We start from the raw sequence: 70,922 nt of genomic DNA on the forward strand, positions 1-70,922 counted from the left end.
TGTTAATTATTTGTTTAAAGGTCTAGTATGTAGAATTGTATTACGAATGTTTACATTCAAATATCTAAATGAATTCAAAACTGACTTAGCCTATGTATAATTTTACATTACCTCAAAAAATTTTGACAGTTATCAAAGCTAGAGAAATCCTTCATTGTATAGTTGTAACGGGATGTGTCTCGTGGCAGCCGCCATGATGAGCCGCCATGTCAGACACTAAATGTTGCTGTATGTGCTGCTTTGATTAAAAACATCATGTAAATTATACTTGGATACATCGTCGATAAACATATTCACTTTCTCAGGTCGGTTTCACCCGTTCGTATTTACTACGGACAACACGACTCCCATGATTCCCCGTGAGCCTCAACGTCATCTTTTGTTATTGTTTTGATTGAGAGCCCCCTGGTGGCAGATTTTTCATACAGTGCCTTTAACTGACTAGGAATTCAGGTGCAGACTTGCAAGTTCGGTGATTTTTATCCATTTTTTCAACCAACTGTCCCTTAATTAGTAGCAAAAGCTTTTGAAAAACATGAAGTAGAAAAGTATCTAAGTATTTTTAATTTTTGACAACCTTACTAGGTATACTTTCTCCAAAGTATATTTTCTTATTGAAGTGATTTAAGGCCTTGAAGCAGACATTGTTTTTCTCGGCGCAGCTGCCTTCCTTCTTGGAGTTACTGCTTTATTTGTAATTGCATCTATACTGTCTAACTCAAGAAACAACTGTATCATTTAAGCAATCTTCACAGACCCTGTGAATGACAGAAATGTGACTCACTAGAACATGACACCAGTTTCACTGAAATAAAAAACCCAAGCAACTTCGTCTGAGACTGAAACACACACCTGAGCAGGTGAACGCAGCAGGACACACAGCTCAGATTTCCTCTCAGTGGAAAACACAGAGTGACAGATGGTGTCTGTCAGTCAGCCGTGAGCTCTGTCTCCTCTTCATTAACCCTCCCCACACACACACACTAAACACACGCTGTTCATCAAAATGGTCTTTTATTAGCTCACTGTTGAAATCTCGCACTCATTAAACCAGACGGAGTCCAGACCAGTCAGTGTGTTACCTTGGAAGACCTTCATCACCATGATGCACTGTCAGAATCAGATCCTGTTCACATCCTTTCATGTTAGTTCAGACCTCACTTCCTGTCAGTGTTTGCTGACGTCATAAAGAAAAGAAAATGAGTCAGATGGTTTCCTAGCAACAGCAGGACTCCAGGAGTCAGTGTGAGAGCTGGTTGCTATGAATGAAATCAGAGCCAAATTAAAATAAGCATTTCAAAATACAAACACATGTGCCACATACAGGCTTCCAAAATGTTCACTTCACCTTGATAGTTTTCTACATCCATGTTTTAAAACAGAACAATCTCCATTATTTAAATGATTGATGCTATTCAAGGGGGAAAGAGAAAGAAGTTTGTCTGTAACATCTGGTAAGTGAAAACAAAAACGACCCACTATCGGGTGCCTCTTCTATTTTTCTTGCTATGGTTATGAAAAAGGTATTGATGTCATTTGATTTTTACTAGTATCGTATATAAGTTTAAAAGTTTGGTTTCCTGACAACCTCACTCATCAGACTCAAACCGAGGATGTATCTCCTGACAATCTTCCTTCTCTGTGCAGTAGTGCACCAGCGTTAAAGATTCAGATTCTGGGAGCCGAAGTCTGACGTCACTTTCCTGCGCCGTCCACTTTGCCATTTCATTTTCGAGTTGATTTGAATTGTGAGAACTTTTTAGCACGGCAATTTCGAAAAAGAAAAGCCAAAGACCTTTTAGTTTTCATTTGAATTATATCATACAATATGCATACATAGAAAGCAAAAGTATAATGCAAACTGGATGACTGAATATTCATTTTAAATATAGGTCAAATAATGCACCTATATTTTGAAAATGAAAACGTGTTTCTGTTACTGTATTTTCATTTTAAAATTAGCTTTTTCATTTGAATTATGATACAAATTTAGCGGGGCATTTTTTGAAAATGATAAAGCAAATGTCATTTTCTTCATTTCAATTTAGTCAAAGAATGTGCATTTTTGAAGTTGAAAACTAAAATTCAAATTAGATAAATTAATCATCATTTTATTTTTGAGTCAAATAATACACCCATATTCTGAAAGCATTTCTGTTAATGCATTTTCATTTTCAAATTAGCTTTATCATTTTTAATTCCGATCACTAGTCGCTTCCATACAGTGGACTGAACACATCAAGGTGACACACTCCTGTACTTCACCACATTGCCTCAAATACTCACTACAGTTCAACAGGTGGATTCATCTCCCACTAAAAGAACAAAACCCTGGGACTCAAGGTAAGAACCACAGAAAGGAAGTCAGACAGAGCTCAGAGACATACTGGCTTGTTTGCTTTGGATCTAAATAATGGATTTATTACATCCCGAAAACCATTTCCTCATGCTGTCAACATGAGATACATAATGCTGAGTGCATACATAATTTACTGGTGTGGTGATTTATTTTCCTATACATGAATACAGCAGCTGATTAATGGGTTGGGTGTTTTAGCACTGCCTGCATCACTGCTGGCTTTAATTGAATACAGTTACATGAGACAGGTTTCCATCCAAGTGAAGCAACCATGTCAACCAATTTCACTTCCATCCTGAAGTGGATACATTTCAGGTTTTTCCCTTCAATAAAAGCCGACCTGTAGGGACTCAAATTTCTGATCCGAAGCCAGACGCCCTGTCCATTAGGCCATGTGGTCATAGTAACCAAATGGTTTTTCAGACGCACCTTGTTTTAACTCTGGATTGTTTTCCCAAAAGTACTGACAAAAATCATGTCTTTCCCCTATTGCAGAAGAAGTTTAAGGGTGGGCACTGATCAGACTGATCTGAAAACATTAACCCCAGTCGAGGAGGGCTGGATTGACCATGACTGACCTCGACTGAGGTCTGCAGTCCTGAGGCGCTGGAAGAAACAACCAATAGAACGTTTGCTGGTTTTTCTACCAACTACCTACACACTTTATTGTTCCCTTTAACTAAGTTGCAAACATCGACAGACTGGTAAGTAATGACAGACTGTAATCCTTCAAACAGGAGCTTTTTGATGTGTGGATCTTGTTTTCTTTCCATAGGTTAACATGAACCTCAGAGCAAATTTGTCAAGTTGGTTTCAGTGAGGTTCCTAGAAACGTATTTCCCTGTTGATGAAACACAAACTAAAATTCAGACTAGCTGATTTGTCTGAAGTTAAGAACACATGTCTGTTCAACAGGTCCATCAAACAGTGATGCATTATGGGATGTTTGTAGTCTTAATGCTGCTAGAATATTCAATCAATCAATCAATCTTTATTTGTATAGCTCCAATTCATAAGTGTTATCTGAAGACACTTTACAAAAAGCAGGTAAAAGACCTTACTCATTGTTATGTTACAAAAAGCAGGTAAAAAACCTTACTCATTGTTATGTTACAAAAAGCAGGTAAAAAACCTTACTCATTGTTATGTTACAAAAAGCAGGTAAAAGACCTTACTCATTGTTATGTTACAAAAAGCAGGTAAAAGACCTTACTCATTGTTATGTTACAAAAAGCAGGTAAAAGACCTTACTCATTGTTATGTTACAAAAAGCAGGTAAAAGACCTTACTTATTGTTATGTTACAAAAAGCAGGTAAAAGACCTTACTCATTGTTATGTTACAAAAAGCAGGTAAAAGACCTTACTTATTGTTATATTACAAAGACCAGGCCTGTCCATCATGAGCACTTTAGCAAAGCAGCAAAAGTTACAGTGGTAAGAAAAAACTGTCTTATTAAAAGGAAGAAATCTTCGGCCGGATCCCCGGCTCAATATTGAGTTTCTTCATTCCTGTTAAAGTTACATCTCTTCAAATATTCCCAAAATAAAAAAGATTACTGAAACATGAAACAAATGTTTAGTCTGAAGGGGAACCAGGACCTCCAGAGACTCCAAAGACAAGCTAGCAACTCTGTTAAGCAACATGCTAACACCAATAAGCCAACATCCTAACATAAGTATGCTAAAATGAGCACAGTGACATTGCAAACAGCTTTAATCTTGTTTTTTTTGTTACAAATGTTCACCATCCTAGCTAAAAATGTGGGTCTTGAACACCAACAATTCCCTACTGAACAACATGTTGCAATGTGGGCATGTGAATTAATCACATCCCAGAATGTGGGATAGTTATGCAAATTACCTGAAACATGTCATGTTGCCACTTTCTGTGCTGCTGATTAATTACTGATCTAGAAGTCTCCTTTTCCATTTGGTATCTTAAGTCCTTCACATTGCAAGACTAGTCCTTCAGCAGAACACACAGAGGACTGTGCACTCTGAGGCTTGTGTCACCTGACTGGTAACATGAATGTTACACAGCTAGAGTCTCAGATCTTGTCGGCTGGGTGCTCAAGGAAGGCATTCAGTTACACGAGGCAGCTATTAAGTGAGTGCATTCCAATTACCAGCGGTATCTCAGATGGCTCAGCCACACCAGCAGCTCACAACCATGGTTCAGTTTTGGTACTAGAATTTATTGCAAGTCCCTAAATTATAAAAAAAACTGGATCACTAATTGCATAATGTGCATAACATACAATATTTGTCTGGTTCAATTAATGTTAACTCCAAAATATAGTAATTTCCCCCCACCTCTCCCCCAATATAATGCAGCCTTACTATACTTGAGTTGAAACTTTACACACTTGACAGGCTCAGGATGCCTTGGACCAGCCCTTAGTTAAGCTGCTGTTGGATCAGACTCCAGGAGGATATGTGCCCTCTCATCTCACAGGTTGCTGTGGACCTGCTAGACTAACACACCTATTATTTGAAGTCATACTTACATGACTATGAATATAGTGGTTATCACTTAAATTGGTATTTTCATTTATATTCAAAGAGCATTAATGGCCCTTATTATCACCATAGTTGTTATTGTATGTACAGCATATTGTAGTTGCTGTTTTTGTATGCAACTGTCTCTCTGAATGTCATCTCTCTCTATGTCCCACTTTACAGCTGATCTAAAGATGACCATCAATTAGTTAGACTGTATAAAACATGGGCGTAGTGTCAGTGACATCAACCATTGGTTTCTGAAGCAGACCTTTGAAGCCCTAAAACCTCATTTACCTCAACTTACTTCAGTCAACCTAGAGATGAGCAAAGACGTGGTGGTAAGGCAGCCTGGAGCCTCCTGGTTAACAGCTACACCACGACCGATTGTCATATCAGCCATTCCCCTAATTATGCAAATTTAGTCATAATAAGCCTTAACAACTCCAAACAGATGAGTAACAAAGAAATCAGCCCCTGCACAATGTGTGCAAGGAAAAAAACAATTGATACCTTTTCATTTTGATTTCTGTTGAAAATAAACATAATCTTCTGAAGCTTTTGCAGCCAGCCTCAAGTGGACAAGTGAAGATCTGCCATTTTTTGCACTCAAGCATCGGCGTCATTTTCTTAACAACCGGGTTCTGTGCAAGGTTAACACGTTAATCGTGATGCCATTAAGATGGAAATAAACAACACCACAGCGCCGGTACCAAGGGGGTCCCTTACACAAATGAAAAGACAAAAAAAGACAGTCATGTTGTGGCAAAAGCAACAGGGACACGTTTCAGGAATTGAAAAAAAAAAAACATGAACCAGAATTGACATTTTACAATTCTACAATTCACTTAGCAGACGCTTTTATCCAAAGCGACATACATCAGAGAGTAAGTACAACACAAGCAAGGATCTAGAAAAAAGGGAACAATGTCAGTAAGAGCAAACCATCAGCTTTGAGTCTGATTGGACACACAGGTGCTGACAGGCATTGCTCAGAGGCAAAGCACAACATTGAGGGCAGTTCTTGAGAGCTCTAATCAGTATAGAAACCATCTTATAAGTCGTCGTTATCAAACAAAAACCATCGTCATTACCATCATCATCATCAATAATATGGAGACCATCATCATTAAGTTAGTAGGTACTTCCTTCTTTGGTGGAGAGAAACAGGGTCGCCATGCTGAACTTCCTGTCTCAGCCTAACTTTTAGACAATCCCATGACAGACTGAGAGCTGTCTGCTACACCACGCCCTCCTGTCAATCAGGTCATGCATCCCTAACTATGCAAAACTCGTATCATCGTATATAAAATCAAAATGGATACTTGTAAAGATGCACCCCCCCCCATACAGTGTGTGCCAATGAAGACAATAACTAATCAAAACAATATTTTTTTGCACCAGGCTGTAAATGTCTGCTGTAAAAACAGGTATTTTTTGAACGTGGTGTGAATGAGACTTTGGAGGAGCAGAAGATAACCTCAAGCGGACACTAGAAGAACTGCAGTTTTTTGTATTGGCTTCATTTCTACCTAACCCAACACCAGAGGTTGCTTGATCTTGACCTGCTGAAATATGATATGTTAACTTTTGTTGTGATTTGGTGCTGTATAAATAAAATTGATTGAGTGATGTTAGCACGCTGACATAAGCTGAGGCTGTTAGGGAGGAACACATCTTATTAAACATCGACATCTCTCCATCATTTACTGATTAGCTACAGTTTCTTTTTTGCTGTTTTACAGACAATTATACCTCATCCCTTCCATCCCTATCCAACACATTTTTCATGAGTCAGAAGGCCTCTGGTAGACAGGTAGAAGCTGCAGGAGTCGAGTGGAAAAGTCATGATGTCATTAAGTGATGAGCATTTCCCCCCTCAGTACTGACTGGGAGGAGAGAGTGGGAGTCTGTGCGTTTCTTCTGAAGCAAGGTTTCTACATTTGAAGTGAAAAGAAGAGCAGAGTCCTGATTTTATGACTGCAGTCACACAAAGTTTAACAGACACACAAAGTGACTGCTGTTTGATTGAGACTTTTTAAATACAGCAGATATATCACATAATCGTCACAGTGTACCCTCCTCAGTCATCAATACCTGACTTGTTAATAAATTCTACATGCTTCCATCTATCCAGTCTGTCCTAGATTACCTTTTAAACCCCCAGGATCAGGATCAGGTCTGGGGTGACAGGAATGTAGACATAGTGGTCACACCGAGTATTGCTAAACCCAGCATCATCACGTGACCCACTGCCACACAAAAATGATTTGTCCTGATAGACAATCCCTTTTACAGGAATGAACAGGCAGCCATCTGTGAACGCTGCGTCCAGTTCTCATGAACTCAGAGTTTAAATGACTCTGTCAAAGTGACAAACCTTTACTGTGAATTAACTGACTGACAATATCTGATTCTTTTGTCCATTCATTTATCATTAGAATAAAAATATCACTGGAGTACAATGTGATGTCTTCAGCTGCATTTCTCAAAAGTGCAGTGTTTGTCAATTAACATTTGAGTGGATTCATTAACCTACTTAGTCCGTTTCATTCACTGGAACCATTTTTACTTTAGAGACAGCACCAACAACAACAATCACAAATAATAACGTGATGATGTTACATGAACAGAGCACAAAAACATAACAACTTTTTTCACACTTTTACAGCAGTTCACTTTTTATGTTACCACTCAAACTAAATCATGTATTTGAAATTTGAAATGTATTAGGTTAAAAGGAGGTTGCACGGGTCCATAAACCACAAATCCAGTTAGGTGTTTTAATTCCACTAAAGCATTAACCCTTAATCAACCTCTGAAAGTACCTGAAATCTTAAGATAAAAAATGAAATAAGAAATAAGGTTGAAGCACATTGCAGCTTTGAGGTCTTCTTTATATCTTTTCAATCAGATTGTTGTTTTAGTTGTTCTTAAGGCAGACAGGTTCTATTTTACTTTGCAATATTTTCAGCTGCAAATGGATTCTTGTTAAGTATTCTGATGCTTAATGAGAGCCGAGACAAAGTGAGTGGACATTACATTAATGGATGTAATGTTCTCATATATGCACTAATCTTCTAATGGATGTGATAGTGAGTTCTCTCTGCAGAGTGTGCAGCATCACTGTAAACTCTTGTTGTACCTGTGTAAGGTGCAGTTCATGCACTTAAGCTCTGAGGGGGGCTCTGAGGGGGGCCCTGGGGGGGGCTCTGGTCCTTGACTGTTGACTGGTCTCAGTTGGTATTCCAGCCTTGTAATTGGTTGCCTGGAAGTGCAAGAGGATGCGATAGTGTTCAAAGACTCACACTGAATGATTCAGTGATGTTCAGGCTCCACCACCTGACCAGCAGAACACGAGCCCTCGGTTCTGTCTGACAGGCTGACGGGGACAGACACGACAAACCCAGCAGGGCTCTTTAACACCGGGCCGCACCGGCACTATGATGCAGCTGTCCGCTAAGGCGAGATAAATCCGCTGAGACTCGCTGCAGGACTCACCGTGGCCCAGTTCAGACCACAACAACCTGCACCCAACTGTCACACACACCGACCGATACCGAATAAAGCGACTCATACGAGCCCCTCACCTCCACACACTCATCTACGACTTCAGCTCATCCGGCTTGGAGCTTACCTGTGCGGCCGTTTAGCACGGATCGGCTCTGGGTATGTGCACAAACAAATCCCAGAAAACGAAGAGGAGAGGAAACTTTAGCCGAAGCTCCGATCTGCTCCTCAGGCGGGGCGAGGAGGGAGGGAGGGGGGCTTCAAACCCGACGTGAGGCCGGGGAGGAGCGCAGTGGTCCGCCTCCTGGAGGAGAAGCAGCAGAAGCAGCGGGCGGCAGGAGGAGAAGCAGCCGGCTCAGACGCTCCGTTTGACGGAAGGAAATCCACTCAGAACCGCTCGGATAAAGTTGATCTGCTGCCCTGCTCTGCTGTCGCCATCTTTACCCGCGGGGCATGACGGGTAATCCTCAGGAATCCCGTCCCCCCTCATCCCCTCCTCCTTTCCCAAACCCTCACCATAGACCATACTCGCCCGTCACACGTCCTGCGTGCTGACGTCACACACCTTAATCTGTGGGAAGAAGTGGGAGCACAGGTGTTCAGTAGCAGATTGTCATAAATGTATTATTTAGTTGTTAAACATTTGATAAATCTGTGTATTCAGTCACCAACAAGTAAAAAATACAACTCTGAAAAAGTTAAAAATAGTTATTAGGCTAGAGAAAAAACATTTACAGAGGTTTATAAAGATGTCACTCACTCTTTACCTTAGGTCGCTTACTGAGCAGTTGTACTGATTTATTTAAATTCCGCCTACGTTATACTTCCACTCTCATGTATTTATCAGTCATCTTAAGGATTCAGATTCAGTTTATAATCATGTACGATAACAGATTAAACCACCCAGCAGTGTACAAAGTCATTGAAATGAGGTCCAGAGTGAAAAATTGCGACATTCAATTGGATAATCACAGTAAGTGATACATGAGTAATCATGGTACAATAAAACATAAATAATATTCCACCAAAGTACTTTAACATTTGGTATAGGACTTTAATGCTGTGCCCCTCAGATGCAAATAAAGATAACTATTGTGTCCGCCAATGGTATGACTCACCTGAGAGAGGGGGGGGGGAGAGAGAGAGAGAGAGAGCGAAAGAGAGAGGGTAGAGAGAGAGAGAGAGGACAGAGAGGGGGAGAGAGAGAGAGAGAGAGAGGGGGGGGGAGAGAGAGAGAGAGAGAGAGAGAGAGGGGACAGAGAGGGAGAGACGGGGAGAGAGAGAGAGAGAGAGAGGGAGAGAGGGGGAGAGAGAGAGGGAGAGAGGGGGAGAGAGAGAGAGAGAGGACAGAGAGGGAGAGAGGGGGAGAGAGAGGACAGAGAGACTGAGGAATAAAAAGGTTCAGCGGTCAGTAGATGGCAGCAGGGTCAAAACTAAAGAGAGAGGGAGCGTGTGTGCACGTGTGTGTGTGTGTGTGTGTGTGTGTGTGTGTGTGTGTGTGCGTGCGTGCGTGCGTGCGTGCGTGCGTGTGTGTGCGTGTGTGTGTTGAGGGGTATGTTTGATATCAAACTTAAAAAATGTCTAAAGTTGGTGAAATTCTGTCCAGATGTCCACTAGCCATCAACCAAACTGTACACTTTAATAAGTAATTGGACAGATTTCCCAGAGTGCCTCACTGGTGTCTACATGTTGGTTGTTCTGTCAAAGCTCCTTCGTCTTGACTGCAGATCATTGAAGCTCCTCAGGTCTGTCTTGAGAGAGTTGGTTGTGTGGCAGCTACTGCGCTCTGTCTCTGTAAATCCCTCTTAGGGATTGTCATAACTGATGTTTGCCTTTTCACAAATCTTTTATTCTTTTAGGTGATTAAAATATAATCAAAAGGAGGGAAATGTAATGGAAAAATTCTGTTTACTGTTGAGGACACATTTTACTCACAGCTCCCTTGAGATGCTACAATAATTTAATACCCAAGGATGAAGGTTTCTTACAAATAGCTAAATATCAAAGATCCTCAGACTTGAAGTTTCCTTGACAGTACTGTTGTACGACGTGTTGAAATGTATGACAAAATGTATTTGTTATTTGACTGCGCCTGTATCTGCAATCCTTATATAGGCATGAAGGTTTCTCTGTGAAGCATGTGTATATAAACCCAAACATATTGTGATTTCTTTGAGCTTTCCTTCAGACTGTATTGACACTCTGAAGCTTTGTTCCTTCTTCTTGCAAGAAGAATTAAACTTAACAAAGGCATTGATTGACTCATGATCCTTTCTTTTGCATTGTTAACAGAAATTTCCAGCACACCTTGTACTTGCAGAAGTTGTGTTGTCTCAGTCCCTTTGTCTGCTGTTGAATTGTTGAGTCAGAGTACTACTGTGTGTGTGTGTGTGTGTGTGTGTGTGTGTGTGTGTGTGTGTGTGTGTGTGTGTGGATGTGTGTGTGTATGTATGTGTGTCTGTCTCTGTTTATTGTGTCCGCAGACAGTTTCAGCCCGATCTTGTCTCTGTTTACACCAAAACACTCAGATGATACAGTGAGGCTTAATATGTCAACATACTTTACCTTGAGAGAAAAAACTTAAAAATAGAACTAGAAATAAGAAACGTCACATGACATCCCTACGACACTTTACTTTTACTGTCAATTAAAATTATTTAAAAAGGTCACTTTTTCCAATTAGAACTGAGCTTCAGCTGTTGTGGAGGTTTAAGTGTCATCCCCTTTCTTAATCTCCTGATACTCCTTTTAAATGTGACTATCAGTCACAGTGAAGTGTTTGTCAAATGTTGCTTCATAATGGGGATCAGTGTGTTGGTGGACCACCTGAGACATAATGACCCCTCTGCCTATCTGACTTTACACAACCAATCAGATCATCTTCACACTGACTCTAAGATTGGCCTCACAAGGATAGAAACACACACAACAGCTGCTGGAGAGATTACCGTCTCCCTGCAGAGCGGAAAGATGAAGACAATGTCCAGCTGCTCCACAACAATGCAGATCTCCCCTCTGTCCTCTCATATGAGAGCTATGGGAGTAATGGGAGGTATGGAGAACATGCCACTGGTTGGTGTCCCAACAGCTGCTGGTGTCTTTCTGTCCTGTTTCAAAACCAGAATCAAAAACCTGTGAATTAGAGACATGAAGAGCAGAGTAAGGAACAGACAGATTTATTTACACAAAGTTCTTTACATGGACATAACATGCAGATATGTGAACATGAAAGTTAAGATGACCACATGAGCCACATTTCTTTGGGCTCAAGAGGTGTGTCTGTAAGACAGCAACAGATTCGATAAAACACAAGGACGTGAGCAGAGTGTTTCAGAGTTTAGGGAGCAAGTTGACCTGGGTGTATAAATTGAGCCTAAACATTCCAGTGAGTCATGTGATCAGAAGTTAAATCTGATCTAGGATTATCTGTTAAACTTTCCTAAAAAATCAGATCCAGAGCATCAAAAATCAACACACATGAACGGTTCACAACCAAAAAATTTCAGGTGTTGTATTGTCAGGGTGAAGTATTTGAATCTGTACAGACATGTTGACATGAAGGCTCACAAGTCATAAACATGTTTAACCTTCACCTCCGAACATTGAACACAAAACCACAGGATATAGAGTGTGTGTGTGTGTGTGTGTGTGTGTGTGTGTGTGTGTGTGTGTGTGTGTGTGTGTGTGTGTGTGTGTGTGTGTGTGTGTGTGTTGTTTGTAAGATAACCATGGTGTTAAATTAAATCCAAGCACTGACGGTCACAATGACACACAACAGCCCTGTGTGTATTCAGTCTGCAGCACATCTGCACAGTCAGGTGTCGATTAGTGTTTTCACACATGCCCCGAAAAATTTCACAAAATTTCCAGGTGAGCTCAAAGACGCAGGAAGTGAAGGTGCTGGGGTTGGTGCAGTACTCCCTTAAATGAGGGATGATTTTGAATTTAGATAGAAAACAGAACATCTTCTGACAGTGCTGAACCATCGCACCAATCCAGATTCCCCTAATGGACTGACTTCTGGCGTCCCTGAGCTTTGCTGAATGCAAATGACAAGATTCTTTTACCCTGACTTTACCTGGAATATTTCCTGCAAGGTCCCTCGTAAAAAATGTAAAATGTCACAGTGTTCACTGTAGTTCAACAGAATCACAATATCAACTAAATAGCAGTGAGTTTTTCAGGGATTTCCTGCAAGTGTAAAAGTCCTATATGTTAAATATCATGTAGCATTTTTATAAAAGCTAATAGTGCCAGAGTCAGAACAATTGTTGAGAATTTACAGGGTGCGTCTGTTAAAAAGCCTCATACTGTAAGTAATAAATGTTGAAGTAACAGAAGAGGCTGATAGACAGTGAACATGTACTGGCTCACACGAAGTTCCTCTGTTCCATCAAAATGAAATAAGGTTGTATACCTGTTTTGAAAGATTTGTTCAGAAACACATAAATCTGTTGTCTTTATTTACACTGCTATCTTTAGACTGACTGCATGTAGAGGTCAAAGGTCAAACACAGTGTTCATCAGACAGACAGTGGGCTCCTTGATTGGCACTATGAGCTATGGGAGAGAGAGAGAGAGAGAGAGAGAGAGTGTGTGTGTGTGTGTGTGTGTGTGAGTGTGAGTGTGAGAAGGGATAAAGGACACAGTAAAGGGCAATAAGGACAAAAGGAAGGACATAAAAGAACAAAGAAGGTAACCAAGGAAATATGTGACTCTTGAATCTTCCACTTAAACTTCATCTTAGAGTTAAAACCGGGATGGTGGGATGATGGCTGAGGTGGTCCTCAGCTGCTGTGGTGAGGGTTGGGTCAAGGCTACCCCCCCCCCACCCCCCATCTATTCTTCTCTGTGCAAAGGGAGGCATTGTTAGGCAGGTGGTTTAACACACACACACACACACACACACACACACACACACACACACACACACACACACACACACACACACACACACAGTTTAGAGCGGAGAGGAATCTCCCAGCTGCTTCTGCTGCAGTTCATTCAGCAGGTTAGACCCTCATCAACCCCTCAACACTCTGCTACCAACTCCAATAGCCCAATCTCGCCACCCGCCACTTGAACATCTGAGCAGAGGTCGACGTACGCCGTCAGACAAATTTAGCTTCCAAACACCGTCACAGACATATCCAGTTACAGATGAAGACCAACTTAAACAAAAGCTGTGCATGTCTTCAAATGTTTAGCTTTAAAACAAAAAAATCAGGTGAAATGATTCAAACTGATTGGCAGATTATTGGATACTGATGAGCACCATGGTATCCCTGATCATTCTGTTCAGACAGGATATGAGCTCTGGCGGTAACAGATGGTTGGAGGTATAGTGGTGGAGATAGAGATGGAAATAAAAAGTGACAGTATCTGAGTTATGACACATTTAATAAACACTTTAACTAGCTGCATTCAGAGAGAGCCAACAAGCCCAGACCTTTACTTCCTGTGACAATAAATTGATGTGTCAGAGAGATGGAATAAATCAGCAATGTCTCATAAGTGTATTCCCATAAACAAATCATCAATACATTCAAAGGGACAGATGACTATTAGCAACAAACATGGACAAGGTTTGGTGAGTAGTTTGCAGGGGTCATTTTAGAAGAACTTAGAATTTATTTATAGGATCTTAAATGGGTTGTGTATTACACAAATCAGTACAGCAGGACCATCAGTGATAGCTTTTGTGTCCAACTTCAAACCATAGATGGTGTAATAAGATGGACCTGAAACCTCAACCTCCTCCAGTTGAACAATTATGAAGCCAAAATACCCCCATAACAGGCAAAAGAGCCAGAGTCTGCACAGAATAGGGATTGTAAGAGGGGAGGTTTTGACATCACACAGCTTCTGAAAAAATGTGGCTGTTTGCGTTCACACATAAGCCTACAGCTCCTCCGGGAAATATCCTGTGTTTTTCAGGAGCTTTCTGAAAGTGTGAAAGCCCTATTAGAGTACATGTATGTGTTGCATGTGGAGTAAGTGTAAGTGTATTCATCATGATTTCATGTGGCTTATATTGCTACGTTGGAGTAATATATATTTCATACTAATTGAGACAGGTTTGTAAAGTTCCAAACTTCTAAAACTAACTTGAAGAATGACAAAGAAAGAGACAACTTTTTGGCGTAAGATGGATTCATTCATTCATTTATTTGTGTGCAAACCTGAGACATAACTTGGTTTGACTTTCCTTACCCAGTAAACCTGCTGAACATGAGACAATGATGACACTGTTGTGAATAATATCTGCATGGATGTAAACTACTTGCTAGGCAAAAGTACCAACAGCAAAAACAGCAAAATAGTCAGCTCAGCATCAAGGTTGGAGGCTACTGTTTTGCAAAGCTCTTCCCTGCATATAAAAGCCTGTCCAATATTTACTCTTCTTGCTCAGTAAGGCCCCATGCCCACCTTGTGTTTTTTCCAGGAAAAAGCTCTGGCTGTGCACTCGGGAGTGTTTGCATGAAGCGTTTTAACACAGAGAAGAAAAGCGCTGCATGTCCATCCAGTCTCTATGTCAACAATCTGTTGATAAGGGCTGCTGCATGACCAACACGGCTCTGTTACTTTTTACTACATGTTTTATATTTGAGATTTCTCCTCATCGGAAACAATTGAAAAAAATAAGCTCTTTTTCTCCTCCTAGCGCCTAGATCCGTCACTTCCTCTTCCATCTCTCAGCCATAGTATCAGTACAAAGACGGGCTAACTTGCTGCTTAGTAGATGAAGGCTGCAGTGTGAACTACTGATGTAATCCTCCATATGTACTTCTAGCAAGATGAACGTGGACTGCTGCCAAGGTTAGTTAAAGCAGTAAAGAGGCAATGGTGCCATGCATAAACAGTAAATAAATGACATTTTGACTATAGTTCATCTTGTCTCCCAGTGTGCTGCCTGTCAGGATCAACTGTCTCTGAACTTCCTCCTCCCTACTCATGAAAACATTTAAAAAGCTGCACCTTGTTTAATGTGGTGACAAGTCCCAGCCTGCCAGGAGGCATCCACTGATCTGAATGCAGATCTCATACACTTAAAGAAGCTTTCTAATAAACGTGCAGAAACATGAGCAGACGGGAAGGAGCCTGCGTCTGATATCATCACACTTGGCCTGCTGGGCGTTGATCTGCACAGGCTCTGTTCAGACATAACAGATCTTAGTGGATTATCAGAAAGGAAGAGAGTCTTAAACAAATGCAGAGTATTCTGGCAACCTGCATGGCTGTCAATAAAAAGGAGGCAAGAGAAGCAAGAAAGAGACTCCTCTGCAACGAATAATCATTCTGCATGCAGAAAGAATTCAGTGGGAAAAAAAAAAGTTTTATCCACAGAGGCACAAATAATGACTGAGTCTGTCTCGTCTCTGGGAGTTGATTTAGGCTGATGAGAGTTTGGCTCTTTTACGAGTTTTGGTATCTGACTCTTTTTCTGTTTTCAGGATTCAGATTATTTTGTGTCTTGTGGATGTTTTGACTATGACTCATACCTCCTGGGTCCTGTAACTCTGACTAGTCTTTCTCTGATTGGATTTTTGATTTTGACTTGTTTTTGCCTGATGGGTGGTCTTGTTCCTGCATCACCTGTGTACCACTTGACTGCCACTCTTCTAAATCTCTTTGCTGTTTTGACTTTGATTTGTCCACATTGTGTTTATGTTTTAACGCTGACTCCTCTTTGATAGATGTTTCTGGCTAATTAGATTTTAACTTGTTTTTGTGACTCATCTCCTCTTGGTACATATAACTTATAAATGTGAAGCTGGGGGCGCCATGCATCTTATGTGCTGAGGCTGTGGTCCTGCAAGTAGACAGCCCGGCCCATGTTCCAGTCCAATCTGTGGCACCTACGTCATTCCCCATTCTCTCTCTTTCTCTCTCTCGCTCTTTCTCTCTCTATCTCCCGATTTCTGACTGTCCACTGTCCTATCTCTAAATAAAGGCACAAAAAGTAAAGTCCCCATGAAACAGAACTTTGAGAGTATCTAACTGCTGTCAAACTGATTCAGGATAGAACCAATCACAAGATAGAAGGCGGGACATAAAGTTTGGATGAATTTGACTCGATCGTTAGCTTCAACAAAGCTTTTTAATTAGTAGGACAATATTAATAAACGCCCTTTAGTACATAATGAGTAATTAAACATATGAAACGTTTTAAAGGAAGAAAACTTTATTTTGACGCAAAAAATATTCTGATAATAATTTATTTATATATATTTGACAGATAAATTAACATTACCCCAGGAACTGGGGACATTTTATTTTAATTTTAAAGTGGACTCCAACAACATTTATAATTTTTTAGACATTTCTTGAACTCGTCGGCTGGCACTGATGAGGCAGCACACCTGACTGCTGCAGGGCTCGAGGCATGGAAGCTGCTGCATGCTGTGGCAACTTGTAAGAAAAGAACGAGGCCTCATATCTTCAAAACACATTTACATATCAGAGTTTGAAAGGGCAATCATTTATCTGTTTACATATATACAGGGTGTCAAAAGTATTCACATTCATTACTGAGGTAGAAGTATAGGTACTAGGGTTTAAAAAGACTTCTGTAGAAGTTGAAGTATCAACTCAAGCTTTTTACTCAAGTAATAGAGTAAAAGTAAAAACTACTTAAAGTATAAAAGTAAAAGTAATGTAAGGGGACAAAAGATTAGGCCGCGCCACAGCGTGTCTGAATGGTATATGTTTATACTTCTCATCCAACCACAATCAAATTCACTCTATCCGGATGGCGCGATATATCTGGATATGTTTTTTGTTATTTTTGTGTTTTTTGAACGATGACAAGCCTGAATGAAATCGGAGTAACGAGGCTATTTTTGAAATGTAAGGAGTAGAAAGTACAGATAACTGTGTGAAAATGTAAGAAGTAAAAGTAAAAAGTCAGCTGAAAAATAATTACTACAGTAAAGTATAGATACCCAAAATTTCTACTTAAGTAAGGTAACAAAGTATTTGTACTTCGTTACTTGACACCTCTGCATATAAAACAGTTTCTGCTGCATCTTGTAACTTTGAATGAAATATTGTTGAATCTACCTCTGTGATTTTCCTTACATTTGCCTTGTAGACTGTATAAAACATGGACGTAGTTTCAGAAACAAAACCTAGGTGCAGAGCTGAAAAAGTACTGAATTACATGTACTGTTACATTACTAAAGTTTTAAACAATTACAGGTAACAGTACTGACATAAGAACATAAACTTAATTAAAAGTACAAAGTATTCTTCTCAAAACTACTCAGTAGTAATACTGAGTATTAGTTCATTTTCAACCGTTATTTTTTCATGCATCAACAGCAGACGAGGTTTCTGCTTCTCCAAATCTTCAGTCTAAATTACTTCCAACTCCTGTGCTTTTCTGTTCAGTGCTCACAATCACTTCTACCAACCAGCCCATCTCATTCCCAATGCCCTGTTTGCATTTAGCCTTATTAGAAGTGTCTCATTTCACCACAATATTAACATATACTGTATGAAGGCAAACACACAAATCAAAATAGAAATTTGACTGACACGAGAACAGAAAAAAAACAGAAGACTGAAAGCTGATTTTTTTCAAATAAATTTATGATGCAGAGCAAGAGTAGTGTGCAGAATTTTGGATTTTCAGTACTTAATAGGAGTAAAAGTACAGACTTGAAAATATACCAAAGTGCAAGTACCACAAAAAGCTACTTAATTACAGAAACTTGAGTATTTTTGTTATTAGTTACACCCCGATTGGATTCTGACCTCACATTTGATCACTCTAGAGACAGGCAGAGTGGTAGAGCTTCTGTCATACAGCAGCCACCTCAGTCATTAAAATAACTTCCAAATCAATATCTTGTGTCAAATTATTGATTTTTTAATGAAGTATCTGTGTAATAAGCAGGCTTAATGTATAGTGAGCAGAATGCTACACGGATTAGAACCTCGACAGTGTGCACAAGACCAAAACGTGAAGCAGAGAGCTTCACGTTCTTGCTATTCATATCAGATTATTTTTTGAATCTGTAAACATGTTTATTTCTGCTGTAAAATGGGCATTTTAATTTGAACCTAATGTGCATTCATTCCTAAGGGTGCATGCCTGTGGCCCAGTGGTAGAGTGGGTCATCTCTATACAAAGTCAGGAGTTCAATCCCCTTCTCCTGTCGAGGTGTCCTTGGGCAGTGGCGAGTGAACATGTGTGAATAGAAAAGTACTGATGGGCAGTTGGTCACTTTATGTAGCAGCCTCTGCCATCAGTGTGTGAATGTGTTTTGATTGGATGAAACATGTGGTGGAAAAGTGCTTTGAGAGTTCAGAAGACAAAAAAAGCGCTGTCCAATCTTTTGCAGTCAGGCACTGCACATTTTTGCGTTTCCACATTGGCTTCAATATTCAACCCCTGAGGTTGTAGCTCGTTTTTCCTTATTTTATTTATTTTTTTATTTAACCTTTATTTAACCAGGTTGATCCCATTGAGATTAAAAACCTATTTTTCAAGGGAGATCAAGACAGGCAGCAGCAAAAACACAAAGTTACAGATGGACACACAAAGAGAAACACAGTACAATTTACAAAACAAAACATTTTGGTTTAAAATAGAACCATCTATGAGTCATATCTGGGAATCAGTTGTTCAAACAGCCAAGCTAAAATGTCAACATCCTATAGAATCTGCTTCAATGTCTTTCATTTTAGACTTAAAAACATTTAAGGACACCAGCTCCTTGAGCTTTAAGTTATTCTGCAACAGATTTCAGGCTGAGGGTGCAGAATACCTAGAAGCCCTTCTAGCAATTTCTGTCCGAGCGTTTGGGACAGAGAGCATAAAGAGGTCCTGAGAACACAAAGAATACTGTCCAGTACTTCTCTGCATGATAAAAACACAGAGAGAGGAAGCAGACCTTGTATATAAAGGTGTACCAGTGTATGAGCCTATGAGTCGCCAAAGCAGGCCATCCGACCCGAGAGTACAACTCACACTGAGTCAGAGCTTTACAGTTTATAATGAACCTGAAGGATGCATGGTAGGCAGTATCAAACCAGTTTTAGCCTCAGCTTTTTCACCAGACACAGTACATGTGGTTTAAAATGAAGGGAGTCATCAGTTAATATACCCAGGTATTTGTAACAGTGTACAACTTCAATCTCCTTTTCATCAACTGAAGAAAGCACAGGAACATTTTGTGACCTGGTCTTTGATCTGTTAAAAAACATAAGCTTGTTCTTATCAGCGTTTAAAACAAGTTTCAGTTCATGCAGCCTCGAGAGTCATCCTGGCCTTTGATGGTTTATCTCAGTAGCATGTGATGAGAACAAGGAAGTGGTGTTGCTCTTAAGTGGATGAAATCTGTGTCCATCATACTTTTTCTCATTAGCAGAGTGATCCAACCAGCATACATCAATCTCATCATGTTACACTTATTCTCTGACTTGTTTTCATCTAATGTGTTGACTCTGACATTCTCTTCTGGATATTTGTCTGTAACTTATTTTTCAAGGGAGGATATTTTGAGCCAAACTAGTCTTTGTTGTTAAGATATTTTGGGGCGGACTCTTCTAAGTCTGGAAAATATTTTGACCTTAACTCATCCGGGCCTCCTTAGTGTTTTTATTATGTTTTCTGTGATAGTTTAAAGATGAGCAAAGAGGATGGAGGAAAACTGAAATGATACCGTTTTTAGTTTGATTTTCATAGTTGTTTTCAAAGGCAGCATCAGATAGATTTCACTTCATCTATGCACAGTGTTAAAAGCGACTTTCAAAGTGTTTATGAGTTCAATCAACACTTATTAACACCTGACTGTGAAGATGAAGCCTCACTGAAAACACACACAGTGTTGTTGTGTATTAAGTTGACTGACTAAATTCTATTTAACACCACTTTTATCTGACAAACAACAGGAGACTGGCCGGCTCCTTCTAAACACACATACACATAACCCGCCACTCAAACTGCAAGTTTATATATATTTATGTGTGTGTGTGTGTGTTGGAGGGGGTGTTCTGAGTGTGTGTCTGTGGGGGGGAGGGGGCTCAGGCCCTGCAGAGAGGGAGTGTATTAAATGAGCAGGGAAGACTTGTGGAGGACAGATGGGGGGAAGGCTCTCCTTGTTGTTCGTATGCAGCTTCAAACACAAACACACACTCTGTACATAACGTGAAGAGGAGAAGAGTGTGTGGCAGTGTGTGAGTGTGTTTCTATGTTGATGAGCGTGTGTTGACCGAATCTTTTCTGAATATTGATGAGGATTGTCACATTTACGCAAGAAGCTGTGAGGTCAAGGTAAGAAGTCTTTAATTTATTTCAATTCAATGTGAGATTCACTAACTTTTACAAAATGTGTCAGTATTTTAAATAATCCATCATCAGAATGATCTCTCTTTATCCAAAATTGTTCAAAATAAGCTCCACCTCAACTACCTCAACAGTGAAATCCAGGTTTTACAGCTACACATGCTCATGTTATAACGAGTTAGTGATAGAATGTATTAAAGTAGATTTTTATTTTTGTACATTTAAAACTTAAAATACATCTTGCTGATTATGCTAAGCCTATGTGCTTTAGCTGAAGTTAGATTTAAAACCTGGACTTTTAGTTTTGGGGCGGCTGTGGTTCACTGGTAGAGTCAGCCGTCTCTCAACCAGAAGGTTAGGGGTTCGATCCCCAGCTCCTGCAGCCACATTGCCCATGTGTCCTTGGGTGAGACACTTAACCAATTTGCTCCCGCTGCCTCGACGGCAGTGTGTGACTGTAATTAGTTACTTCTGATGGTCACTTTAAATAGCAGCCTCATCAGTGTGTGAATGTGTAGGTCTGACCTGTGGTGTAAAAGAGCTTTGAGTTGTCAGAAGACCAGAAAAGAAATATACAAGCTCAAGTCCATTTAACATTTACTTGTAACAGAGTGTTTTTACAGCGTGGTATTTATTCTTTAACTAAAGTAAAAGGCAGCACTGCAGGGTGTGAAATTTTTAGCTGGCAGTACTTTAATGAGTTCTCTTTGAGTTGAGTTCATCTGTCAGATTGTTTTCTTACTGAGCATTAATCCACCTGCTGACAGTCTCTTCTGCCTCACATTACTGTGCTTTGGGATGATGAATGTTGCTCGTCTTGTTTGTGGGATTTCCATGGTATCTCGTTAGCACGGCTGTTAGGATCACACTGAGGTTATCTGGTCAAGAAAAAAAAAATCACACATCTATGATGAATACTTAGCAAGATAACATTTTAAAAATAAAACTGTCTGACTAGATTAAAAAGTAATAGCTCACATTCCAATATTAAGAAATGAATGAAAAGGCAAAAACGACCATATTCTCCTTTGAGAGAGTGGAGTAAAAGTATAAGACCATCATACTTACTGTAAAAACTAAATTATAGGCTTGAGTAAATGTAACGTACTTTTGACTTTGTTCACCACAAACCTATGGCTTCCAGTGAAATTTGTGCACCACTGTGTTTCATTTGTCATGGCTCTGATGTTCTGAAAGTAGAGAGCAGCATGGTTTCTTTATTTCTCTGTAATCCTTCAGAGCTGCTGCTCCTGACACAGAGTCATGCTGACTTGCTCTGTCGGGATCAAACACCCTCATTCAGCTTCAGCGGTCTGTAAAAGTCAGTCTATAAATACCAGGCCTTCATAATAAAAGCTCAGGAACATACTGACACACAGAGGTCTCTTCTCTTTGCTTTTATTCTGCCCTTTCCATCTTGTATCAAGTTAATGTTCACCCTTAATAATGATTGAACATAGATGTGTTGACTCCTAAATATAGCCTACATCAAACTTTAACATTGTTTTATGTTCTCCTGTGTTTGACATTGAGCATCTTCATAACCGCACAACAGTGTTCAGTATGAATGTAACGGTGTAATTTGGTGTGATGTCAGTTAATAGTGGGTGGTCTTTGAATTAAATATGAACTTAATCAGCTCAGTTAAATATACCTTTGATGAGGGTAAAGCAAGACCAGGGTGAGTCTCAATCAAGTCTCAATCAAAAGTCTCAATCAAAGTACAACCACAGACTGTGTGTCATCTCGGGGGTTACATCCTTTGAAGGACCAAGCCCACAAAGGACCCACTTTCCGTAGCCTGTGTAGACTGCTCAGGGCGTACTGAAATGAAACAGCCTGGTCCACAGAGGATTCCCTCTTACCCATTCTTTCTAAGCATTCTTCCGTCACCTAGCAACCTCCAAAGCTACACCTGAACTAGCTCACATAGCTAACGTCAAATAACTTAACCTATTCATTAAAATGTGTTTTCTTTTTTTCTACATTTGTATTTCTAGCTTTTCAACTGAGTTAAAAACCAAAATATTAATCTTTGGTTGCTTGAAACTAATCACCATCTAATCAGAATTGGTGCACAATAAATCTTGGGATCTGTGGGCCAATGGATGCATCCAGGCTGCTTCTGAAGGACTCTTTGAAATAAAGAGCCTTTGATGCACTGCTGTGTATGTTGTCTTCAAATGTGCCCTTTGAATGATGGGACCCTGAATTTAAGACAGGGTCTGACTGAACACTGAAACTTCTGATACATCACGTACAAATATCCATATGCCAATGTTAACGTCTGAAACACAGAATACACCAAGTCAAATAGTTAAAAGAACACAATGAACATATAAATGAAGATACCATTAATTCATCCACTTCACTTTGAGTTTCAGCTACTCCTTTCTGGTTCTCGGTTCAGATTTCCCTCTGTAAAAAAAATAGAGACAGGCACCCTTTTGTCCCCAGTGCCATTTCCTTCCATAAAGGTCACATATTATGACAATTATTATCAGAACCATGCTTTTCTAACACTAATATGTGTCCCTATACTGCATGTCTTTATGAGAAAAGTCCATCCTCTCCATCTTTTGCCTGCTCCACTTTTCAGAAAATGTGTGCTCAAACAGGCCGTTTGGGGATTTTCCCTTCATGACATCACAAAGGGCAGTAGCCCCTCCCCCAGGTGGGTGACACTCCCACAGCTAGGTGTTTGTTCTGCCCTCTGAGTCTCCCCTCTTACTGTAAACAATAGGACATGGAGCGAGAAAGCCCAAGTCACCCAAGCCCTTCCAGAGAGGGGGCGTGCGGTGGAACACAGCTCACTTAATAAAAATACAGGAGACCGTACTCTGGCAAAGAACAAGAACTTAAACACTGTACCAAAGTTAAAGTGAACAATAACAACTTTAACTCTTCAGCAGAGAATCATCAGTTCATGTAATCAGCACTGATGATTCTGGAGCCTTTAATGTGTTTTAATGCTGACTGTCATCCAGTAAAATCCAGTTAATCCAGTGAAAGAGTCCCCAGTCCCAGAGCTGAGCCCAGTTTAAACTTGAAACGGATCCCTGGAAACACACACACATACACACACACACACACACTCACACACACACACACACACACACACACACACACACACACACACACACACATCCACACACACACACACACACACACACACACACACACACACACACACACACACACACACACACAAACACACACACACACACACACACACACACACACACACACACACACACACACACATCCACACACACACACACACACACACACACACACACACACACATCCAGACACATTTGGAGGATCTCTGTGTTGAAAACAGGAAACACTGATGACAGTTTGAGCCTGAAGAACGTTTAAGTATCAGTCTGATGAAACTGTCGGAAACATTGCAGAAAATCAGATTCCTCATCCTGCATCTGTCCATAGCTACCAGCTTCCTCCTTCTCCTCCAGTTGCCATGGCAGCATCCCCCATCCACTCCCCACCTGCAGGGCAGAGTCAGTGTACCTGTTTGTGGATTAGAGTCCAACCTGTCAGTGACGAGAACTGCAGTAGTTGAGACACACAAACGACAGATATTTTCAAAGGTTTACCAGCAATAAATCTGCCCTCAAATGTAGACAGAAAAAAGCTCTCAAAGCTGTTATTCATGCTACATTTTCCAATAATGTCTAGTTAGTGTTTCATCTTCACATGTTTGATGCTGTTTACCTTCAATCCCTGCTTTTTATGTAGTGTTTCGACTTATCTCCTTCCTTCAGTAAGCTGCTGGTTTCACTTCATTTTGAAAATAGACTTTCAGAGACTGGAAACATGCTGCAGATAGAAAATATATCATAGTCAGAGGTTTTTTTTCCCATCATTGCAGACTCGTGTCTTTTGAAGTGCAGATTTAAAAAGCGTTGCATAAACATTTGGCAGTAAAACTTTTCTGCAGTAAAATCGTATTCATTTAAATGTTCTAGCATGCTGTACTTGATCAAACAAGACACATGTCTGTACCTGTCAGCTGGGTCTACTTTACAACTGTAGCTAGTTATCGTAAAGCTAAGAACGTTATGTTTGTAGCTTTCAGCAATCAGCTAGCTACAAACATAATTAATGCCGCTTGGGCATGACCAACAAGTTATTTAATCATAAAACATAAAATCTTTAATTGACCACAGATATCTCTAGAAGCAGTGATGTGTAAACAATAATGACGTTACACTATCAACTCTCAGTAAATAGATAGAACTATGTTTTCAAGTAAAGGTCTGTCATGTCCCTGCAGAGATGATAGTACAGTCTGTCTGTCTTCATGTATTGGGGGTTTGTGCAGCAATAAAGCACCTGCTCTGTGCAATCTGCTGCAACGAAGGGACTCTTTAGCAGAGACTCCCAGAGCATTAAAAACAACTTCTTTACATTCCTTTTTTGTAAGAAAAAAAATAGCAACTTTCTGCAGCAACCTCAGCCTGTCTTGCAGACTTTCATCAAAGAGGATTACCTCCCTTTATTTAAAAAAAGAAGAAATTCCCAGCAGCTTGTCAAAGGGAAAAATCAGTGCTGCAGAGGTGAACACAGACATCAAAATGTTTGGTTGTGTGGAGAACATAATAGACCTTCCTTTATGTGGAGCACATGCAGCGCTGTACTGATAGTAATACCAGTTTTATTTTCACCGTTTGTTTTTTATTTTCAGTCATTTTGTTGACAGAACACTTTCTTCTTCCTCTTTTAGAGATCTCAGAGGATAACAAGATAAACATGAGAAGACATTTCTTGTTTCCACATTTTATTAGAAATCAATCTGAGAAATAAATCTGCATGTTTTTCCACAATTGCAGTCCATTACTGGATGGCTCAAAATTTGCTCTACCTCATCTCCAACATTAGAAATCCTGCTTTTAAATAAAGATAATAATGTATGATTCATTATACTAAACAAAAGAAAAGCAGTTATAATAAATACACTGTCCCCCTTATTATCCGCCTCGTAGGCTCTGTAGTTGTATTGGTAAAATGTTTGACTTGCCCCTCAGTGGCTCATTGTATTTGAATACATCTCTATGTGAAGTTTGCCCGTTCTCCCCATGCATTTGTGGATTCTCTTCGGCTTCCTCAAACAGTCCGGTTGAATGACTTTAAATTTCCTGTAGGTGTGAATGTGAGTTTAGCTGGTTATCTGTGTCAGTCCAGTGATTTACTGGTAACCAGCGGGGTGTGTTCTGCCTCTCGCCCCAATGACAGCTGGGATCAGCTCCAGCCCCCCGAGACCCCGAAGTAAAAAGCAGTATAGATCTCTCCCCTCAACTCCATGTTCATCTCATACCAACTCTCAACAGAGGGCAGAATTCTTCTAAAAATGGAATAGATTTGTCACTGCATGTTATACAACGAAACTCTGTTGGAGCAATCCAATTGCAGCTTCACTAGCACACAAACACAGGCCAAGCACATCCTCACCCTTAAAAATGCTGATGTGTTATGGAAATGTGTTTAACTATTAGTTAGTTTAGAGAGATAGATAGATAGATAGATTCCTTATAGAATAGAATAGAATTACACTTTCAATATCCAAGTACCTCGGCAGTGCACAGGAAGTGAAATCGCATATCTCCAGCTACAACAACAACATCAATTTTCCACACCAAAATTTCCAAATTTCAAATTTAATCCACACCATGACTTGAACCGGTAACCTTCTGGTTCCCCAACCCAAGACCCTCTAGACTGAGATACTGCCACACCGAGGGAGAGAAAGATCAAATGTTAACTACTGTATTCATTTAATGCTTTATTTAGTCTACTTTTAGGGACACATTAACGCCACCATCCATATTCCACAGATTCCTAACTTCACATTAGCATCATTTATCAATGCTAACGAGAGGTGTTGGCAGGCACATTTTAAACTGCTAAATAATTCAAAGATATACTCTTCCTGCCAAATAGTGTGAGGCTTTTCTTTTTTTCCTTATGCCCATTTATATGAAATGAAAACGCACAACAGTTATGATCATACTTTCTCCACATACCTGATCTCTGTGTCTGTATATATATATATATGGCCAACTCATGGCATATGGCATAACTCATCATCACACTGACAAAGTGTAGATGTGCTTTAGCATGGAGAGGATTGAGGAGAGGGAGCTGCGCTAGCCTGGATCACGTCCCCTCACGTCTCACGTCTTCCTACAGACATCTTTGTTGTTTTCACGTGTTGTGGATTAAGTATTCAGATCTTGTACCTGAAACTACTGATTCTACACTGTAAAAAGTTAAAGACCTGAATTTGAAAGTTACTTAATTCAAAGTTTAGGCATTTTCATCAAAATGTGGTAGATAGACATGTGAGAACAGTCCTTGGCTTTTTTTTTTTTTTTACCAAGAATGTTGAACCATGTTGTTTATGTGTTTTTCATATAAACTTTTGCTCTCACTTTGTTTGAGGATTTATTCCTAAGAGTATCTGATGCATTTCTCAAAAATGCAAAAAGACATATATTTGTGTGTGTGTGGGTGTGTGGGTGTGTGTGCGTGCATGCATGTGTGTGCGTGTGTGTGTACATGTGTGTGTGTTTGTGAGATGTATGTTGAAGCATTAAATTGGCCACCTGTTGCTATCCATTCTCAAACGCACACACTCCCCTCATTCTTTTCTTTCTCAAGCAAACACACTGAAAGAAAAGAATTCAAACACACACACACACACACACACACACACACACACACACACATACAGATACACAATAAGTATTCCAGGCATGTTAGTTCCTGTCTTTGCAAAGGTTGTGTTCGTTGCAGTAAGCTTTGGAAAAATGATCCTGCTCGTTATTTCCCGCCGCCTGCCAGTCGAGCGCGTGGGCAGAGCAACCTGAAGGTCCGTCGCTACAGCAACAGGCTGAACAGACCAAAGCTTGGAGCAGAAAGAAGAACAAGAGACTTACTACAACGGGAAAACAACAAAACATGAAGAGCTGACAGGAGACACTAAGAAGAGATGTGAAGAGATCAAATCAGCAGAAGAAGAAGGAGGAAATAAAAACAGGAAGCAGCAGGTAGGAACAGGAAGCTGGAAGCTATCACATGATTTAAACACCTTGCCACAGCACGTCCAGGTGCTTACACTAATGAGGCTTCTGAGGATTCATGGAAACCTTTGGTTTTCAACTACCTGTTAGGCTTAGCCTACCTTAGCTTAGAACAAAAACTGAAAGCAATGGAAGCTTTGCTCCAACAAAAGTGAAAACTCTGAGTCTGTTGCTGCTTTTCTCTCATGGTCCAAACACATGAAGCTGAGCTCAGTGTGTCAGAGAGTCAACCAATGTCACTCATTTAAAGGAAGAGTAACTTTGTGTGAAGAGTTCGTTGGTGTTTCTGGTGGTAAATGGTCATCTGAATATGCAGCTATTTTCTACTTTCAGGAGCTTTACTGTGAGTTTCAGGTAGTTTTTAATTGTGCTGGTTCTTTCTAAGGCTCTCAAAATGTTTTCAATGCGCACTACCTGCTAAGCAGGGGGTAGACTGAGTTATGGTGCTTTTACACATGCGCAAAACTCCTGAAAGCTCCTCAGGTTTACAGACAAGCTGCATGTGAACGCAAAGAGAAACATTTGTCACTCTGACTTTACCCAGATTTTTTTGCTGCCCTAGAAAATTTCCCTAATGAAAATGAGTTGAATGTGAGCCGCTGTGAAAACACATTCAGTAAAATTGTGGCCATGTGGAATGAAGTGATGGGCTACTGGTGTGATCTCTATGCCAAAATGAAACCGCTTAATATGTTTACAGATGGGCAGTATGTTCTTCCCTGCTCCTTAGTTAATATATATGTTGATACACTTGGATATAGAGGCAAAAAATCTCATTATAGTGTTGGACTCTGTTGCTTCAGCTGGTACTTCTGAGTGGCTCTTTTAAAGTCACCTACTGCCTCCTGATCTCCTCCCTTTACTATCCATCAGGGATAGTCTCCAGTTGTGATGGTGTGTATTTGAACAAGCAACTCTGAAAAACAGCTTTAGTGACTGCCTAATGGGTATAGCGGATCATCTGGCAGATGTTTTCTTCTTTAGATTTTGGAGACGAAAAGTTTGGTTTGATTTGATTTGATATTACTTCATTGTCGGATATGGTCTGCAATGTTTGTTGCATCACAGCGGCTACTAAAGACAAGAATATAAAAGATACAAACGACCAACTTTACTACTGAACTACATCCGCCCCATGTGATGATAGAAGAGGAGGATAAGGACGAAGAAAAGGGAAACAAAGGTTTGGGACAACACGAGACTAAAGAGGAAGAGAGGGTAGAAAGAGAAGAAAAGAAAAAGAAAAGAAGCAGAAGAGGAAAAAGAAGAAGAGCAGCTGCTTGGCACTGGCTCTAATAAGTCCATTATGAGCAGCTGAGATCCCTGAGAGGAAGTGAACAGGATCTGGGAAATACAGTCTCTGGCTCTGCTCCAACACACACACACACACACACACACACACACACACACACACACACACACACACACACACACATACACACACACATACACTCTAGATTTTCAGGTCTACAAAGGTGGTTCACTTCTTATCGGGGAACCACAAAATGCTGAACACAGAACCTGCTTCCGAGCAGGATAAGAGATCAACCTGAATGAAACTCAGCTTACTGACCAATCAAATCTGTTGGCCTGAGAGCTCTGTGAGCTGATCAAGAGAAGAGAGGAGGGAGAGACACCGACAATATACTATGTATGTTTTTACACAGGATATCTCTGCTTATATCCTCCCTGAACAGAGACTGAAAAATACCAGAGCTTTGTACTTTGTGTTCAGATGTAAAATACACATAGCCTACTTATGGCTTTGTGTTTTATTTAAATATACATTTTTATTAGCTCCACAATGTTCTGTTGTTACCAGCTGTAATATATACATCTCAAACTGTCAAACATGCCACAAGAATTAAGCAACAAATTGTAAGATGCACTAACAATAGGGAAGAGATATTATGAGCCTTCATTCACGCTCGTCTATTTTTATTTTCCTGCCAGTTCTTCCTGCACTTTTTCAAACTCAGCTTTGCTGATTTTAGTCTGGATTAGTTGATAACCAGTGTCATGTGACCACTTACTGTGTTCCTCTTTGTCAGGGTTAGTGAAGCCAGATCAGGAAAAGAGATCCAGAGTATGCTGAACTTGCTTCAGGCCCCAGATCTGTCATTCAAAGACTTTCTTCTCCTTTACACAATGCTCTTTGTTTATGTTGCTATGGGATCCTGGAGGAATGGAAAAAAAACTCCATTAGAGCCTCAACTAAACTACAATAGTGAACTTCTCTGCTTACCTTTTTTTCAGAAGGAAGCAGCAATATAAGAGCCTGTAAAATGAAAGGCCTTCTTTTAGATGTTAAATACTGATCTTCCTGTTCCACAACTGAGAATCCTTCCTTTTTCAAGTTTTCCACAGATGAGTCTTAACCAGCTCAGTTTACCATGACACATTTTCAACTTTCTTTTCTTTTATTTTAGACTGTACAGCTGCAAAGCACAAAATAAATTATTTCCTGACTTTATTCAGAGGTTATTCGAAATCAAATAGTCTGTATGAATCAAGCGGCAATCTCTGGTTTTGAAAACTGAAGCCAAAACTGAAGTCCAAAAAAATATATATATATGTGTCCACTTAAAGCTGGCAGCAAATGTCTGTTCAAACAGGGCCATTCAATTGACAGCTTAAAGAACCATATTTACAGTCTGGTTCTGAATAACCCATGTCTTTATTGGCACCCACTGTGCCACACTGGTTTGTTGTTTATTTCACAAAGCTGTGAGAATACACACAAGTAGACTTCCTGTCTGCTACAGGAGGATCAGGAAACTCCAACCTCAAGGACTGACAGGACGGAGTTAGTGTCAGCTGGTCAGGTTTCACATGTGTGTGTGTGATCTTTAAAAAGCTCGTTGAGTTCACTGAGGGACAAAGATCTGACCTGGGATCTGCTGGATGGACTCAGATTATCAAAATCTGTGAATAGAATCTGACTTTAGTCTCCGCCATCTTCTCAGGAAAATGTCACCAAAGACTCTTTTACTGAGTCCTTCTGCTGTTTACTGATGGGCAGAAAGTTAGAATTGCTTTATTTTTTGATTTTTAGCTGTTTTCACACATGCACCTCTGAGAATTTCTAGAAAGCTTCATGACAACAAGCTTTGCCTGAAATCTTCCACAATTCTTAATCACACTTGACCCTCATAGCTTGAAGTTTTGTTGTGGGGAAGGAATGTTGTTTGAGGAGGCCAGAAATGACAAAAACAATGATGCAGTGTCATGTTTATTACAAGAAAGCCGGGCATATCAAAGTTTGGCCCTGATTACAGTTTTCTCCTTCTTATCAATGCTATGTCCAGTCCATGCTTGACAGTGTTGTAGTTAGACACTGAGTCTGATCTGATTCAAGTTTATCTTCAGTTCTTCACTTTAACACATTTATTTATTTAATCATGTTAAATGCTTCTGAGCTTAGCTTAAACATTATCTGTGAATCTTCACAGAAAGAAATATAATTGAACTATCATGAATTATGTTAAGCAGTGAAAGCTTTCCAGCTTATTTATTTATTTATTCATTATAAATGTTTCAATTGGTGCAGTGATGTCACTGCAGCACATCATAAGATATTTGAGCAAATATCAGCAAAACTGAAAACAGTTTTAAACCGTTCCAACTTGACAGGACAGAGGAAACTCTTTAGAGAGGACGGATTAACATTCAGCATTGAAGATAAAAGACAGCAGAATAATGGCTCAAACTATTTCACTGTTTAAACCTCCACTGACTGTGTGGGATCTTTTTGATGAGTAGAAAACACATTTCATTTGTTAACATCAGATTCTGACTGATCCTGTCAGTGTGTCTGGACATTTAAATGATCAATGCAGTTATATAGCTCTGTGTGTCGTGCTTACATTTGCATCGCTTCTATTGTAATATTGTTCCTGCAGCAGTGGTATAACTGCAGGTGTGTAACTGCGTGTTTTGATTTTATTGATTCTGAAAGTAATATTGAGAGTTAACAAGAACCATACAAAACTACCAATGAGCTGATACTGTCAGTAAAGCTGTGAGAGCTGATGAGGTCTACAGATTCAACTGATAACACACCATCACTTTGTAAACTGTTAGTATCAAAATTAACATTTTTATACATGTGAATTGATTATTTGAACTTTTGAATGAGATTTTGCTGAAAATTCTCTTCTGATCTTCTTCCTGCTCTACAGAGGACTAACCCTTTCAATTTTTAAGATAACTTGACCTGACCTCTAATGACTCATCCTCGGGACAAATGGTGCTTTTTCATCCAAAATTTGATTTAAAAAAAACAGAGAGAGTAAGAAAATAGCTTTGATATTGTTGTAGACAGTTGTTGCCTTTTGCAGGCTCATTACATTTTTTTAATGCCAAACTGAGTTGGATTTTAGAGTGCAGTGTGAACACATCACAGCCTGTGAGTTAACAACTGATCCAGGAGCAGCTTAGATTTATGTCTCTTTCTCAGCTGGTTCAAACCTTTGATCAGCTGTAGACGTTTCCGTGTCACCTTTCAGGAGCCTCTGTGTGTTTATCCTCTGCTGACAAACTGACTCCAGGTCAAAGTCCAACACGTCTGTTTCTTCTGTTTCAGTTTGTCCTTGCCGACATGTCCTCAGCCCGAGCTGCAGCCGTCCTGTTGCTACTGAGCTGCTGCCTACTCATTGCCCTTCTCGTCCCACCTTGCACAGGTCAAGGTAAGGTCACCGGGTCACATACGACCAAACCTCAGGTAACCACCTGCAGTGGTTCAAACTGTGCTGCAGTCAGCGTTTGAATATCAGCAGGACACTGGGTTTATATTAATCAGTGTGCCTTCATTCACCAGATCCTGTAATTTTGAAAAACAATCACAACAAACTAATATAAAAGACAGGAACTGCAAACGTTAAGAATTCAGATTCATTTAGCACCCCTAGAGCTTACACAGAGCTTTGACAAGATCAATTACAACAACACAATTATTTTTTGTTATGTCCACGAGGCAGCTTCTTTTTAAGTTCAGAGCTGTTTTCAGGTGTTTCATGGTTTTGAAGGTCTCCTTTAATACTTCGAAAGTAGTGTAAAGGCTTCAGTATCACCAGAGATAGCAGTGTGAAGGCCACTTAATGTCCTCAATCCATATCACTTGAGTAAGTCATGGCTGGGGCTAAACAAAAGAAGAAAATAAAAAATAAAACAGTCTGTTTATCTGTGGCCTGATGCCAATCTCACTTTATTAGCTGCTAACAATGATCAGGTTTAAAGAGCCAGGTCTGACAGGAAAGAAGAATATGTACAATAAAGTATTACTCTGGTCCAACACACACACACACACACACAAACACACACACACACACACACACACACACACACACACACACACACACACACACACACACACACACAAACACACACACTGACACACACACACACTCACAAACTCACACACACACACACTCACACACTCACACACACACACTGACACACACACACTCACACACACACACACACACACACACACTCACACACACACACACTCACACACACACACACACACTCACACACTCACACACACACACTGACACACACTCACAAACTCACACACACACATTGACACTCACACACTCACACACACACACACACACACTGACACTCACACACTCACTCACACACTCACACACACACACACACACACACACACACACACACACACACACACTCACACACACACTCACACACACACACACTCACACACTCTCACACACACACACACACACACACACACACACTCACACACACACACACACACACTCTCACACACACACACACACTCACACACACTGACACACACACACTCACACACACTGACACACACACACACACACACTGACACACACACACTCACACACTGACACACACACACTGACACTCACACTCACTCACACACTCACACACACACACACACACACACACACACACACACACACTCACACACACACACTCACTCACACACACACTCACACACACACACACACTCACACACACACACACTCACACACTCACACACACTCACACACACACACACACACACACACACTCACACACACACACACACTCCCACACACTGACACTCACACACACACTCACACACACACACACACTCACACACTCACACACACTCACACACACACACACACACACACACACACACACACACTCTCTCACACACACACACACTCACTCACACACTCACACACACACACACACTCACACACTCACACACACTCACACACACACACACACACACACACACACACACACACACACACACACACACACACTCTCTCTCACACACACACACTCACACACACTCACTCACACAGCTTGAGAGGATTTATTTTCAGTTTGTAAAGACAGACTGACAGGTTATGCAGGACAACCACTGGGTGTCTCCCTTTGGGTCAGGATGAGGAAGGTGACGGTGGGGTGGGGGCAGACTCTGATGAGGCTGTTGATCTGAGATCTCAGAGCCTCACTGACTGTTAAAAGTTAGGAGGGATCCACTTCTGCCTCCTGTAAGCTTCAGATGACACATCCCTCGACCCCAATAACCCCTCTCCCTCCCCCTCCCCTCCTCAGAGGACCAGCCAGCAGAACAGGCTGTAAAATAATCACTTTTTACACACTCTGTCAGTACATACTCCTCATCAGTTAATCCAAACATAACTGTAGATCTCAAGACACACTGGTGACTTTTAAGCTGGTTATATAACAGGCCGAAATTATTATTAAAGCCTCTATGTCTCATAAAAAATAAACGAGATCATCAGCAGCAAGATCAATTATTTATTTCTAATTTGCCTTTATTGCCTATTGCCTTTAAATAACGCTGTGGGGAATAGGTGTCTCTTCTGAAAGAGACCTCATTCACATTTTCCAGAGCAAAGATTCACAGTGAGTAAAAGGGTTGACTGTTCAAAAATTCGTATCAGAAAACAATAATGTAAGTACAGGAGCAGAATCATTAATACTTGATTAATCCAAGGAAGAAATTTGGTCGGATAAGACACCTGGATAAGTTCAGCAAAGACATGTGAAGTACCTTTTTCGTCCACATGGGGCGCCAAAATAGTCGCAAACTACAAGTACCTCACAGGAGCTTTAAAGCTACTCTGAACTTAAAGTTGTTCTCTGAAATTAATCTTCTCCCGTCGTCTTTTAACCGTCATATGTGTCACCCACTCTGACTCTTTGTGATAGGCACTAAATACATAGAAATAATCACTTTCACCATATGATGTCTTTTACCTTTGTAGGTCATGTGGGGGCATCAGTATTGAATTTGTTTATTTCATAACCAGTTTAAAAACTCTTCACAGTAGGTTGGAGTTGATTTCTAAAAGCAAGGCAGTACAAGCTCAGAGAACTACTTCCATCTTTGATGAGGTCATATACGTGTTTATCTTGCGTTATTTACGAGTTACATATATAAGTTGATGATGCTGAACACTGCCACCCATGTAAGCAGGAGGATCAGGATCAGGTTATTTCACAGCAGCTCCTATTTACAGCTCTACACTCCTGACCTGTACAGTGACTTGTTGAAGCAACTTTTTCTCAAGAACAGCAAGGTCCAGATGTCAGAATTAAATAACTCCAGATCCTTTACAGAATCAGAATAGTTTTTTATTGTCAAGTATACATTTACACATTTGACTTGGTGTTTTGGTGTAAGCAAAGGAAATAAAGCAAAAATAGCAGCAACTAAAAAAAAAAATATATATAAGAAGCAATTACAAATATATATAATATAGTATAAAAAAATATAAAAACACAAAATGTACAAAAGATGCAATATTCAGTGAGCGTTAATGTAAAGCATAAAATCATTTCAGTCTTCACATTACTGTAATGCTCTCTGACTGTGGGGCTGGATGAGAGTCTGTGTTATGTGGGGAGGTGGGAGGGCAGGGGCATTGTTCATGAGGCTAGCATCAGCGGTTTGGTCCTGATGGACCGCAGCCTCTTGCCAGAGGGGAGGGTCTCGAACAGTCCATGTCAACTTTACTGCAGTCAAAGGACCATTTCTAAGTCAGACAGACAAAAACAGACCTCGTTCAGTTGGTTTCTCTTCTCCTCTTCGATGCATTTACACTTGGATAAGCTCAAGTTCCAGCAGATTTCTCTGGCTCTAGAGCCCTGTCACTTCTTTTCACTTCCTTCTAAACCTGGGGTGGCAGAGTTACTCTTGTCACTAGTGGGGAACTCAGTACAGTACTAATACTGAGGGCAGTATATTTTTGGGGATTGTAGTATGTCTGGGGACTTTAATACTTGTGTGACTGTAGTAACTCTGGGGACAGTTGAACTTTTGGTGACTAGTATCTCTAAGGATTGTTGTACCGACTGTTGTCTGGGAACTGAATATCTCTGGAGACTGTGGTATCTAATGCCACTGAAATAACTGTGCAGTCATAATTCTGGGGAATGTACTACCTCTGGGGACTGGGGAGCCTCTGGGGACTGTAGTATCATTTAAGACTGTTGATGTCTTCTAGAGACTTTATGTCTTAAGCCCTATTTGCACAAGATTAGTATTACTTAGACCTCTGGTGATTTGGGAATTACCCCCCAGCATGAATGTTTGGTGCAATGCAGTAATTAAAATTTCAACTTCAGTTTAGTTTAAATAAGTTTTGAATGCAAATGTTTTAGTTTAGTGTAGTCTCGAATTTGTAAATGCTTAGTTTTAGTTTAGTTTCTTTAAGTTTCAGTGTTAGTTTTAATGTTTTTGTAATAGGCCTATGTGATACTAGTCAGGGTCGAGACTGGAGAGGGCCAGAAAAAGTATACATCGTACAATTTGTGCACACAAACTTCATGATGTCACCCCTGCATAATCTCATCCAAAACTTAAATCTCTCTGTCTGAGAAAAACCATAAAGCATGTGTCAGTCAGTATGCTTGTGCCAAAGACGCGAACAAAGCGTTTCTCTCTCATTTTATTTTTTTTAAATTATTTTTTATGAACATGCACACGATACAGTTTAGTTAGTTTTTTTATTGGTTAAGCCTCGTTTTTATTTTCGTTTCAATTAAAGGGATACTTCAGCCGTTGAAACATGAATCTGTATTGACATTGGGTCATATATGTAGTAGAAATGTGAAATACATTTTGAAGTTGGTGCCGTCTTGGCCGAGAAAAGGCAGAAAGTGTCTTTTTGGCTCATGTGGATGAAAGACACCAAATCCCAGAATGCACAGCTCCCGCTCCTTGTCCTCACCGCCGCCGGCTCGGCTGCTGCCAGTGGCCGGCAGCGGCCAGCAGGCAGAACACCCGCCTGTCGGCAGAAGTTGAAACATAATTTTCGCTATTATTAGCTTTCTTCATAGAGCCTGTTAGCATAGCTACCAACAGTGTTGGGAGGGTTACTTTTAAAATGTATCCCCCTACAAATGACTGATTACATGTCCTAAAATGTAATCTGTAATGTATTCCCTTGGATTACTCAAGTAAAGTAATGTATTCTAAATATTTTTGGATTACTTTTAGCTTACTTCAAAATCGTCTAGCTGAGCGTGTTTATCAGGAACACTGAATTTAGTTACCACATGCTTTAGAGAACGATCTAATTACTGTCTTCAGAGAAAAAGTTATGCAAGTACACGAAACACAAATGTGGTAAATTTTGTCCTGCAACCTAGTGGTGCCAATAAATGTATGGACTAAATGGTAGGCTGCTGGCATGTACAACAGAAGAGCTCCACCACTAGTGGATTGTTTGTAATTCTGCCAAATGTGCTTTCCTTCATCATTCATCATTTATTTTGCCACTTGTTATACTCTAAGGGCCAGATTTACTAAGCTCCCAATTAAAGAGTACTAAATTGCGTGTTCGCTCCAAAAGTTTGCACGTTTGGTTGGTGGGCGTTTTGCGGGTGATCTACTAAGAAAATGACACCAGGTGCAAACCTTGTGGAGGCGGTACTATTTAAGTTAGGTTGTTCTACTGGTTTACGTCATGGAGAGTTTGGACAGAAAGCAGGATGACTGCAAGTGCAAAATAGGTATCAGTGAGAGAGGCAAATAAACGCACAATACTTTCGAGCTATTGGAGATAAATCTGAATATTACAGAGAAAATTCGGCTTATAAGAAAACCTCGGCATTAAACAGGGCCTCTCTTTTCTTCCCTTAATCTTAAGAATGAAGTGTCATACATTGAGCAGGAGGTGTACACTGTGTTCTCTGTGGCACGGGCGCTCTACACTCGCCGTTGATGTGCACCAGACAGCTGGCCAGTGCTGTGTCTGATCGGACATAAATGCCCTGGTAAGAGGTATCGAAGACGGGGGTACAAACAGTGGTGAGGTCCCCCCATCCAAGCATCCTACAGAGTAGTAGCAGCAGCTTTAGAGGGAGGTGACGAGTGCACTATGGAGAGGAGCGCACCGAGGGGCGGGCGAGCTGGGGGAGAGACGCGCAACCCAAGAAAAAGGAAATCCCCAGTTTAAAATATAATGTTGGTGAAAAGAGGGAAATAGGAAGACATAAATGTCCATGTTGAAATTCTTTAGAATGCAGAGGCTGTGAATGTTCAGTTTTGTTTGGATATATGGCAACAATCGCCTGTAGTTTAATCCTGGTGTTTCTCTTCCTTAAGGATTAGAATATTGTATCAAATTAAAAAATAAAGGCATGCCATTTATTTTTCTGTCATTTGAAACATGTAAACACTGTGATGTTGCGGCCTTCTTGACCAGGTTTGTAGGTAAAATGTTCTCTGAATTTCCATGCCAAAAATGCATTTTTGTCCTCCTGGTCGTTTTTCTCATCCTCTGCCATTGTCATTGGGTTGTGTGGAAAGTGCTCATGCGCATTGACTTGCAGCGTACCTGTGCACATAATGCCACCTGCTTCTGCATCCGCACAGTGCAACCTGCGTGTAGTGCCGCAAAGTAATCCCTACAAGTAATCCTTTTTTTGAGAAAGTAACTGTATTCAGAATACACCAATTTAAACTGTAACTATAACGGAATACAGTTACTCTTATTTTGTATTTTAAATACGTAACGCCGTTACATGTAATCCGTTACTTCCCAACCCTAGCTACCAAGCAATATGGCGGACATTAAGTTTCGATTCTGGGAGTGAGGTCCCACCCACTGATCTGTGATTGGTCTGTAGCTTCACCCACAGCAGCCACCGATGATGCAAAATTATGATTTTTGCGTCACTGGAAGCTCCTTTTCAGACTTAGAAATACAAAGATTTCCCATCTCAGGGGAAAATGAAGGCGGGATGCACGACCATTCAAAAATACTACCAGGTTTCTAATGATACAAAGCTTAATGCTAATGAGTGAAGTATCCATTTAACTGATGTGTTTTTTATGTTTCAGTATTGGTTAGGTTTTTTTTTTAATAAACTTTGATTGGTAATACCTATCCTATACAAATACAGCTTTACTTTGCTTCCTGCAGGTAGAACCCTGCATGACCCTGGTGGCCCTTGTGGCCGTTGATTGCCCTGTTAACCCCTGGTGGCCCCTGGTTTTTCTGGTGGTCCTGGTTGTCCATCAGAACAGCCCCAGTATTATCAACACAGTCAGTATTGTTTATTTCAAGTATCTCTAAACACTGATCAACAGTCCTGAGATGAAGAGGAGGCAGTAAATCTTTATCGTTTAGTAATGCCTGGATGAATGGATGAATGTGCACTGCACACAGCATGCTCAGTGAGGATCCACTAGGCCTCAGCTGTTCATTGTTCCCTGTTATTCCAAGCCCCCCAGCTGTCAGATTAACCCTCCACTTGCTGTTGTCTGACTTCTCTCAGATAACACTTAGCACCCCCCGGCTGTTCTTCCACTAAGTGTGACCTGGTTGACGTTCCTGGCGTTCCTAGCAGCTTCAGGACGGAGATCCGTGCTTGAGCTGCCAGAGCTCTGTCCTGGAACTGCCAAAGCTCCGAGGACAGGCCTGTTGTCTCTCCGTCAGGGCCTCCTTTGAAAACAATCCCCTCAAATTCCAGTGGACACTTGAGCCACCCGCAGCTTCACTTTACCTGCGCTCAGAGCTGAGAGGTCAGAGTTCACGGCTGGTGGTCTATACACAGAGAAAAAAAATATTCATGCTAATAACTTTGCTGTTATGGTGAAGTTGAAGCAGAGTTTGATCCTCCAGAGAGCAAGAAGAATCTGAAAGCTTCTCAGATAAATTTTCATTGAATGACTGCAGAAAGATATTTTTACATACAGTTGTACTTCCTTACACCTGGAAACACCTCCAAACAAACACTAAGGAAGATATTTACTGACATCAACTCTGGAAACAAAATAATCTGCATTCATAATGACAGCTGTGTCAGGCAGTGCTGAAACAAGCAAGGCTTTGAGATACAAGTTAACATCGTAGTGCTCATATACTCACAATGCTTACCATTTGCAACATCTGAGGTTAGCCTGTTAGCCTGTTAGTATGGTAAATGGACTTGAGCGCTTTTCTAGTCTTCAGACTGCTCACATGTCACACCTACATATTCACATGTAGTGAGACCATCAGAAGTAACTAATCTCATTCATACCAATTCATACGCCGCCGACAGCAGCGGGAGCAATTTGGGGTTAAGTGTCTTGCCCAAGGACACAGCGAACATGTTGCTGCAGGAGCTGGGGATCAAACCCTCTACCTTCTGGTTGAGAGACAACCGACTCTACCAACTGAGTCAGAGCTGCCCATGCTAACCTAAACTAAACAGTAACTTTAAGGACTTGTTGTAGACAAACAATCCAGCAGAGGATGATGGAATTATCATCAGTTCTGCAAGTATTTAGTCAAAAATGAAAGTATTGAACACACAACTAGATTTGATTATGGCGCTTAATAAAAACTCACAGGATCACTTACAGTATTTGTAATTCCTCCAGAGAGGATCAGGACCATCTGAACCCAATTTCTTTATAATCCATCCAACACCTGTTAGGATCATCCATAACTGCTGCTAACACAACAATAACTCATCGCAAACATTGTAGCATCTTTACTACAGAGAAAAATCTCTGGATGGTTAGTAATCGCTGCTGCATTTGATAGTTAGGACCAAAAAACAGCCAGGAAATAACTTCTATCAGCCTTATCTTTGTTGAACATGTATTCAGCTTTATGCAGAATACTTTGTCTGTTTGATATTTTTGATTTTCTGAGAGGTACAAGTTGTTTTGAATGATTCTGTGTTTATGTATTTTTTTCTATTAAATGAAAGCAGTTAATGTTTGGAAGTAGGGGTGCATCAATGATTATATAAAAAAATGAGCAAGTAACCACCCTCCCAATGGTAGAGCTCTACAAGGGCCCCTTGCTCCTCGACGGCCCAACTTTTGTTCCAGCCTCTGACCAATGAACCAATGAATCTTAGAGCTCTTTTAGTAGAATGTGTTTCAACTAGGCATTATACTTATTTTACTGCATAGCAGCAGGTCGTTTACTTCCTGTTTGTCCAGCTGTCTCCATGACAGACGCACTGTAACACCCGACACGTGGCTCACCCAGCACCAGGGCCGAGGGGTCAAACTGTCAACTACTAATGTCTCACCAGAGACCTAGAACACTTAAATAAATAGTAACAGCTGACTGACACACACACACACACACATAAACTGGTAACATGGGGAGGGTTGCTGTTTTAAATCCAATCCATGCTCAACAGTCATCTGAACCACAGTCAGTCCTCATTCCGTCTCTTCCCTTTTAACGCTGGTCTGCGAGTAAGCCTCAGTGTCCCCAGGTAACCTCATGAAGAAAGTGAATGAAAAAAAAGCTGAACAATTTTGTGACAGAGCAGACATGATAATGAAAGCTGTGCAAAGTCAAGGACACACTTATTGGACTCTGAAATACAGGTACTATGTGTAGCCAAATGTATGAATCACTTTTATTTCCAATGTGAGAAGAGATTATAACTTACAAAAATGGTTCCTACCTCTCTGTCCCTGTAGGCTCTCAAAGCCTGTTGACTCATTTCTATTTGAAGGACAGTTCTGCAGGGATAAAAGAGACAATGACACTGCATATTTGAAGCTCCACTACAGCACCAATGAAGACAGTGGTTGCTGATGTCACGATCCAGTCCCTCTATTCAACCACAGATCAATATCCAGCTTGGTACAACCAAACTCATGCCCACAAAGTCTGCCCGGAACCTGGTGTCATGATTGATGACCAGCTAACTTTTAAGGTTCAAGTAGCCTCGATTGCCCGGTCATGTCGATTTGACCTGTACAACATCAGGAAGATCAGACCTTACCTGTCAGAACATGCTACACAGCTCCTGGTACAGGTTCTTGTGATATCACGCATCGATTATTTCAACTCTCTACTGGCAGGTCTTCCTACATGCACTATGTAGGAAGAAGGAAGTAGCTTGGTGCTTTCCTTTTGTCTTCATCCTTTAGTGTGTGCACTGCTGCAAGGAGCCTGTGTCTGTGGTACTCGATGTGGACACCTATGGCATCCAAGTCTGGTTCTCCAATCTGTTTGCACACTGACTGCAAATGATACAAAATGCAGCAGCAAGACTGATCTTCAACCTTCCTAAAAGAGCGCAAGTCACTCCGCTGTTCATCTCCTTACATTGACTTCCAGTTACTGCTCGCATCAAATTTAAAACTCTGCTGCTCGCTTACAAAACAGCGACAAAAACAGTCCATTTGCACCTTAAGAGAAAGCTTCTAGATTCTCGCTTGTGTTGTACTTACTGTCTGATGAACGTTGCTTTCGATAAAAGCGTCTGCTAAGTGAACTGTAGCATTGTTACTAGACAACCTGCACTCTCCAGAAGAGCCTGCTCATGTCAGCAATACCAGAACTCACCACAAGACAGAGTCTAACACAAAACACAAAAAGTTTCATCGAGTAAAACCCAACTGGCACCATATTTTATTCATGTGAGATATCAGTTTTGATAAATTTGCTAACATCATTTTGCTTTGTAACAGGGACAAATTGGTCATTATAGCTTGTGTAACAAAATACTGTCTTGAGTGGATAACTTCAGATATCTCATCCACTTTGATCTTATGGTGATCTGACTGGTAAATTGTCTAACTTGCTGTTTGCAACTTATTTTATCAGCAAATGTAACTTAGCAGCTAGAGTCAGATCTATGCAACATTAAAGCATGTGGGCTAACCTGAGCTTGCTGGCTCACTAATGTTTTTGCAAACAACATTCTATCTTAGTGGATATTTTAGCCTGCCTACTTAAAACTTCACCAGCAAATGACATCATGGTAAACACCTATATATCACGATAGTCAGTGTTTAATTTAAAACTGTATAGATAGAACCTTGATAGATACGTTTGGTACAATTTAAAATATACAAGAAGTTGTATCTCTGTTTGGCCTTCTATATTTATCCAAGGAATATATATTGCTTTGGTATAGACAAAGACCTAAAAGAGGTCTCCATATCACATAAAACCTGAACAATTATTCCTCCACTATTACTTTAATGCCAGCAAAGTGTGTCACTTTTTTAATGTCAAGAAACTCATTCTTCCTGTCTCTGACCTGAACTCTTCTTCTCTGCAGGAAGTGACTGCAGCTGTAACATGACCAACAGCCGCTGTGACGAGACAGGAGTGTGCAGGTGAGAAGTCCATAAATAATGTGGTCCTGTTAAATCAATGGCTGTGTGTGGGTTTTGTGTGTGTGTGTGTGTGTGTGTGTGTGTGTGTGTGTGTGTGTGTGTGTGTGTGTGTGTGTGTGTGTGTGTGTTCCTCTAATGTTTCAGTCATTTGGTTAAGGAGAGCTGGAAGGATCACATATCCTCTTGTTTGAGCACCCTTTGCTGCTTTGATGTTCCACAGGTGAACAGGCAGTCAGAGATTTCACATGTATGGATTTGTTTTGTAACCCCCTGCTCTGCAGTTTGATCATGTTGTACAGGAGGTGTGAAATGTCACATAAAACTGAACAATCAGATCATATCTAAACTTAAATGCCAATGTGTAACTGTTCCCATGTCCCTATATGTACACAGATGTGACCCTGGTTGGGACGGTCAGCACTGTGACCTCTGCGTGCCAATGCCTGGCTGTCTGCACGGTTCCTGTCAGCAACCATGGCAGTGCAGCTGTGAGCCAGGCTGGGGGGGCCGATTCTGTGACAAAGGTAAGGTACAAGACACCCTTTACTTTTTATGTTTTAAATTTTAAACAGAAGAAGTCATACTCCTGTCCTTTACTTCAAGGAACTAGCAGTACCTTAGTTTTAAATACTTTGATTAGCTGTGTTCAGACCAAAGCACATCTTACCCATTCATAATCACCGTCTCTGACTTTGGGATCATTTGTATCTATTAGAAATGCTTTTAAAATAACCTGCAAATATTCACACTTTTAGATGTGTTGTGAAACCAAACTCATGACATCATTCTAAGGTGATTGGTTAAAAGTTGCTACAGTAACCAAAAGTAAACAAATGAGGTGACGCCAGCGAGCTAGTTTAGGCAGTCAACTGGAGCTGCACTGATTTCACACTGGACATGCCTCATTCTCAACATTCACCTGACAACACCTCCTCACAATTAGCGGTCAATTTAAGCTGCAATAAGGTTCTCTCCTCTGCAGCAGTTCTGCACTCTGGCTTAGCCCCACCACTACCCCAGCATCCACCTGTACACTCTGACTGGGGGGTTTACACTTCAAATTTCTGCATGTAAATTAAAACTGTGAGAAGTGATTAGGTGAGAGCCTAGACGACAAACACAAACTATGTTCTGCTGCAATAAATATTTTAAACGACACAAATGTGATTTGTCTGACTGAACTAATATTGTGGAATGAAGGAATCATGTGGAATCATGCAAGCTTCATAAGAAGATGAAGGAAAATAAAACCCATCGCTGAATATTATTGTGCTTGGTATTACATATTAATATTTTTTCATGAATAAGAAGAATATATGTAGGTAAATGTTTTTGCATCAGACACTGGGATAGACATTTTTGTAAAACTCTCAAGCTATAAAACTGATCAATCAGATTCTATAGATTATGATTTTGTTGATGTTTCTGGTCAAGTTTGATGTTTGAGGTTTTGTTCTGTTATTTCTTGTTTAACACTTCAGTTGTGAAAAAATTTACCGGTAATTGAATTAATATTGATGAAAAAGTACAAAATGTGCAAAATACTGATTTGTCTTTTATTATGAAACTTCAGAAAACATGCAGATTTAACATTTACTACAGAAATCCTGCATCTCCCAGAAAGTTAGAAAGTGTTTTGTCTTATAACTAACACTTACAAGGACCTGTGTGTAAGACTTTCATTTTTTTAAGAGAATGCCTTCATGTGCTTTAAGGCCACTTAATGTTTTGGTTCTAGTTTGAATTTTGGGGTCTTGAATATTGCAGCAGAACATAGTTGTGTGTTTGAAAGATCAAACTAGTTCCAAAGCTTGCCTTTACATGTCTTTGTGGAATTTCTGGGTCTTTTTTGATGTTTCCAGTGTAAGCTCAATATTTCAGGTGTTATGTCAGTTCTTGTGTCATGTTTCTGTTCTTGTTTCATGTTTCAGACCTGTTCGTGTGCTCACAGCAGCAGCCCTGTCAGAATGGAGCCACCTGTGTGATGGAGGACAGTGGTGAATACATGTGTCTGTGTCCTGAGGGTTTCCATGGCAGAGACTGTCATCTGAAGACCGGACCCTGCCATCAGAGGAGGTCTGTCAGGTGTTCTTCCTCATCATGGCTTAGTCCAGTCTCAAATATCTCAATAACTGTTTGATGGATTGAGATCAAACATGTTCCTCTCTTGACTAATTCTAATAACTCTTACTTTTCATTAGTGCATTTTTTTTTTATCAGGGAAAGTTTTCCTTAATCCATTACAAACATACCTGCAGATCTGATCACATTTCCTCCAGCCTAAGCTGCACTCAAAGCCATTTAGTCACATGTGTTTCTCTTCTGTCTCCAGGTCTCCATGTAAAAATGGCGGTCTGTGTGAGGATGCAGATGGCTTTGCAGAGAAGTTAATGTGTCGCTGCCTGGCCGGCTTCACGGGAGCGCACTGTGAGATAGACGTGGATGACTGTCAGATGAAGCCATGTGCCAATGGCGCAACTTGCCTGGATGGTGTCAACCGCTTCTCGTGCCTCTGCCCGGCTGGCCTCACTGGGCGCTTTTGCACGGTCAACCTGGACGACTGTGCCAGCCGGCCATGCCTCAATGACGGCCGCTGCTTGGATCTTGCCGGAGGCTTTCATTGCATTTGCAAGCCGGGCTACATCGGCACCACCTGTGAAACTGTGCTGATAAGACACAACGACCAAGAGCCTGGCTGGACGACGGTCGGCTGGGAAGGAGGCGGGGTCAGACCTCAGCTGACCACTGGGGAGAGAAACCAGAGGAGCAGCATCACCAACAGTAATGACAGCAGTCCTCAAGGCGACAGGCTGCTAAAGGTGACAGTGAGCGAGCGCGGCGCTGCTGGCCTGTCGGAGGTGCAGCTCATCATCCTGCTGGTGCTGGCTGGGATGACACTCGGGGTGGTGGTGCTGACCGCCACCCTTGTACTGCAGGGTCACTGCAGGGATTGTAGCCACGCCCTCTGCCAGTCTCTGACATTATCATCATCAACATCATCATCACAACAGGGAGGAAAGACAAAGTGCCGGCAAACAGGACAAGATGAGCATGAATGTCAGATTAGCTTCCTGAATGTATCAGAACAGGAGAAGAAGAAATTGAATACTGAAGTGGTATAGACTGAGCGGGTGTAACACCCATGGAACAAAAACAGAGAGAGACAGAGAGAGAGACACTGGTGGCTAGGCTCTCTCACACAGCACTGCAGAGTCAAAGGACAGAGGAACCTGGGTCTGAACTGGGTCCACCAACAGGATGAGTTTTTAGTCTCAAACTGTGAACCTGTAGGAACCACATTACCTGGTGCCTACATCACCAACAATGAACCCCAGCATGTTCAGTTGTGTATCAGTTGGGGTGTTGGATTTTTATCCTGGAGCATGTAGCCTGCCGTAGAGATGAGCAGCGGTCTACAGAGGTCTAGAAAGATACAGTAAGTTTAAAAACTTAAGTCTTGGGTCACAAAAAAACACTGAGTGACATCACTTAAGGGCTTTTATTGGACTTCAAACAGAATACTCTGAAGACACTTAATGCTAGGAGTTGTTCCTTTCACCTGCTAACCCTGAGGAACACCTGCAGATGTGTTAAAACGAGATGTCATTTACCCAGGTTTGATGTTTTGAATGAACACAGATCAGATTTTTAATCTAAAAAACAGGACGAGATGTACAAAACAATATACAGTACACACTATTTGTGTTATTTAAAGCTCCTGGGAGGAGTTTTTTTTTGCTGGTTTTGAAACAGACTGTTATTAATTCTGATCTATAGAGCTACAAAAACAAACAAAACCATCAGTGACAAATCTGTTTATTTCTATAAATGTATCTTTAATGTCTGAAACCTTTGGAGAAGGGTAGGTGTCAGATGAAAAGATCAGCCCTGTTTTACATTTTCCATGGCAAAGATTCATGAAGAGAGATATGTTTGACATTTAAAAGACGTTTTTATTCAAAAACACGACTACAGGACATAATAAGCAAAGATATAAGAGTTGCAGCTTTGTGCACAGAGGACCTGAAAAAACAACACAGTGAAAAGTTCCTCACAGGAGCTACATTTAAATACTTTTTTTAATCAACCCTGCTAAATAGGTGGTTAATGGACGTGGACTTGTAAAGTGCTCCCCTACCTTTTTTAGTCTTCTAACTAGTCAGTGCTTTTGAAACTACATGTCACTTTCACCCATTCACAGCACATTCACACACTGATGGCAGAGGCTGATACATATTAACTTCTGATGAAGTGACTATCCCACTGAGCCACAGCCAATGCATCCTTATGCATTGTGTAAACTTGAAAAAATTACTTATTAATATATTATTACAAAATAAATTGGGACTAAGTCCAAATGGTAGAAAAGGTTTCAGGCACATCATGTATTGGTGATTTGATCAACAGTCCCTATTAAGGTCCATAGCTCAGTAATCCAGAGTCAAGAATGCATTCATTTGAATGAAAATAAATAAAAACAGGTTTAATGTATTAACTGGGAATCTTAAAAGATGTACAAAGATGGATTTTGTTCACTTTGATTTGCGGCAGACCAGCTGTTTCACCCTGTTTTCTCTCTTCATCATAAGCTTAGCCTAAATAGCTCCTGGTTGAGTTTCTTACTCATATAACAGAAAAAGAGTTGTGTAGATTTTAACTTTTGAAACTCTAAGACAGGAAGAGAAAAAGAGTATTACTGTGAATGTTGAACACTTCCTTAAGAGCCTTCCAACAAAAGAAGACACACTCAATGGAAAGACCCAGCACTAACACTTATTGATCTCAGAGGTGTTTGCTGTCCACGTAGTAAAGACAGATTATCTGTCAGGAAGAAGTTCAATGTTGATGTGACGACAAACAATGTTTGTCTCTGGTGGTGTTTTGTTTGTTCTCTGGGGAATCTGATGAGAAAACTACAATCACAGAAAATCAGAGTAGACATAAAACACACATAAAAGCAAACCAAGTAACATGTTAAAGCGCTCAGCTCTGTTACATTTCAACCACACATTCAGCTTGGACAGAAACTGGGGAAGAATGTAACAACAGAAATAATCTATTGTGTTTCAGCACATCAACTCATCTTTAAATAATGGAGTGATTGAGACTTTAGACTTTTTTATATGAAACTTGATGTGCCAATATAATTGACATATATATGTACTATATATGTCATGTAAAAGTAAAAAAAACTTGTGGTCAGAAAAAATAAGAACAAATGTGATATTAAAAATGTATTTTCCTTTTATCGCACTGTTTTTATTCAACATACCATAATTATTAAACATAACATAATTGGTATACGTTTACTTCAACAGTACCCAGATATCAACTTTTATATGAATATCCTGTCCTCAGGAAATGTGAGCTCAGAGCAAACATGTCGTTTTTATACCGTGTCTTATATGTGGGTGAATTCCTCTGTGTTCTTAACTATCATGTGTTAAACAGAAACCCTGTGTCCCCTTGCAGCTTTAAAGCTAATTTATTGCCGTAATTTATCAGTGGTGTATGAGTGTGTTGTTCTATGCTGAGAGTCAGAGGTTTTTATTAAAAACTGTGTGCAATAAAGTTGTGAATGACAAGCTCTGAATCGTGTCAGCGTGTGTTTTCATGAACAAACAGCACACTTGTCAGACAGCACCATAAAACTGGAGATATGGAAGATAAAATATGTAAGAAACACATTCATATTCAGAGACACAACCAGAGCTTCAGTGGGAATTCTAACACATGCAGTGGTGAGCTTTTCTTAAAGATCCTCATGTATTTTAAAATGAACATTTGTAAATCTGACTGTTTGAAAAGGATGTTTTTACTCTCCCACAAGCAGTTCTTCAATTATCTTAATGTATACACTGAACAGAAACCTCAATAACACCCATGATCACATTACTTTTATAAAGAATTAATTAAGAAAATAATAGTGAAGGTAAAATCTGAGGATTCATGGAGGTGGGGGGTTCGAGCCCCAGCTCCTGCAGTCACATGTCGAGTTGGCCTTAGGCAAGACAGTTGATCCCGCTGCTTCTGCGGCGGAGTGGGAATGTGAATAAGTTAATACTGATAGCCACTTTACATAGCAGCCTCCGGCATCATTGAGTACATATGGGTTAAAAGGTGTAGGTGTGACCTGCAGTGTAAAAACACTTTGAGTGACTGTTATTAGCACAGCCTGCAGTGAAAAGGAAATTAAACTATTAAACTCACACAAAAAGATTCTGCAAGTTGAAGTTGTTGTTGTATATGACTTGGGAGGAGAATTGACATTAACACCACACATGTAATACAGTGTGTTGCTAAGTCAGTTCTCCCACACCGTCCCATAGGCTTGGTATCCTCAACGGGATGTTACGGCAACATACAGTATATAGCTATACTGAGATGGACACAATAATAATGTGAGTTTTCAGATAATGGAGAGCAGACAGAGTCAGATACAGTAAGAGGGGAGAAACAAAGTGACCTTGATTGTCACAGTCACAGCCTATCAGTGCAGCTGTGAATGCTGTCAGGCCCAGGGAATGAGCTAAATGTCAAACAGTCTCATTACTATTCACAAGCAAGTCATGTTTCGATACTTGTAAAACCGTTTTGTAACTTGTAAAGTACAATGCATGAATAAATGCAGTGATTTGTTCCTGTACATCTGTGTCTGTAACTGTGCCTCTTAATTTAAAACTTGTATATTGTCATTTGTATGTCAACTTAGCATATTTAAAAAAGGAAAGTTTATTTACAGATACAAATCCCTCTGAATTAATGAGAACATATGACTTTTTACGAGTCATATGTGCCCCTGCATTTGTGGATTTTGTGTGAAGCAGCACGGTAGGAAAGTCTCAAAAAGATGGAGATTCACTAATGTGTTTTCGTTTTAAAAGGGCTTTAAAAGTTAAAATGAATATATACAAGTTCTAAATTAGAAGCACAGTTACAGATGTACTGATAAAAATCACTGCATTTATTTGTGCATTGTATTTTATAAGTGTTAGCATGAAAATATAATTAAATATGCATTTGTGTGTTCTCCAGTTAAATGTTACAGATGGCAAAGGTGAAGCTCCTTTAAAATAAATACATACAAATGTTTCCAATGTTTATTGGTTGAATTCATTTTGTAGTTTGAAAATAAATCAAATTAATTTAGGAAATTAAAGGAAAAATATACTTAAATTATTTCCAAAAGTTATCCATGTGATGGTTCTTTCATCATGATTTATTTTCTTAATGTAAAGAAATGATTTGAGGATCTTCTAAATGTAGTCTTCAAAATGCCTGAGCGACCTTGTTACATTCTCAGACTCTGAATGTGTTGAAAGTGTTACTGCACCTTCCTCTGCAGCGTTCTTTTCCCTCAGCTGCAGTGTCTCTATCTTCATTCACAACTCGTTGTCAGGGTCGACAGTCAGCTCATCAAACTAAACCATGACCAAACTCTGGCCCACCGCCTGACACTGGATCACTACAGGAAGTCAGACAGCCCAAAATAACTTTAGCCACAGTGAGTTTCCAGCAGCTTCATCAGGAAAGAGGAGATGGAGTTACCAGCAGCAGAGACAGGGATCTGATCACCACACGGCTTCCTCATTTCTATTCACACTGACATCACCTGCAGGCTGAAAATAAGACTGCTGGGAAGACGAGCATTAGACCTTAGAGCTCCATCACTGCTCAACAAATGTGACACTCTGATGACAGCTTACATTTTTAATGGTTTTAGACAAACTGTTAACAATGATTCATCTCCAAGCCCAGAATCAGACTGATCTACTATCCTGACAAAAAGGGAAACTTGACATTCTTAAGGCAGTTCTATCCAACCTTTTCATGTCATGGCCCTTTTATACTAAACTACAGAATGTCTGCCTGTGACTGCTTTCTGCTGCTTTTTTTAAATGGCAAAGGTTTTTTCATTGATCTTATACAAATATTATCAAAAGGTCTCACTTAAATACATCCAAAAATTTCTGAAATACAAGCAAAAGTTTTTTAATGCCTTATGAAAATACCAAACTAAAGTAATATTCAGCTGTTAAATGCCGTTGCCTTATCTTGTACATTTTTAATTAAATGCACAGGAGGTACAGGGTTTGGTAATGTGCACACTCAGTCAATCCGTTTATATTAAGCTGAATGCCTTCATCAGAGTTAGTTTGCTGACAAATAATGAGAGAGTCTTTGTTTCTTACAAAGCTGTAAACAGTTTTATTATTGGGACATCAGAGCAGCAGAACATTTAGTCAGAACGTACATTCATCAGGAAACACACTGTACACCTGCTAAACAAACACCTGTCTAAAAGTCACTTGGTGTGTTAAGGTTTTGTGCCGACTGTTCTATGTACAGGTGCTACATCAAACCATGCAGAGCATGTGATTGGCTGCTAGCTATCAGGTGATCCAACAACCAAGAGAAGTGCAGTGCAGAGAAACAAAACAGGAAATCTCAAATCAGACAAACAGGAAATGAAATAAAGTGAGAATAGTTTGACAGGAAGTGGGTGTGTTTGTGGGAGGGGTCACATCTCAGTTTCAGCCAATAAGCTCTCACCTAGACCTGATGTCAGCAAGACCATCTGGGGGCTGGAGTCTGTAGGGTTAAAGAACGACACATTTAGAGCTTTATACCAGATATAAAAGGAGCACACTGCCAAGTCTAAAGGTATCCAAATATTTAAAGGTCATATATTATGCAAAAAACAGCATTAGAACACTAATATGTGTTCTTAGCCTGTCTACAAACGCGCCATTATGAGAAAAGTCCATCCTCTCCGACTTTTCAGAAAATGTGTGCTCAAACAGGCCGTTTGGAGATTTTCCCTTCATGACATCACAAAGGGCAGTAACCCCTCCCCCAGGTGGGGTTACTGCCTTACATGGAGCGAAAAAGCCCGAGCTCATCCCCTTCCAGAGAGGGGGCGTGGTCAGACAAAGCTAATCTACATTTAAAGGTACAGACACAGAAAAGGCCTGTTCTGAGCAGGGCTGAAATAGAGGGGTTTATAGACATGATCAAATACAGGATCAGAGTGGATTTAGAACAAGAAACTTCACAGACGTGTTTTTACTGACACTTATTTTTACTTTTTGAAAAGGATCATATGTGACCTATAACTATAAATTCTGCATCTCCAAATGCTGTTGATCCATTAAAATCTCATCATTATTGTTTAAATTGGCCATCAAGGAGATAATCAGACTTGATGTTTAGCAACTATTTAATTTTAGAAAAAAAAAAGTGTAACAGAAACATTTAAGTAGAGTTGGGAGATGTAAAAAGTGAGTTTGAGGGTCTTTATCCTAGGCTATGCTGACTAACTTCTTCTTGAAGCTTCAGTCATGAGGTTATTATCAAACATATTGTTATATTATAATATTATGAACAGAATTGTGATCTATTCTTTGAAGGAAATATATTTTAAAACAGATTTGGACACAATTTACATTATTTATAGTGCAGTGGCTTAATATAAAGACAAGCAGAAGTTTCAGTGTTTCTTCTGTTTAGAATACTAAAGTCGACTTTTTACAAAGTGATATTGTTTAAACTTTAGACAGCAAGAACAAGATGTCTTTTAAATGGAGGAAGCTGCCAATGCTTTATAATGGTGTATCATGAATTATATTATTATAATTATAAACGGATCATTAAATCAGAAGCTTATCCTCAAAAGAGAAATGTTGTTCAGACAGTTGGACAGGTTGACATTAAACTGATACATCATTGAATTATTTGCGGTATCTACCACACTGTTAGCGTTCAAGCTAAACCTACAAGCATGCAACCTAACCCTTATCTCACCTGCTAGCTTCACTTCATCTCTTTCCGTAACTCTTTATTGAAGGCAACAATAAAAACTCCTAAAACAAAAAGCCAACAGGAATAGAGTGCAGGTATTGTGACAGCAGGTGTGCAAGCTCTTTGCTTGCAGTTACAAAAAGGCAGTGAAAAAAAACGGGTGATAATGTGACTCAGAGTGGTAGTTGGTGAACTAATATACCTGCAAACACACAACTTACCTGACGGTTTTGTACATGCATTAGCAAAGTCTCATTTAAAGAAATACAGAAGAGAGAAAATCTCTTACATTAGGTGCTAGCTTGTTCACTGAGAGACTAAGTGTCCAACGTTTAAAGATGTAGCTGATTGAAGGCGCCCACGGCCGAGCGGTAAGTTCAAACACCCCATGCACAGAGGATGTTGTCCCTTTAAGCCGGAGGCCAGGGTACAAGTCCAGCCTGTGGCTACTGTCCTGCATGTCACTCCCCACTCTCTCTCCCTGTTTTCCAACTCTATCCACTGTCCTATCTAAATAAAGGCATAAAAAAAGTCCAGCATTGTATTTTAAAAGATGTCAACCTGTGGAACAGTGTGTGATCCCTGTGTACTGTGTCTGCATACTTTCATCCTAAGTATGACGTCATGTCGAGTAGGTAGTGAGTTACAAATTCAAAGAATTACATTTTGTGAATGCAAGAAGTGCCTGGATGTATTCTACACTGGCAATATGTTTTTTTAAGTATGATACAGGAGCTCTCCAGTCATAATCAGCCTACCCACAATGCATTGTGGCTCTTCAGGTTATCCAATGGCAGAGCTCGCAAGCCATCTATTGATGGTCTGCAGTCAGCAGTATATACTGTTTGAGTATGTAGTAGGAGGTTTGGGAACCAGCCTGTCTCTGTTTAGGAAGAGATTATTTCTCATCTGAGCCAATAAGATAGCTTTCTCTATTTTGTATTTACTAATTTAGCGGCAGGCTGTGCCCGAAACCACATAATGACCTACTGCATACTCACACAGTATAAACTGCATCCTGCCTACTAATCTCACCGCTAGTACTGTATGCCATTAAAAACATACTAAACTACTGGTCATGTGACATATTTTAAGTCCAAGCTACGTTGGACAAACCAAGCTAGCATCAAGCTAGCGCGACCGTCACTACATAAATAGAATTCAAAAACAATAAACATCATTGCTAATTCAACTTTATAGTTATTGTATTGTTGTTATTATTTGACAACATTTACAACATATTACAGTATGGTTTCTTTGATTTAAATGCCCCTTGAGTGCTGGCTAGCGAGCTTCGCCATTTGTTAGTCTGATGGGCGAAACGCGTTTTGGGTCGGTTTAGTCTGACTAGTGTGCTCCTTTACATACCTAAAAATGATGCTTATCTAATATACCTCTGGGCATTTCTTTCATCAACAAAATTGCATACTATGATTTTGAAACATACGTATGAATAGTATGAAAGTATGCCACAGAGTTCACCTTGAAACATAATGGAGGGAGGTATCATGGGGATAAAGTTATTCATATATTAGCAGTAGTTTCTTAAAGCTCACTGATTTCAACATACAATGTGGCCGTTCTATATGTTGGAGTGATGGGACTTTGAGGAAAAGAACTTCAGCACAATAGGCTTCATGGGATTACAGCCAATCACAGCAGAAGTGAATCACTGATCATTCATTAAAAGGAAGTGGAATACAAAACATTTACTTCAACCAGATTCACATTTAGACCTCTAGTATACAGAACACAACACATCCTACTGAGGACACCTAAAACCAGAGAACCAGGCTAATACTGGGTCAACTGGGACTGAACCAGGCTAAAGCTGGGTCAGATGGAACAGACCGGTTATACTGGGACCGACTGGGACCTGACCAGTTATACTATGTCAGGTGAAACACAACCAGGCCTAAACATGGATTAACTGTGGCTGACTAAGATAATACTTAGCAAAGCTGACACAGACTGGGTTTATTATACTGGGTTGATCACACAACCTAGCTGACGTTAACCAGCATTAGTTCAGCTAACACTTGACCACTGAAACCAGGATGTAAGAAGACAAGTGGAACCAGTATGTCAGGCTGTAATACAGTGGAACCGGTGATAAACACTGGTCCATCATCATCAATGCATCATCATCATATGGTAAACAGTACCAACAGAACCAGAATTGGTTCTTGTGCCAGTGGAGCCACTATGATAAACAGTACCAAAAGAACCAGTTATATACACTGAGAAGTAAACCTAGTTCACATCAACAGTACTGGTTCTAAAGGCTTACTGGTTTTGTGCAGTCTGAATCAATCCTGTTGTTTTTTAGGGAACAGTACAGGGATTAAGGTTGCTCAGCCTATGTGTGAGGACAGGGAAGTGTTCAGCCCTTACTGCTGTGTTGAAGCCAGGCCGGGGGCTGGTACTTGTCTCTGATTGGCTGGTACTTGTCTCTGATTGGCAGAAGAGCGCTGCCTGTAGGACCGGACTGGAGGGGCCCGGCATCTCTGTCGTCATCATCCTCTCCTTCAGAGAGCAGGTCACAGATTTGCTGCTGCAGCTCTGGACTGATGTCATTCTCTGCCAGGACCAGGACCCTCAGGCTGGTGGGGTAGTTCTCCACCATGTCCAAGAACACCTTAATCCAAAACATCACACTGAACGTATTGGAACATTAAAGAGTTAAGGAAAATTTTGTGAAAATTGTAAATAAACATGCTCCTATCAGGAAATTCAGGGTGAAGGGACGAGAAAACCCCTGGTTTTCCCCAGAGTTGTCAGATACCATCCATCAACGTAATGTGGCATGGACCAAAGCCAGAAAAAGTGATTTTGCCTCTGACTGGTCTATTTTCAGAAACAAATGCACTTCTCTTATCAAAAAGGCTAAATCAGAATATTACTTATCTGTCACAACTGAGAACCTCAATAATCCACAGAAATTTTGGAAAGTGATTAAGTCTTTATCTGTAATAAAAGTCCTCAGGCTCTTCCGACATTTGTTCTAAAAGACTCGGACCCAGTCTATGATAGAACTGAGGTCCTAAATTGCTTTAACAAGCATTTTGTGTCATCTGGTTCTTTGTTTGGCTCTACAGGAGCTGCCCCTGTGACTCCCTGCACAGACCCCCCAAGGTTTTCAGGAGAACCCTTTAATTTTGTACCTTTTACTGTGCACCAAGTGCATAAAGCCCTCAAAACGTTAGATCACAGAAAACCCCCTGGACCTGACTTGATAGAGCCCTACTTTTTGAAAATAGCAGCTGATTTTGTAGCACAGCCTCTAACAGTCCTTTTTAATCTCTCAATCAAAAAAACAAAGAAATTCCATCCGTCTGGAAGTCAGCTTTTGTTACCCCCTTATTAAAAGGAGGTGATCCAGCAGCTTTAACTAACTACAGGCCAATATCAAATTTGTGTGTCTTGTCAAAAATTCTTGAATCTCTTGTGTGTGATCAACTAAAAGAGTTTCTAACCTCAAATGATCTTCTCTCAAAACTGCAATCAGGCTTCAGGAAAAAGCACAGTACCATCACTGCGGCTACAAAGTGATCAATGATATACTTGTTGCTCTTGATAAACAGCAGTACTGTGCTTCACTTTTTATTGATCTGTCAAAAGCTTTTGACACTGTGGACCATGCTGTTCTAAAGCATAGGCTTCTTTGTTTGGGTTTGTCAGATCATGTAGTTTCCTGGTTCACAAATTATTTGAGTGACAGGACTCAGTGTATTAAATATGATGGTCTGTGTTCTGAATTTGTGAGTGTCCACAAGGGGGTGCCAAAGGGTTCAATATTAGGACCCCTCCTGTTTATTATGTACATTAATGATTTGGGAAAAATTTGTTAGATGCTAACATGCATTTTTATGCCGATGACACAATTATTTACTGTTTTGGATCAACTCCTGCTAAAGCTGTTGAATCTCTGCAGAAAGCTTTTGATGTGGTCCAGCACACACTCCTGGAGCTAAAACTAGTCCTCAATACCAACAAGACTAAACTAATGTTGTTCTCAAACAGGACTAACACTAAGAAAGTACCTCAAACTAACCCAACATTGTCCACTCTAGAGGGAAATGTCATAGAGGTGGTTCATATGTACAAATACCTTGGTGTCTTGCTTGATGACTCCCTCACCTTCAAGCCCCATATTGACAATCTTGTGAAGAAACTGAAACTTAAATTGGGTTTCTTCTTCCGAAACAAATTTTGTTTCTCTTTTGAGGTGAAAAAGCAGCTAGTCACTGCAACTTTTTTATCCATTTTAGATTATGGAGACCTGATGTATAGGAATGCCTCAGCTAAATGTCTAAGTAAGATTGATGCTGTTTATCATGCTTCTCTGAGGTTTATTGCTAACTGCGGGGCCCTGACCCATCATTGTGAATTGTATTCTCGAGTGGGATGGCCTTCTTTGTCCACCAGGAGGCTGGGACACTGGTGCACTTTAATTTACAAGGCCATGCTTGGGCTACTGCCCTCCTACATCTGTAACCTAATCACACGGAGAACTGTTGATTCTTTGTGTTTGCGTTCAAATGATCAGTTGTTGCTGTCTGTTCCATTTGCCCGCACAGAGCTGGGAAAAAGGGCTTTCATCTACTCTGCTCCTTCTACATGGAACAAAAAGACTGGAAAATAACTGAACTGATTTCTTTGAATGCTTTTAAATCCAGGCTGAGAGCACTTGAGACGACCTCCTTTACTTGAAACTGTTTTTTATCATTTTAATTGCTAATTGTTTTTTAGCATTTTAATTGCTGTCTGTATGTTGTGAGTGTGACTGTGTAACTTTAGCTGCCTCTTGGCCAGGACTCCCTTGATAAAGAGGTTTTTAATCTCAATGGGACTTTCCTGGATAAATAAAGGTTAAATAAAATTTAAAAAATAAAGAGTGACTTCAATTATTGACTGTATATTAACATCACCCATTGAACAAAAGTGAAGACAAAGTACCCCCTTTAATGGGAGCTGACATATTGCACTGGTGACTCTTTTTGCATTGAACAATTAATAGAATCAAAAATGACTGAGAAAAGTGAAGACTTGACTTAAATTAGCTTCACAAAAAAAACTACAACACAATCAAGATATGACAAAATTATTTTTAACTTTTTAACTTTATAGTTTAAACAATCTCCCATCTGTTAACATGGAGGAGGCTGGGTTTATGACCTGTACTGCAGCCAGTCAGCAGGGGGAGTGCTAAATATTTTTGGCTTCACTCCCATTTGGCTGTTTCTCCGTCCATCTTAATATACAGTCTATGGGTGCGTTGGAATTGTCCCTCCTATCTCCTTTGACTATCCACTTTACCTTAACCCCGGGGAAAACGTCATGAGGTTAAGGAAAGATGTTAGGAGAATTCTTTAAGGACTTAGGGAAAGGTGATCTCGTTGCTCTGACAATCCGACCGTATTTTCCACTAGGCCATGTAATTAAATGTGACGGGCCGGCGGAGGTTAATGACGTGGGTTCACCGTGTTGAAACTACAATGTTCAGATAATGGACTACAAAAAGCGCATCTAAAAAACTTTCCCCTGTGCCTTCTTACCGGTGAAATAATCCTAATTATCACAAGGTTGGGATTGAAATAAAAGCAATATAGACTACCAGGCTACAAGTAACAAAAGTGAAACCATCAGTTTCCTGTCTACTCATAAATCAACATCAACATATTTATGAAATTAATTGTTACATTTATGCAAGACAAGAATGTACAACTGAAGAAATGCACAAAACATTCTGAATAGAATGAAATATGTTGAATAAAACATCATCTTTTACTTGAAAGACAGGGTGATGTTTTTTATGGTGATTACAATCTGATTATATGGTTTTGCGTAATATCTCAAGAACCTTAATCAAGGCAAGGGTTTCAGCATCTGTGACTGAAGGAAAGTTTTACGTTATTTATGATATTGCTTACGGCTGACAAAACACTCAAAGTGGATAAATAACGAATACAAACTGAGCGTAGGCTGCAATAAAAGTTAAACTCACTTTGATTGTTTTACAACATCAGCATAACGTTCATAGTTCGCCTACGGGTTAAATATTGTTGAAAGTTGTTCAAGGCATATTATTGCAATGGTAACTTACATGATCTCCCTTTTCTGTCATCGTTAATTGTTCGTGAACGGTCGGATGCGCGAGTCGCTTTAAATGTTGCGGCCGCAAGGAATTGTGGGGCGTCATATCTCATCTCCTTTGGTAAAGGATGGTCCAGTGTATCCTATGCTAAAGGAGGTTATAAAGGAAGCATTGACCCACCTTTCCTTAACTTTTAGAGAATTCGAATGGCTCTTATCATGGCAGCCACTTAAATGCTTCCGGGTTAAGGTAAAGTGCATAGTGAAAGGAGATAGGAGGGACAATACGAACGCACCCTATGAACTCAGAAGCACATTTGAGAAAGCAGCACTGGCCTCGACCAGCTGGGATGTAAAATGGTGTCGTGGCCCAAAGCTACCTCACAACTGTCAGGTTGATTCGACACGGTGCAGTTAGAGAAAACAGCTTCTGCTCAATGTTATATTTTAAATAGCATGTTCGTCTTTATAAATTTGGCAGTAAATATCCTGCAGACAGTTGGTAAACTGGCAATAATCACAAGGCAACCTGAAATAGTCCAGATCTCTTTCAGGTCTGATAAACTCACTGTTATCAGATCAGAGCGGACAGGCTCTCACAGATAAGTTAATATCAGCACATTACTGTCCTGTCTGTTCTGCTGCTTTGTTGCAAGATAAAGATTGATTCTAAAAACTACTCTGGCTTTAGAAACCCAATAAGAACAAAACATTCGTTTTGTCAATAAACCTAAAAAAACATTGAAACAGAAATCAAAGAGTGTCCCTATGTCTCTGTTAGTCCTGGATTCATCTTTCAGGTCTCAATCACAACCACAGTTCTGCCTTAAAGTTTGGCATGTGACGATTAACATCTGAAACTGAACGTGACTGCTGATTGGTCAGCAGCATGAACTTCTGTCACACACAGGACTTAACAGTGTGAATGAGCACAGGAACATGTTAAATCAAACAGTTTAGATTTACATATCAGAACTTAAACATCGAACAATAGCAACTCTTTGGTTCAGATTTTTGGATTATTATAGTCATTCTTGTCATGTCGATAATAAAATTTCCCAATTCACTCACGCTCCATGTACTGTACGGAGGCTAGTCCTGCAAGAGGATGGCTCGGGTTCAAGTCCAACCTGTGGCTCCTTTCCCACATATCATGACCCACTCTCTCTCCCCGGTTTCCGACTCTATACACTCTCCTATCAAATAAAGGCTAAAAGCTATTGAAACAAATGGTAAAATTATAATATTTTACAAGGGCCTGACTGATATGGGATTTTTGGGGCTGATACCTTGCTGATATTGTGAAGAAATAAATCTAATGCTGATATATCGGCCGATATCTTTCTCAGATCTGTGTTTGATCTGTAGAGATAGATAGATTTATTTTGTTGATCCCTCAAAAGCAATTATCAAACACTTGAGGAAAAGATCAAATGAAGACAAGATGGTCACTCAACTGGAAAGTAACTGCATGTACGTGCATCACTGCTTGATACTCTGGACAGTGATCATTTTTGTTGTAGTCCATATAGCGCCCTCTGCTGGTGAAAGAGAACTGCTAGTGTAATACTAGGAAACTCAAATGAAATGCTTTTTGTCTGGTGAATAAATCTATATATCGACGCATATCTGCGATAAAACAGCTGATACCGATAGTCACTGGATATGCTAATATCGACTGATATTATGGGCTGGCCGATGAATCAGTCGGGCTCTATATTTTATAGTATAACATAAACTGAAAACAAAGTCAAATCAAAAGAGTCAGAAGTTGATTAAACTCCTGTGATGAACTTTTAGCTGGTGTTGATCATTGTGACCTTTGTAGACAAAGCAGTACCAGTAATGTCTGTGCTGATCTAGTTTTATACATATCCGATGAAAAAACGTCATCCTGCTTTTTAACAGTCAAATGAATCACTCGTGAATATTTGCTGGAAAAGGTAAAAATGTGCTGTTTCAGAAGTGTGCTCTATATTTTCTTGTCTGACTTCTTCCCCGTAGCAGCAGTAAAAGGCATTTAAAAATGACAATATAGAAAATAATGTTGTTTGCTGTTGCAGGTCGTAGATGAGGCTTCAAGGCTTTAAATGGTCAGAGTTGATTTAATAAATAAAAATGAAAAAAATAGTGTTACTTATATTATTCATTCTTTGGTTTGAGATTATTTGAGGGGGGGTTTGGCCTTTATTTGAGAGGACAGTAGAAGAGACAAAGGGAAGTGTGGGGAGGGGGAGTGGGGGATGACATGCACCAAACAGCGTCAGGATTGGGAGTTGAACCTGTGACCAGTGCAACGGTGACTATAGCCTCTGCACATGGGGCACCTGCTCTAACATCTGAACTGCTCCCAAACCTGCTCATAACTGCTTTTCTGCTCATGTGATTTTATTGTTTGGGCTTACTCACGTTTTACTATTGTGCCAAGGGTATTAAGGGTCTGATGATGTTGTAAGTATTTATGAATTAGTCACATTTACTCACAGCTCATACTAGCCAAGACGGCATATGGGAGAGTGGATACCTTCATGATACAAATCATCATCAATACAACAGGAGATGAAACAGCATGCTTGATATTAGTGTTTTAAGATTGTTTGGTCAGTGTCTCCCCCTCCTGGACAATCAGCTGAATGACTGAAAACTGAGAACATCACATTGAAACTGATGATGGAACAGAAGAAGAACTACACATGGAAAGTGAAGAACAAGAGAAGAGAACAGTATGCAGTGTGATTGGTCAACCTGTGCGGACTGGTTGGTCAGTCCGGTTCCTTCCAGGTCCAACACCTCCAGGGTTCTGCTTGATGCTACGGCAACTGCCAACATCCCAGCAATCTGATCACCTGGAAAAGCACCAAAACCCTCAAATCCAGGACCAGCAGCTCTTCATGAATCCCTCTCTATATGAACCCACTACCAACCACTAACTGGTTTATAACGAGAGATTCATTAAATCAGGTTACAGGTTATTCAAACTGAACCGTTACCTTAGCTCGTAAAAACATTCCTAATCTGTTTCCAGGAAAAACAAACTTAAAACCTATTGAAATATGTGTGTGTGTGTATATATATATATAGGATATCTGTCCAATTAGGGGGGATCAGCAATGTAAACAGGAAGTCACTGATCAGAAAGCTACCACAGCCTCCAAACAGTGTTTTAGAGTCTTTAAATTACAGTTAGGTTGATTCAAAGGAATCTTAAATATTGAGTTAGAGGTCTACATTTCTCCATCTTACCTCCTTTAGTCCTCATTTTAAACGGTTTTGATATCAGAATATTAAAGTTAGCCCTGTTATTTTGCTACATGATACACACCTGGCAGTTAAAGGTTTTAAGTGATTTTTTGATCCAGCAGATGTCACCCTTGAGTACCAGCATGAAACCAAAACAACTTGCGGTGTATTGTTGTGTTAGCATGCTAATGCTAGCGATCTTTATTATGCTGGTATCTTCACACTGCATGTAAATTTACCTGAAATGAGCGTGATCTAGAAACACAGTTAAGCAGTGAGTACAGTATGTTATTCTTCTTTTCTCTAGTCCCTCAATTAAACAACTTTTATACACGAGGGGAGGAGTCAGCCGGCCGTCCTGACGATGTAAACAAAGTGAAGATAGGACTCTGAAAGCATCACAGACAGTGGGACTCGGGTGTTACACCCATTGTAGACAGTCATGACTCACAGAGTTATTTTCAGAGGATATACTTGATTTATATTACATTTAAGTGTGAAAACTCACATATAAAGCCTTTAAAGGCTGTTTATATAAAGTAAAAAAATTATTCATGTGTAACAACTAATCTGTGCGCTGCAACCTGGTGTCATTCAGTCCTGCTAAACTCCACTAAGTAAGCAATGACACGGAGGCTTAGCCAGCAGCTGCTAACGGAGGCTGTAGCAAGAGTCAGATCTGTAGAGTCCCTTTGTACCTTTAAGGAAAAGCTTAAGTCGCAGCTGTTTCATGAACACCTACACATCTGATGATTACTAGAGACGATGAAGATGTTTAACATGGTTTTGATGCTGATTATAACTTTTAAGAACAGCTGTCCATGTTGTTGTTGATGATGATATACTGACTTGAATTACTTAAAATAAAAAGTGCTCTGCCTCTGTGCACTTCCTGTCAGCACCTGTGTGTCAGATCAGTCTTAAAGCTGAAGTTTGCGTACTGACATTGTGTCCTCTCTAGATCCTCCTTGCTTGTTTTGTACTCACTCTCTGATGTTAGTTGTTTGTTTATTATTTAAAAACTAATTAATTAACTGTTGTTTAATAAGCACAAATAGTGTGAAGAGTAGACTTCTCTTAGCAATGAGTTATAACTCTGAGGCTTAATGTAAAATGAATGATCACTACATATCTAAACCCACTCTGTATCAAGGACAGGTCTAATCCCTTAAATGAAAAGTATAGCAGCATTTTATCATCATGTGTAACATGCAGTCCTAGTGAAGAGATGCTGTTACCCAGAGGGTTGTAGTCCAGGTTGAGCACCCGGAGCTGAGAGCTGTGAGCCACAGCAATGGCCAGACGAGCCCAGCCTTTGAGGCTGATTCCTGGGTTAGCACTCAGAGTGAGCTCCTTCAGACCTGCAGACACCCAGAAATACATCAACACTTCAGGGCTGACTGTTTCTTTAATGGGAATAAAACATTATTCTATGGTTGACAAGTACTTTAAAACCCCAACACATGTGTCCAAGAAGAGACAGCACGTATTGAATGGTGACCTTAAAACCATCAGAGATCTGATCGATTCAGGTCAAGCTCTCTGAATTTGAGTTTTTGAAGACACTTTTTGTACACACTTGGTTCTCAAATATATTTTGTATCAAATTGTAAATAATGCTAATTGCAAACTTCAAATTGACTCCTGGATATATCAGATGTTTTAAATTTTCATACCTTAATACACGTCAATGGTGATATATATAGTTAATTTATCAATAAACTCAGTGATGATTGAAAAGGTTAAATTCCTAATGTTCTTCCACAGGATATGTCCTCTCCAAATGACTTAAAAATAACGGGGCTAAGTCCACCTGAATCATTCACGTGTGGTGGCGGTATGTGGACATCCGAGCTGATGAATTCAGGTTATCTTAGCCTGAATTAACAGATTCCTTGGGGACAAAATGTCCTCTGCGCTTTATTGAATAACTGTCCAATTCCCTGAGACTGCAAACGTTTTGTCAGATCTGCTGCTCAGCTAAAGTCTCATTTATCTGGAATACTTTTCAAATATAGTTTTTTATCTCCAGTTTTCATTTTATTAACATCTATTGTGTTCCCTTAACACAATACAACACTGTGTGACAGTTACCCAGTCTATAGCTATTTACAGTCCATGGAGGAAACATGTGCAGGTAACTGCTGTAGTGTAATGTGATGAAGAGGCATGACACCTGGTTTTATTCACTGCTCCAGTACAGTAGGCACATCCCAGGTGGATGTTGTGCAGTTCATGGAGGTGAATATATTTTACTTTAAACCAATAGTTGTTTATCTTTTGATTCCTGTTTGCTGCAGCAATGTCACTAAGATGTTGAGGGTGAATTCTAGGGTCTTCAGGAAGGTTACCTCCCTTTTACCACCTATACTTGCTATCATGGTTACTCTGGTGCTTTGAGTTGTTTTTGTAGTTTGCAGTAAATGTTGAATTCATTTGGATGTTTTAGTAGGTATTGCTATTTTGTCTTTGTTTTTTAGAAGTAGTGGGAGGAGGTCTCCGACGGCTTGCCGGGGTTCCATGTAGAAGTCTGATGGTAGTTTCAGCAGATTGCTACAGGGTGGTTGTTGTGTTTTTGTAGGTATTCATGTGTTACTTTTAATGACAGCTGACCTTTTCTATCGGAAAGGTATTCTTAAGGAACTTCTTTCCCGGATTTCCGACTCTGTCCACTATCCTGTCTCTACAATAAAGGGCGAAAAGCACAAAAATAAATAATATATATATATATATATATGTATATATATATTAACTTGACCTTCAAGGGGGCTAATATAATGGTAGTGGAAACACTGTGCTTGTTGGAACCCTGAGTGGTCTGGTAGTTACATAGATATCAAGAGTGATTGCCAATGTGTTCCCAAAGTAAAAAGTAATAGTAAATGGACTGCACTTCAATAAGGTTTTTCTTGTCTTCCAACCACTCAAAGTCCTTAAATACACCACATGTCTCATTCACTCTTTGTACACACACATTCATACACTCGTGGCAGAGGCTGCTATTAAAAGTTCTGAAAAGCTCTGTTTGTTATCAACTGAGCAACAGCTGAAATATGACTTCTCAAACTGTTATACACGCCACATGAAAGGGGCAGAGCAACACATTCAGTTCTAATCGTCAGTTCTAAGGTGAACTAACGAAGGGATCAAATATAATAAGCTGTAGTTTGCACATTAATACTTGCTGATTTTTATTTTATCTGCCAGTTGTCCTTCCTGCATTTGTTTCTGCAGTTGTATAACTTTAGTCTTGGAGCCTGTGTGTCTTAAACGCCTTAATATTATATTAAAATAGTTTGTTCAGAGTTTGACACCCTGGGTATGTTGAACTCGCTTCGTAGTATAGGCCCCAGTATTGATCACACAATCGCACACATTCAATATCTGATGGCAATGTCCTCAAAAGACACTTTGCCTGTCTTGCCCAAATAACCTTCAACATCCAACAATTCTTCAAAGTGTTTTAGGCTGCACCTAGTGGTTGCTGTGTTATTGCAGTATGTTTTAATAAGGGTTCCTGGTAGAGCTGGCTGGTTGCTAGGGTGATCCAGTAGGTACATTCAGTGTAACTAGGTGGTTTCCTTTTTGTTTTCTAATTTTGGAAATCCAGAATTTTTTTCAAATGTATTGGACTGCATAGATCAAATAGAAACATGTTTGTTTAGAGTCAGGAGATTGTTACCTGACTTTGCTCCGTCTGGAGGCAGCATCCCACAGATCAGTGCCAGCGCCTCATCTCCAAGCATGCAGTCTCCCAGATCCAGACAGACCAGTGTTGGATGGGTTGACAGGGCCAAGTTCAAGGTAACCAGTCCGGCGTCCAACAGTGGGCTGCCATGGAGGCTGGAGGGGGCAGGGACAGCGTCTTACAAACCAATCACATTATGCCTAGTTTTGGCATTAACAGCCATTCAAGATGTTCTGGATGTTTGAGATAAACCTAATGGATGTCTGTACTTACAACAAAGTCTGCAGAGACCGGTTTGTCTTTAGGGCATCGGCCAGGTGTCGTGTCCGACTGATGCTGGAGACGACGCCCAGGTTGAGGTTGAGCTGAGCGAGTGAGTGAGACTCTGCGACGCTCCTGCAGACGCGACCAAAATCACGGTCAGATAGCTGGCAGCCGCGGACAGACAGCAGGCGAACGCTGTCCTCCTTCAGACTCTCACAGATATCCTGAACCTCAGCAGCTGACAGCAGCTCCCCTGTGATCTGAATGGAGGCTGGCAGCATCCTGGACAGGACTGGGAGCACTGGGAACACTTGGACAACTGGAACCACGAGGAGGAAAAAAAACAAGCTGTCAGGCACTGAAGAGATCTAAGACAAAAGTGATAAACTATTCTTAACTCTCATATTGGTTTCTTCCAGATGATCTAACAATAAGCTAGTCAAAAAAAACTACATCTCCCTATCTACTATATATTATTACACACAGTGTGAACTGCTTCTATGTTTTTCACATCACCTTGTCTACTTGTAATTTAAATAAATCATCGTACTGATGAAGTACAAAATCCTGCATATTACACTTAGATTAAGTTTAGACTTCAATCAGTCTGATTCAAGCCAATATATTTTCTTTAAAATGTAAATAATGTGGTGGAAAAAAACTCATAAATTCTTGTAGAAGCCATCTCAGTTGAAACACAACTTTATACGTTTAAAAATGCTGTTGCAAAGCCTGTCCTTTATGAGTGAATAAATGTACAGATTCTGTATTGTATGGTATTACAGATGGCAGGTTGTATCAAACATGTCAGTTTGTTACCAGGTGAAGACTCAGTGAGTCTGAATAACAGATAATTAGATTATGACGTCTTATAATCTTCACTAAATCCCCCCACTCCTTAGTCCAAGCTGTCACACCTGTTACTTTACAAACAACCCCTCTGCATCTCTGTGCAGCATTGAGTGGTTGCCTGACTACCTCTTGGTGTCAACAAAACTCCTTGAAGCTAATCACTCAGCTGTCCTTCAATAAGAAATAGTTGAAGGATGTTACCGAATGTTACTCCCCCTTGGAGCTATGTATTATTATTGTTCTTAACAGCGCAGTTTGTGTGGAGATAAAAGCTTTTAATGAGTTAATGTTAGATAAGTTGGGGGGTAGATGGAGCTTTCCTTCATTTCTAGTCTGCTCAGCAGCCTATTGAAATTGGTGACCCTTATCACTCTTCTCTGTAAGAAGACTGATCTATTGAAGTATGCTTAAATAAAAGTACAACAACAACAACAACAATTAGGCTATTAGTATTATTTAAAGGCCTTCAGACTCCATCAGCGGTGGATGTCAATCAGGAGCTATAAAGATGATCACACTGATCAACTAATAGACAAATCTACATGAGAAGATCAACTGTTGATCAGTTGTTCTATCCGTGATCAATTATTGGCTCCTGTTCTGTCATTCAGAAAGCATTCATTTGTTGACTTATTAATGAGTGGGTCTAAAAACGACGGAACGGGTCGGCTTGTCAGTATAGACATACACACAGTGTCACAGACACACACACCTGTGCTATTCAATTATCAATTAATCCAAAGAGTTTGTTAGCATGAGAAGGGAGCGATTAGCTCTGCACACTTATCAACCAATCTATGTTGGAGCCTGGCTCTCAAAGATGGTTTTATAAGGGTATTAATGAACCTGATAAATGAGTGATCAGCTCACACGGGGAGGATCGGCACTTTCACACGGTGATGATGTCATCATTAGCTGCTCCGGTGCCTCTGATCCCGCCGCAGGCCACGCGCCGGTTACGATCCACCGCGGCGGACATCAAAGTGGAATGATCCCGGTATTGATTGATTAGGTCTGATCAGCAGCAGAGAGGAGGCGGCTGGTTGGTGAACAGCAGCTAGGCAGACGCGTCGGTCCGTTGGTGTAGCTCGGTGAGTCCCGGTGTGTTTCTGCAGGTGACAGTTACTATGAGAACCAGAGAAAAGAGGAGAGGAGGACGGTTCACTCCGACCTTTTTCGTGCGTCCAAAGAGGAAACAGGCTATACGTCATGGGGAGGTGTGCCTATTGACTCACATAGCCTGGCCTATCATAAAATACAACAAATATCAGTTTTAACAATTTCACAAATATATTCATGCAACGGTGGAGGTGAATGAATCACAATAGTGAGTTTTTAAATAGTAAGCCTAATTCAAAAATAATTAAAAATAGCCTAAATAGACTACAAAATAGAGAAAATAGTTTATATGATATTATTACATTGAGATACCTTCTGAGGCTACTGTATATGTCACAAATTATCTAAACATTCAAATTTCTCGCATAGGGCTGAATGTGGCCTAGAAAAATACAAATACGTCTACTTTTGGATTAATATAATTTCTCAAACTATAAAGTAAGTAGTAGTATTTTAATAAGATTTTACTTAAATAATAATAATAATAATAAATATCTAATATAGGCCTACGTAATTTGATATTTAAAATTCTTATTAAATTGATCTTGAAAGAACACTTAATGACCTTGTGCAGTGCTAACTTGTAGAGGGGTATTTCCCTCAATATAGTCTTTTTTTTATTATAGCCTATACATATTTAAGGATAAAATACGTATCTTTAAATATTTAGAGGAATATAATGTTTAAATGGTTTATGGACGAGAAAGCAATAACTGAAAAATCAAACAAATACTTCAAATTATATCTTGTACACTGTGCACTTTTATTTGTAAGAAACACATGGTTGGTTTCACATGAATTTTGAAAATATGATGAAAGACACTTGGATGTAATAACACTGATACACTCAACAAATGTATGAGCCTATTGCAAAATGTTTATGACGAAGACATCAGTCTACTAAAAACAAATATTTGGGGTCCAAATTAGCTTATTTGGCCAATTTAGTTTTCACTCATCATTCGAATGGGCCTACATTAATTTTTATGGGAATAAAGTAGAGAAAAACATTGGCGTCAGGCTCTTAAAAAACAATTATAAAACTCTGATCCGAGTGAGGGCTCTTCATGAATACACGATCTCTGCGGCTTTTGCGTCACGCTTGCTCTTCGGCGTTTTGACCCCCCCCCCCTGTGTCGTCACGTGCAAAAGATCCTGAGCTCTTTTGGTTACTAATTATTAATACAAGATTTAAATAAAAGAATAAATGATCAGAGGCTGCATGTGATCGATCGGCTTTGTCCTGATCGCTAAAAAAAATCACATGAAACGACTTCCGGTTCTCATTTTAAAAATAAGAGCATACACATTTAGCCTAATGCTCTCTTTAATCTAGCAGTCAGTGTTGTATCAGTTTTTTAAACGTCCCAAATATCACGTGTTTATGTCGCTTGTTCTCTGGCTCTGTTCATTTAATGCAAACACCCCAAAAAACACATTTGGAAAGATATAGGCCTCGGTTGGCTTGTGCATCAGTGTTAAAGAAACTTATTGCTGCTACTATGATGAGTTGTTGTTTTTTGTTTTATGAGTTTTATTGATTAAAGCTAACTTGAGCATACAACTGGGACCTCTAAAGCCTAACATCCTGACTAAAACGTTAAAGCTTGCTGGACTGAAAAGATATGATATAGGCCTACTGCTCATGCTTACCTCACCCTCTTGACTCGTCATTATGGGATCATAGAAAAACATTTATGCAGTTTCTCTTAAGCAGTTTTCACACATGTACTCCTGACAATTTCAAGAAAATTTCACATTTCAATTTTGTATCACTCACAGCAGAAATGATCCCTGTCGGACTGGGTGAGCGTATTAGGAGGCAAGGTGTGACATCAAAGACGCTGCAGAAATCTAAGTTGGAGGATGACTTAACAGAGTTCAACATTTTTTTTTTTCTTTCACCAATTCAACGAGTAATTGGACAAATTCACAGTAGCAACAAAAAACTGCAAACTGATATAATGGCAAGCAAAAAAAAAGACTATGATGTAGGTTCATTACGTTCACAAAGATCACACTGGTCCTTCACCAGTCTTGTGGCAAATGTGTCCCAGACACATCAGATGTGTGTGTTTACGCCTGAACATAGGATCTGATCACTCAACACATGTTAATACCAAATGTACACAGGGTCAATCAGCTTCTCTGGCTGCCTGGCTGTACCAAACACCTCTGTTCCCTACACATGATGCTGCATGTTTGTACTACTGACACAGAGTTTACTGGCCCTGCAGACAACACTTGCATTTTGTTCAATATAGATTCTTCTCCCCATCTTCATACTAAAGTGTTGATAAGATCTCTTTCACTCTTTCAATTACAAGATGGAGGGGGGTAAGGGGCAGGCAAAAATGAACCAATGAGCTGCTGTACCTGTATTGTGGGCCGGTTTCAAAGCATTTCTAAAAATATATCTAGTCTATAAAAAATATTTGGCCCCAAGTGCAAGAAATGTGCCCTCTTCTGAATA

General features: G+C 40.1%; 2 protein-coding genes across 4 annotated transcripts; one reads left to right on the top strand and one right to left on the bottom strand.

Annotated features, from left to right (window-relative positions):
- Positions 1 to 20,471: 20,471 nt before the first annotated feature.
- On the top strand, positions 20,472 to 48,982 carry dlk2 (delta-like 2 homolog (Drosophila)). Of its 2 annotated transcripts, none has more exons than XM_065959830.1 (6): positions 20,472 to 20,652; positions 32,353 to 32,455; positions 43,332 to 43,389; positions 43,783 to 43,913; positions 45,321 to 45,465; positions 45,722 to 48,982. In XM_065959830.1, the coding sequence occupies exons 2-6, from the start codon at positions 32,368 to 32,370 to the stop codon at positions 46,509 to 46,511; spliced, it is 1,212 nt and encodes a 403-aa protein (XP_065815902.1). In that variant the 5' UTR covers positions 20,472 to 20,652; positions 32,353 to 32,367; the 3' UTR covers positions 46,512 to 48,982. The 2 variants fall into 2 exon arrangements, with proteins under 2 accessions (XP_065815902.1, XP_065815901.1); XM_065959829.1 differs by lacking the exon at positions 20,472 to 20,652 and adding an exon at positions 27,379 to 27,734.
- A 2,587-nt stretch (positions 48,983 to 51,569) lies between these two features.
- lrrc73 (leucine rich repeat containing 73) lies at positions 51,570 to 68,486 on the bottom strand. Of its 2 annotated transcripts, none has more exons than XM_020647833.3 (7): positions 68,201 to 68,486; positions 66,488 to 66,797; positions 66,209 to 66,369; positions 63,765 to 63,887; positions 62,032 to 62,132; positions 55,585 to 55,828; positions 51,570 to 51,981 (listed from the first exon to the last, which is right to left on the bottom strand). In XM_020647833.3, the coding sequence occupies exons 2-7, from the start codon at positions 66,757 to 66,759 to the stop codon at positions 51,911 to 51,913; spliced, it is 972 nt and encodes a 323-aa protein (XP_020503489.1). In that variant the 5' UTR covers positions 66,760 to 66,797; positions 68,201 to 68,486; the 3' UTR covers positions 51,570 to 51,910. The 2 variants fall into 2 exon arrangements, with proteins under 2 accessions (XP_020503489.1, XP_020503490.1); XM_020647834.3 differs by having other exon boundaries at positions 68,177 to 68,486.
- Positions 68,487 to 70,922: the final 2,436 nt, after the last annotated feature.

The sequence above is a fragment of the Labrus bergylta genome, chromosome 10, assembly GCF_963930695.1.
Source record: "Labrus bergylta chromosome 10, fLabBer1.1, whole genome shotgun sequence".
In the NCBI taxonomy this organism is placed as follows: domain Eukaryota; kingdom Metazoa; phylum Chordata; class Actinopteri; order Labriformes; family Labridae; genus Labrus; species Labrus bergylta.

Bases quoted from the DNA above. Each gene is read 5' to 3' on its own strand.
- dlk2 (XM_065959830.1), top strand. From the start codon at position 32,368: ATGTCCTCAGCCCGAGCTGCAGCCGTCCTGTTGCTACTGAGCTGCTGC. The intron at 32,456-43,331 runs GTAAGGTCACCG...TCTTCTCTGCAG, and splicing joins CCCACCTTGCACAGGTCAAG to GAAGTGACTGCAGCTGTAAC. The intron at 43,390-43,782 runs GTGAGAAGTCCA...ATATGTACACAG, and splicing joins GACGAGACAGGAGTGTGCAG to ATGTGACCCTGGTTGGGACG.
- lrrc73 (XM_020647833.3), bottom strand. From the start codon at position 66,759: ATGCTGCCAGCCTCCATTCAGATCACAGGGGAGCTGCTGTCAGCTGCT. The intron at 55,829-62,031 runs GTTGACCAATCA...TTTTGGATTAAG, and splicing joins TGACCAACCAGTCCGCACAG to GTGTTCTTGGACATGGTGGA. The intron at 51,982-55,584 runs GTAAGGGCTGAA...TTAACCCTACAG, and splicing joins GGCCTGGCTTCAACACAGCA to ACTCCAGCCCCCAGATGGTC.